Below are 59,457 nucleotides of genomic sequence, written 5' to 3'. Positions count from 1 at the left end.
GTTTTGTTAATGTTTTGTGTGTGGTATGTCTGTGATGTTTTGTGTGTGGTGTGTCTGTAATGCTTTGTGTGTGGTATGTTTTTAATGGTATTTTATGTGTGTTATACCTGTAGTGTTTTGTGTGTGGTATGTCTGTGATGTTTTGTGTGTGGTGTGTCTGTAATGCTTTGTGTATGGTATGTTTTGTGAATGGTATTTTATGTGTGTTATGTCTGTAGTGTTTTGTGTGTGGTATGTCTGTGATGTTTTGTGTGTGGTGTGTCTGTATTATTTTGTGTGTGGTATAGCTGTGATGTTTTGTGTGTGGTATGTCTGTAGTGTTTTGTGTGTGGTATGTCTGTGGTGTTTTGTGTGTGGTGTGCCTATAATGTTTTGTGTGTGGTATAGCTGTGATGTTTTGTGTTTGGTATGTCTGTAGTGTTTTATGTGTGGTGTGGTGTGTCTATAATGTTCTGTGGTTGGTATAGCTGTGATGTTTTGTGTGTGGTATGTCTGTAGTGTTTTGTGTACGGTGTGTCTATAATGTTTTGTGTGTGGTATAGATGTGATGTTTTGTGTGTGGTATGTCTGTAGTGTTTTGTGTGTGGTATGTCTATAATGTTTTGTGTGTGGTATAGCTGTGATGTTTTGTGTTTGGTATGTCTGTAGCGTGTTGTACATGGTATGTCTGTAGTGTTTTGTGTGTGGTATTTTGCGGTGTTTTTTTTGTGGTATTTCTGTGGTGTTTTGCATGTGGTATCCTAGTAGTGTTTTTTAAGTGTGGTATGTCTGTAGTGTTTTGTTCGTGGTATTTCATTTGTGTTTGCGTGTTGTATTTCTGTTGTGATTTTCGTGTTGTATTTCTGTGGTGTTTTGTGTGTGTTATTTCTGTAATGTTTTGTGTGTGGTATGTCTGTAGTGTTTTGTGTGTGGTATGTCTATCATGTTTTGTGTGTGGTATGTCTGTAGTGTTTTGTGTGTGGTATGTCTGTGGTGTTTTGTGTGGGGTTTGTCTGTGGGGTTTTGTGTGTTGTATGTCTGTAGTGTTTTGTGCGTTTAGTTTCTCTCGTGTATTATCTGAATAGCATTGATGTTCTGCCTTTACACTGGGTCATCGTATACAATATGGGTACTGATATTTCTATGCCGTCTTTATTGAACATCTCAGTATGACTGAGTTGTATGGACGCGTGTATTTGTTTATAGATGAATTATTTCGTCTTATTCAGGCCTTAGTCAGTTACATTGCCTGTGTTTCTGAAAAATCATCACTTCATCACATTTTCCTATGGGAATTTGCCGTTATGAACATTGTATTTCTGGCCGTTTCTTAAAGCAACAGACACACCTATACCTATTTGGTTTACATATATTTGGTTTACATAGTTTGCATTGGTTTACATTGGTTGATTTCATGTTCATAGTTTCCAACAATGAATGCATAAGGTGCTCTGAATTGTGTTCCTCCGTATGCAGATAGAGTTGGGATCTCTAATCAAAGAAGTACTTGGGGTTTACCTATAAGTTTTTTTATTATTTGTTTTATTGTTAAGTTTCCTCAAGTTAATGCATACTTTGATAAGATTTACTTTTTACATTTTATCTTTATTTTGGATATTTGAGATAAGAGTGAGGTTTGTGCACTTAAACTGGTTTAAACCCCGAATAGATTTACATATTACTGACCGTTCCAAGGCGGTACCTAACAATCCTTGATAAACATACCTAGTTTTATATATACTATGAATGCACTGTGCTGCTTATGGAGTTTTGTGCTGTTCTTCCATGCTTCTTGTTTGTGATTATGCTCTATGCCTTTGGCGTTTACCCAGTGCCATTAAACTGGGTTTATGTTTAAACGTTTTGCTACTGAGCGTGTTTCTGTAGCTTTTCGCATAAATATTACAGTTAAGTGATATTTATGGAGTAATTGTATACAACATATGGATGAATGAATGATTGAACGAACGAACGAACGAACGAACGAACAAACGATTGGACGGACGGACGGACAAACGGACTAAATAAATAAATAAATAAATAAATAAATAAATAAATAAATAAATAAATAAATAAATAAATAAATAAATAAACAAATAAATAAATTACTTAAATTAATTAAAATATGATAATAACGCATCTCAATCAACAGCCACATACATAAAAGAGCATTAACTAAATGATTTCCTAGCCTTAGTAACAATATTTGATTTGATATCGAAACATTCTTTCACGAACGACAGCACCTATATCCGTCATTTTGTATCGGCAGAATAATATGGTCATCTCTTTCAGTCAGGTTCTCTGTGAATGTTAGATCCATGATATTCAATGATAAATGAGCACGTCATTTAATACCAACCCTTGCATTTATCTGAATTTTATAACTATATCCCGAATGTGCGGCTCGAATGAGAAAAAAACACAAATGCGAGGCGTTAACGCTCTTCGGATAGATCACTACAAACAAGCGTCGACGACTTTATACTCCTCTGGGGATAATTTGACAATTTGATTAATGTATAAGTGAGCTAATTGTGTTGTGTCAGCAACAAACAACGTGAATTAAGCAAAATGTTTGATATACGTTTAAGCCTTTGACATCTTTGAACTCAAGTGGACTTCAAATTCCAGTTTAAATTGACTGCCACTCTTAACTGTGATTCATATGAAAAAGGATTCTATTTAAAGGTAATATTGAATTGAAGTGTATTAAATACGATTATATTAAATTATTGTACACCAAATCTGTGATAATTAATGATAATTAATGATTTACTTGGCTATTACACACATGTGGGGGTAATAGTTCTTTGTGTTCATTGTCATAGCAGAAGTTGATACACATTTTCCTTACAAATTCCTGAAATAAAACATAGGAAATGCCCTTTGGATGTCATTTCTTCGTGTGGAGACTGCTCAGACGATGTACTAACGGAATCTTGAAAAATCGGCCAATACTTTTTAGTATACGGAGAAAATGAGAACAGACGACAGCTGTACCGAAATGAGTTTTGTGCCAAATGCCATATGTCTTATATGGTTGCAACGTCCTGCGAAATCTACAAAGAAGATATCTCTTTACCATCGCCGACTTCGTATGACTTCAGCATCCTGGTAGACCTGAATATGAGGCAATCATTTAATACTGGCAACAAGAGTGAACCACCGTGTAACAGCACACAAGTCTATGATAAAAAGTACAATACATGCAGAGATGTTCTATGTCCGCACAATTTGAAACTAAAACAAGGACATGAAAATAAATCAGTCAATACAGCAGGAACACGAGAAGAAAGTTGCACATGGTCTAAACTTCTACCAAGCGAGTATAAAATTGACGATAATCAAGTGTTGAAGGTACGTGATACAAACATGAGATTCAACTTCTCTGAGTACATCTAGAATGGAAGCGAGATATTTATATGTAAATCAAAACTTTGCACTTGAAATTGTACGAACAACAATATATTGGCATATGTCAGTGTGGAAACTTACATCACAATCGTTGGATTAATAATTTCCATAGTGTCTCTTCTGTTAACTCTGTTGATTTATGGTGCCTTTGAGACACTGCATTATACCCCTGGAAAAAAATCGTCATTTGTTTGACAGTTTCATTCATAATGGGCCAGCTAAGCTTCCTGGTTTCAATGTTTGTTGAGCATAGTTAAGGATTATGTAAAATAACAGCCGTTATCACACACTTTTCCTTTCTGGCTTCGTTTTGCTGGATGAATATTTATCGGCATTCTTGTACTGTTCAAAACGACTGACGTAGTGTTGTTTATTATCACGGCGATTTGTATTGTCCGGGCACACAAACACGGATCTGATGTGCGGAAGACGAAACAATTCAGTGCACTTTGGATAAACGAAAAATATCCCTAGTTATCGGACTGCAATGGCTTTTCGCGTTTCTTGGAAACGCGGTTCACGATGACGTCGGAAAAAAAAGTAATGTGGTACATGTTCATTATATTCAATACCATTCAGGGACTGTTCATAGGTATGATCTTTTTATGTACCGGAAAAGTTTATGGACTCCTGCATGAGAAATACGCAGTTGTTGTTTCATCTACATATACACTTCCCACTACATCATCGTTATAAATGAAATGTATTGAGAAGGGATTACCTGTTATTGACGGTTAACGGTCTTAACATGACATACTTCACTTTACATTGCAGGTGGAAATCAATTGCATGAGAAATACGGATTGTTTAATTTATCTCATCATAATCAGTAATTAATATTTTCCATAAATTCATTATTAAGTAAGTAGTTAAACGCTAATCAGTCAAAATTTATGTTTGGTATAAATGTGTATGTGTTGTTTTTGAATAATAGTGTCTTATATAATGATGAAATTAAATTATTATATTCTGAATATGAGGCAGGGAAATAGAAATGTTATTACTTGTTGAAGAATATTGTTGGAACACAATTCTGAAATATCTTATATGTGATTGGATATGTAGAATACTTTGTTAGCTGCGTGTTTTACAGGTGTTATAAGAGATTGGATTAAGATATTAAAACTATTGAGGTACGCTATAAAAGTATAATAATTAAGACAATAGAACACATTTCAAATCATAAGTTTATTCAAATAACACTTGCTTCTAACCTTTGAATTTTATCATAAGTGGATGTGTGGGTATGGTAGATGTTAGTTTATGTTTTCAGTAAAACAATGGATATTTTTGTGCAACTCTGTTAAAAGGTGTCAAATGAATCTACTAGAGTCAGAACAAAGATTCCGTTTGCATATTCTTTTTACAGATCTTAATTAGTGAAATATAGACTTGCCTCGTCGAAACACAGAGTATCTGCTCGTAGTTTAGATGAATAAGCCGTAAATAACATAAACCAATTGATAAACCACAGTATTATACTCAACTCAATTATACAAAGGCAATTAGGAAAGATGAAAAAATGTACTGCTGTTTTGTTGACTTGCGTTAGGCATATAATTGCATTGATAGGGGGCGTCTCTGGTATAAGTTAATCAAACTTGGTTTGTGTCCCTGTTGCGTTCGATGTATAACGAGGTGAAAATTTGCATAAAACACTTTGGGTCTTTGTCTGAATTCTTTGAAAGTAACATTGGCAGGGAAATAAACCCCCGATTTGGTTCTCTCTCTTCCCCAATGCAATTATATCGAACTTTATTTACAACAAAGCTTAAATGCAGGACTCACAGTCAATGAGATCTCAATATATTTATTGCTATTTGGAGATGATGCGGCTATTCTGTCAGAGACGAGGGAGGGGTTACACGAATCTTCGAATAACTTAAGTATTTATGGTAGCATATGGAATTTGACGGTCAATGTGGAAAAACGAAGAAAAAGGTATTTAGAAAAGGAGGGCTTATAGGAAAAACTGCTGTGAAGTGGACTCCTAATGATATTGTCAATTCATTTAACTACCTCGGTATTGTATTTTCCAGTGGTGGATCTTTCATGCAGGCAGCTAGCACGCTGGCGGGCAATGCATTGCGCTCTATGAATGAACTTAAGGCTCTGATCAAGCATAATCGGTACGCTATGATATTACGTTTAATCTATTTGATGCATTTGTTTTGAATAAGATTGTGAAGTATGGTGCTTTATCCAGACAGAGGTAATTGAAAGAGTAAAAAGAAAATTTTGCAAGTGGGTCTTAAATGTCAAATGCTCTACAAATACCTTGTCACTTTATGGAGAGTTAGGCAGATTTTCATTATTTATTGAGCGACGTATTCGTTTTATTAAGTAATTTCTCAAGTTATTGGTTTAGAAACAAGAATACTGTATTAGGGCAATTATTACAGAATAATACCGGGAACTTCATGTTAGCCCACAAAGTCTAATATGTGTCGACAGAGTTAAAACTATCCTCCAGTCATGCGGGTTTGAGGATCCTTGGCAATTTCCAGTGTCTGTAAATGTATGTACACATGTTCCCATGCTCAGAGACAGATTACGAGATATGTATTTAACCGGTTGGCGTGCTACCATGGAAACACATTCATCCTTGTATTTGTTTAAGGAAATCAAGGAAACGTTTAAAATATCAACTTACAGTGTTTTACTGGAAAATTTCAAACATAGAAATATTTTTGCTAAGCTCCGATTATCCTCCCATAATCTAAACATTGAACTTGGGAGACATAACAATATTCAAATATACAAAATAGGAAATGCACACAGTGTAATTTGAACGATGTTTAAGATGAATTTCATTTTGTGATAGTTTGTCCTATGTATATTAATATAGGGCAGAATTATATTCCTATATATTATGTCAGATATCCTAGTATGGTAAACTTTATATCATTACTCAATTCTGACAATAAATCTCTTTTGAAATAAGAGACTTGAATGTTTAATTCACCCCTGAAGACCTCCTTACATTCATTGCTGCTAAATTAGTATTTTTAAGATATTTTTTCTCTCATGGTATTGTATAACTTAATTGTAAATAATAAAATGCAAAAATATTCATTCTGTTCTTTCATGCAAGCAATATTGATTTGAATATGAAGATTGAATTGATAAGGTGTATTTATTTTTGTGTTTATAACGATGAGCTGAATATGTTTAAGTTAAATAAACATTCTGTTATGTTCTGTTCTGTTATAGAAAATGTACTTCATTTAGCGTATTAGAAAATTAATTCCATTTTATTTTAGAAAGGTAATTGTATGAAAAAATGAGAAAACAGTATTTGTTGAAATATCCCCGTACTGATACTTCTACGAGGAGTGTTCGAAAAGATTGTTGACAGGAGCAAATTCATTACACAAGATATTTATGTAAACAATATGACATATGCGACATGTCGGGCTATATATTATGAAGAAGGATTATATATTTTATTGAAAAAACACATGTTAGGCTGTTCTATATGCAGTTTTTAACATCCACCCCTTCGGCACGTTGACACGTAATGGAGTCATGTATCAAATATTCAAAATACAATTGATTTCAAAGGCTGTTTTCTGCCCATGTCCTTTCCATGCTGTATCTTACTGACTGGGTGTTTTTACAATCATTTTATTTTACGAAACTATGAAGTTATGTTTTTTGTAAATCTCAAGTTTTGAGTTTGTTTTCCTTTTGTTCCTCATGTTTTATGATATAAGGTTAATTGTGGTGCACACTGTTCATGGAAAATCTCTAAAGCGAATTTAGAAGGTCTGTAACCATTCGTTTAAGCAAGAATTCTAAGGGTTTAATAGTCGGAATAAACAACAACACATTTCGTGATAAGGATTTTTGTGATGTTTAAATCACATCAACATTGGCTGTGAATACTTTATTTCTACACTGCATATTGAAGTATTACAAACGATTTGCGCAATACAATGCATGCAAATGGTATGCGCAATATAATGCATACTTACGATCATATGGTCGTGTGATTAGCTTATGTTGAGTATATTGTCCCTTGACTATATTTTTTTCAAATATATTTGTCATTATAATGTGTAAACTCATGGCCATTCTGTGCAAGTCTTAAACTGTATGTAAAGCAAAAACATTCGCTTATCAAACAAGGTATTACAAATGATAAAATACTTAATCAACATAAATAAAGGTATCTGCTTCTGTTCTATTTCGTTGTTTAATAATGGTGTGTATTCAATGAACAATTCTTTTCAAAATTCAAACGCAAATTGAACAAAACCAACAAAACTGTTTCTCAGTTTTATTGTAACGTTTCTTCCCTAACTTGCTCCGACACACTACCTTAAATTAAACTACAAATCTATTCTCGGACTGCATTGTCCCAAAAATTAAATATGAAATCAATAATATATACACGCGATTGACAATGATTGCTTACGAAACCAAATGCTTGGAAATAATTATTATGGTTCAAGAATCAATGTTCAATTATCCAAAAACCAAGAACGCACAAACAGAAACACTACAACACCTATGCTATAACTCCGCAGAACCAGCATTAAAATCGCTTATAAACCAATCTCACAATATATCAGTGAAACCCGCAGTCCTAATTGTAGAGCGTACGGGGAATCAAACCATTGACCCTGCTCAGTCTGTATAGCAATGCTCCAGGCTTACTAAGAGGCCAAAAAGAAACCCCACGGATGTCCAAACCTGGAAACTAGAAACTGTGGCGCAATGCTTCACTTTAATTCTCCTAGCCTCCAATAGTTCAGAACACGCCCTAAACAGTACAAAAAGATACTTCAAAGCTTCCCTATATATTAATGTGATGTTCTCACATCGGCGTCGAGAAACGAACTAACCATTTCTATGTCTAACATCGAGTGACCAAAATTGAATGGTCCATTTTAACACACCCTGTGGGCGAAAGCATTATAGATAACTTACATTACAGAGTAGGGGTGTCATGTTTATCATTCTTTAGAAAAAGTAGAAAACTATTAAGAATATAACTTCTTTCGTATCAATCTTATACTAAAACCATAGCATTAATATTAAATACACAAAGCATCGTAAAGAAGTAATAAGAAAACAGCGGAACTTGTAAAAATACAATCAAATTCTTTATAAATTTCACTTAAACAGGAATGTTTATTTTCCGGGCTCCGGACTACATGATTCCAGGAACATTACATTATTACGACGGAAATGGGAAGTCGAGCGTGCACAACCCAAGGCTACGCGTGAATTACAGCTTTCTTAAGAAACATTAACAGTGCGGGGAAGTTGAAGACACATACAACTTTTATCTCTGCCAAACTTCAACTATATTCAAGGGTCAGCCTACTTGACAAGACACATACTTACAGGCTGATCACGCTTCAACTCCTTCTCTTTGGCTCAAAAGAGGCAAACGTGTCCACATATTTATCAAATATACCAACATAATTAAATCCTGCATTAACATAATTTGAACGGACTTCTACCAACTTTTTCCTGACATGATATGTAATATTTTTCCACTTGAATCACTTGTACTCTATTTACTTTTCATACCCCTGTTTCACTTATGTTCTCCGATATTAACTCAATATTATATCCCCGTTACACTTATCTTCTGCAATATTTAGTCAATTTCATACACAGGTTAAATTGCATACGCCTTCAACACGTATATTCTCCGATATATACTCAATTACATACCCCTGTTACACTTATATTCTCCGATGTTCACTCATATTTACACCCCTGTTACACTTATATTATCCGATATTTACTCATTTTTATAACCCGTTACACGTACATTCTCCAATATTTACTCAATGGCATTTTCCCGTTACTCGCATATTCTCCGATATTTACTCAATTTCATACCGCCGTTACACGCATGAACTCCGATGTTTACTCAATTTCATACCCATGTCACACGCATATTCTCCGATATTTACTCCATTTTATACCGCGGTTACACGCTTATTCTTCGACATTCACTCAATTTCATACCCCAATACACGTTTATTCTTCGATATTCACTCCTTTTCATACCGCCGTTACACGAATATACTCCGATGTTTACTCAATTTCATACCCATGTCACACGCATATTCTCCGATATTAACTCAATTTTATACCGCGGTTATACGCTTATTCATCGACATTCACTCAATTTCATACCCCAATACACGTTTATTCTTCGATATTCACTCCATTTCATTCAGCGCGTACACGCATGTTCTCCGATATTTACTCCATTTCATACCACGGTTACAAGCATATTCTCCGATGTTTAATCAATTTCATACCCAAGTTACACGCATATTTTCCGATATATACTCAATTTCATACCCCAATACACGTTTATTCTTCGATATTCACTCCTTTTCATACCGCCGTTACACGAATATACTTCGATGTTTACTCAATTTCATACCCAAGTTACACGCATATTCTCCGATATTAACTCAATTTCATACCGCGGTTACACGCTTATTCTTCGATATTTACTCAATTTCATACCCCAATACACGTTTATTCTTCGATATTCACTCCATTTCATACAGCGCGTACATGCATGTTCTCCGATATTTATTCCATTTCATACCGCGGTTACAAGCATATTCTCCGATGTTTAATCAATTTCATACCCAAGTTACACGCATATTTTCCGATATATACTCAATTTCATACCCCAATACACGTTTATTCTTCGATATTCACTCCATTTCATACCGCGGTTACACGCATATTCTCCGATATTTACTCCATTTCATACCGCGGTTACACACATATTCTCCGATATTTACTCCATTTCATACCGCGGAAACACGCATATTCTCCGATATTTACTCAATTTCATACTCACTTTTCACGCCACTTTACACGCATATTTTCCGATATTTACTCATTTTCATACCCCCGTTACACGCATATTCTACGATATTTACTCAGTTTCATACCCCCGTTACACGCATATTCTCCGATATTTGCTAAATTTCATACACACGTAAGACGTATATTCTCCGATATTTACTCAATTATATATCTATATTACAATTTGCAAGATTCATAATCACGTACACTCTCCAATATTGTTACTACAATTGACTTTATTTACACCAACCATTTTACATTTTACATCAGCTTGTAAGAACGACAGAAACTATGCATTGTATAAGCTTTATGCTTTCTTTCCTATTCTTTCAATATATATTGACCAATATTATGTAGTATCCATCTAATTGAGCTTGTGCTTTCACTTGTGCTGGTTTTAATATGCTTAATATTTGTATACCTTAGCTTGTATTGTTTATCTAAATAAATACCATTTGAATTAAACTAAGCTTAATTCAACATTTTTCTCCATTTGGACCGAAAACTAATAATTGGACAAAGAAGGTCTTCATTAAGATAAAAGCACAGTAGTGGTATGAAATAGTGTCAAACAGTGCTATACAATAAGGCATTAAGCAAAAGTCAATGCTCACCCATCAAACTAAATGGGCCGTTTCCTGAAAGCTATACCCTCACGTTGACTGTTTACTTTCATAATGACGAATGAAACTTGGAAAACTGCCTGCAGTGATTGACGATGATCTGTATTACTTTTGCGGGGAAAGACTTGGATACACAGTGGATAAATAGTATTCTATTATGTGTGAGTTATAAAATAAAACTTAAAATAATAATAATAATAATAATAATAATAATAATAATAATAATAATAATAATAATAGTAATACTGAATTGCTATTGACGTTTAATGGGTTTGGTATTTTATTTTTGTCAGAAACATTTCATGCTGTAATTAACTAATAATACACATACAGGCCATGCAAAACATTTTCAAAAAATATCTAGTGCCTAAGCGCCAGATAATCCTTCAAGCAAATGAACAATTTAGATTACAAGCTATGAAAGTAAGATAGCGTGTTGGACAGGTACAACTTTCTCGTCCATCAGAATAAAAGGTTAAAACACGAATAACTTCTCAACAATGATCAATTTTGAAGAGTTCCATGTGTCGAGGCGCCCGATGAATGATCCACGACAGGAGTGTTTGAGAAACTTGGAAATATCTCACATTTTACCTCAACTTGTCTACCTTATTCAAAGTTTTGTTTATGCCCACAAAATAGCAGAGGAATAACTTGAAAGCATTTTCTCTGGTCTTGAGATAGGAACATTTGGAGACTGCATAGAGGTCTAGGGCATTGTTTAGATAGCGGCAATAACGAACTACTCGGAACAATTATTAATGTAAACGAGCAAAATTTCTTTAGATCGTTACGGAGTTATATTGTTGATTATCATGAAAGAACTTGCTGATTTCAGAGAAGCAGGAATTTCGGATTACCTGGAATATTCATTTCCAGAAAAAGATCGGATGTAGGCTGACCAATTTACAGGTAATGAGTTTTCCTATTTCTGATATAAAAATAATGAATTTGCGTCTTTTTCTGATTGGAAATACAAAAAAAAATACAGTTTTGTTTGGGAACAATCAAACTTAAAATAATAGTTATACAAACGCACATTAAATTGACATTTGAGTTTATTATGTTGGGGTTGTCTGTGTTATTTGTACGTCGTGTCGAATTTTATGGTTAGTGCCTTTTAGGCCCCGGCCTTGTGTCTTTAAACAGGTTCCTTGTAACTGTTGTTGCTACTTTACAATATTCCGTTGTGTTTTTTCAATGATAAAGGTAAAACGCTTCTTCCAATTAAGAGATATATTCATCATTTTTATTTTTGCAAAACATAAAGCAAGACTAATACAGTTGTACAATTGCAACGAAGACATATAACACAAAATCACAAACAAGAAACATAGAAGAACAGCACAAAACTCCACAAACAGCACAGTGCATACATGCTCCATATAAAAAATAGGTATGTTTATCAAGAATAGTTAAGTACAGCTTTGGAACGGTCAGTTAAACGTGGGGGGTTAAACCAGTTATGTTTACAAACCTCACTCTTATCCCAATAATTCTTAATAAAAATAAAACACAAAAGGTAACTCTTATCAAAGTATGCATTAACTTGAGGAAATTTATCAATAAAACAAATAATAAAAAACATATAGGTAAACCCCCAAGTACTTCTATGAGATCCCAACTCTATCTGCAGACGGAGGGAAACAATTCAGAGCACATAATGCAAAAACTTTTCAAAGTTACGATGCAGTCATTGCTAGAAACTATAAACATCCCACAAAGTCTGCCTTATAAAATAAAATGTTTATAACTATGTGATCATAGTGTTTCATAATCAAAGCATAATTGTACTAAAACTGGTAACAAATAAGGAAAACATTATTAAAAATAAAACCATGTATTCGCTAATCTTTCCTTCCAAATGATTTGAAAATGTAAAACATTTGAAGAAAATGAAGTCACATGCCATAACACTTCGAGTCAGACGTCATATGTTTGACGTCTAAAACCAAACACGTTCACGACGCTTACAACACTTTCTCGCCCCTTTTTAGTGTATGAATGTGCAATTAGAATAATTCTCATAAATATTCACAAAACGTTTGATGTTATATATTTTCAGGCGCTTAGTAAAAGCACAATGTGTCCTGATGGATTGACGCTGGTAGCTACTCTCATTCTTTTTCCATCATCGTTTGTGGTACTTTCGCAGACGGCTCCCCCGCCTCCATGGCAAGACTACCCGACATGGGACGACTACGATCCCTTCAGTATCCTCAAATACGATTCCTACATGTGCGCGGACCGGCGGACGTGTGGAAGGGAACTCACATATCCGGACAAAAACTGTCATTGTGACAATCTCTGTGTGTTAATAAACGATTGTTGCGATGGTTTTATAACACAACAACAATTCGACAGTATTCCTCTTGTACTTAATGCAGACCAGTTCTCATGCGAGAGGGTGTACGGACTTATCAAGAACGTTAACTCTTATGGCGTTTTGCTAGTTTCTAAGTGTTCACCAAACTGGTCTGAAGCACAAACAAAATCCCTATGCGAAAGTGACTTTCATTTTGAGGAAAATCTAATGAAGAAAACGCCTGTTTCGGACGGCTCTTATTTGCAAATTATGTACAAAAATATGTACTGTGCGTACTGCAACTTTGAATATGATATTTTATTTTGGTCACCTCAATATGAATGTTATGATAATATTACCAATGTCCGCCGGATACCAGACAGTCCAGATTGCCAGCTTTCGTTCATTGCACCGATGTTCAACTCCACGTTTAGAAAATGTGGGCTGTTGCCACCGATTTCTACCTGTGCAAATAACTCTGAAGTAGAGCTTATTGGCTTTTGTGAACAAGGATACTATTACATTGTGTTTGATGAATATGGTACCATGTACAGAAACGAGCATTGTGCGCAGTGTAATGGCGTAGACATGAGCAAACTATATTGCGAAAATCTTGAACCGGATATTGGGCCCATTCCTACGGAGATGCCCTTGGGACGTAAGGCAAGTATTCGGCTTCTTGTGGACCTTAATCTCAATACAGCTTACAAAGATGGAGAAATCATCAATTCAAGGCAATGCAGCAATGATGAAATATACGACATAGTGCACGACAAATGTCGGGAGGTGTTTTGCCCATCAACTACATTTCCACGAAAAGGTCGCTGCATCCCACGAACATTAAACGTACCTTTTTACGAGAAAGACTACATGCAACAATATTCCGACCTAAACAATTGTACCTGGGCGAAACTAGACCCAGCTGAATATATATTTACAAACGATTCTAAACTGTTTATTTTATCGGCACAAGAAACCTTCAACGAGTCTCAATTCCACCAGAATGGCACAGATGTTTATATCTGCCACAGTGTAAATAATACCTGTGTCCAGTGTGATTCGGTCCACGTTAGGTTCAACTTTGATGAGTCAGAGGAGTACTTGTCAACGATCGGACTTGTAATTTCAATCCTTTCTCTTCTTTTAACTGTGATAATTTATCTCACTTTTCCGCAGCTTCTCAATACTCCAGGAAAGATCCTTATATGTTTGGTGGTATCTCTTTTGCTAGCGCAATTGTTGTTCTTAATTTCTTCAGAAGTGTCTTCTTATCCTTTAGTATGCAAAATACTGGCAATATGCGATCATTATTTCTTTTTGGCAGCCTTTTGTTGGATGAACGTAATTGCATTTGATTTGTGGAAAACTTTCTCAAGTAAGTTTACCGCTTCCAGTTCAAGCGAAAGTGCAAAGAAAAAGTTGTTCTTTTACAGTATCTATGGCTGGGTAATTCCAATGATAATTGTTGCCGTGGCTTTGATCTTAGAGTTTGGGGAATTTGAGAGTATAGATACAAGCATGAAACCATACTATGGTCGAAAGATATGTTGGATCAGTTCGCGCAATAGTCTTATCATATTTTTTCTTGGTCCCCTTGCTCTTTTTAAGCTCTTTGACATAACTTCTTTCATCTTTACCGCCGTGCACATTGCTCGGGCAAGGAAGGAAGGAGCAGCTGCTAGGAGAAAGAAGAATACATGTTCGTTGCTAATCAACATCAAGCTCTCCCTAGTCATGGGTCTAACCTGGGTGTTTGCCTTTGTTGCAAATGTGGCCAACTTGCAGTTTATGTGGTACTTGTTTATAATATTCAACACACTCCAGGGCCTCTTCATCGCCATCAGTTTCCTATGCACGAGGAAAGTTGGCCGTCTGGTTCACGAGAAATATGAGGATTTATCCAGCATATTGAATTCTCGGCAGTCATCCGCAGACACACAGACGACGTCTGCCTCGAAATCCACATCACAGGCTAAATGAAATAACTTGAACAGAGCTGATATACAAATGTCTATACAAAAAAGTGCTATACAATTTAACTTTAACAGACTTGAATATCGGCGGTGCAATTTTTCCTCCGGTAGAATATAATTTTACATTTCATAACATGCCGTTTTGTTGAACTTTTAGATATTTCTAAAAATAACCAAAAATTGCGCAAAATGCTAACGTCATGGATATTTCTTCATTTCTGGATGTAATTACGTTTGGCAGGCCAGTTTATTATTTAGTAATTTGAAGTGTACATTTTATGATACTGTAAGGATTTTTAGATCGTGTTTAGATATGCTTACACACAGGCTTGGTTATAGCTACTTTGTGTAATAACAATATATAAATAAATTTGGTGTAACGGACCTTTAAGTCTGCATTCGGTAGGCCAGTATTAGATTTGGTCATATTGAAATGTACATTGTATGATAAATACTGTTATTGATGTGTTTTTGTATTGTTTTCAGATGCTTACGCTCTGCTTTGTCTTGTTTTAGCCACTTAACAATATATCATTAAATTGCTATTATTGGTGGTTATTTTTATCGGTAATTAGTTTTTGATATGATTGAACATTGTATTGTGTAGATAATGCTGGTTTGTCGTTCCTATATAAACTGTTAAAAGGCTGCATTGCAGCTTATGTACATAAATAGATGGCAGCAGTGTCATTATGCCCTTGTTTACCGCAACATAATTCGCACCATCCATTGTTATTGGTTAAAATTAGTTTAAAAGGATGTTTTTTTTCAATGAAGCTACACGTTATAGCTATTGTTAATTTTAGTAAATGAACTTGAGTCACAATAATTTCTCGGAAGAAACAATATGGCAAGGTAAATAAATCCTGAGTGTAGAAATTTTCGGAAAATAGATACAGACGTCTACCGTTTATTGCATACAATTGATCACGTTTTGAAAAATACAAGCTTTTGTTGGTTTATCGTAATCACTTTATTGATTAAAGTTAACAAGAACAATGGTTAAGGAGATTTTATTAGTAAAAAGAGTTCTTTGTGAATATTGAACACTATTTCGTATGCGCTACTCGAAGTTTTGTGTTAGGGTAATGATTTATTCTAATTACTTCGAATGTTGAAGAAAAATAAATTGATAAATTTCCCGCCCATTCCAATCCTATATATTTTTTTTCAGATATTTCATTCCGAATATAGGTATTTCTAAATTGTTTACATTCGTACTTTTATACGCTTTGCCTATTTTCATTACAAATCAATCTCTATTAGATTCTGGTCAGATAAACACTTATAGTACATAGTAATCGGTTTTGTCGGTTTGTTATGTTTGTTTTTTTTTTTTTTTTTTTTTTTTTTTTTTTTTTTTGGGGGGGGGGGGGGTGTTTCTAATTTTCACTTGAGTATTTATAACAAACATGTTATCAATTTCAAAACACAAAATAAAATAGCCGACCTATTCAACTTCATAATGCTTCCAGTGAAGATGAATAATTTTAACTGAATAGCAGTCTCCTTGTAGTATTCTGGAGACCATTTCAATAAAGTTCTTAATCGTAAATTTTAAAGATCTTAGAGCCATTGTTTCATTATTTTGCTACGTATTTGAGTGAATTTAAGCTTAGCCAGAACACCCAGTTATTTCATTTTTTTATTCTAGTACAAAAATATTCCACTATATTTTTTGTTTTGTTTTGGAAATACTTAATTTGATTATCATCATTATTATCATAAGTTCGATGTGAATGTGAGAATTGGTTTCATTCTAGTCCTTACAGGTATTTGTATTTATTTTTGTCCAATGCGTGTCTTAATAAAGTTATGTTGGGCAAATTTACAAAGGTCTGTTTATACGTAGAATTGCAATGGAAACTATTACTGAATCATCAAACAGTTTCATCAAATCTCAGCGCTTTTCCCATATAAGTCGCAGACGACTTATACCTCGAATCAGGACGTAAACAGAGCAGAGAAACACCTGTGTTAGACAAATTCGTGCTTAGTCTTGTGACTAAAACATTCTTGATTTTATGATCGTAACTCTACAATCGGTAGTATTTTATTAGTAACATTAAATTATATATTTTCTAAACTACAATTCTATTGAAAAGATCTAAAACAATCTAACATCGTAGCAAAACACAATTAAGCGACTGCTAACATCTTAGATATGTCTTTTTTTGCGGCTGATATTGTACTGTATATTTTACAATGATCTTAAGATGCCTACGTATGTCCTGTACGTGGTAAAGCAACTATATTGTCGTAAGTCTTGGGATGTGTAAGAGATTTACAAAACACTATTTTTTTAAATACATGTTTACTGTACAAATTCCGAATAATAAGTGGTATTAAAGTGTCCAACATCAGTATATAATGAAGAAAACATGCAATAGAGATTATGATGAAAGGGAAGTAATGCAATTTAACTCATTATCTAGTGTGGTGTTTGGGTATTTTAGATAATACAACATCTATTTCTTCTAGAATTAAAATGAAGGAATCCATTTTGATAAAATTTCACTTAAATCGAATTTACTTTCTGACATAAGCTATTGAGATATTTATTTCAATCAGCAAAATTACTTTAGGAAATACCTAGCATTGTCTTACAGCAGTGATAACAATACGTGATAAAATGTTAAGTGTGTTCGTCCCGGTAATTGGTCAAGGTTTCTCCATAAGTTGTTGTTCTGAATAATTATGTCTGACACTTTATTTTCCACCCCCAAGTTTATCACATTGGGTTCAATTAAAGCTCTTTATCACTTGAAACATAAGATCAAATGTTAATTGTTTTAGTTCGTAAACGCCTGATAAACCATCAAGCAAATAAACGATATCTAGATTACAAGCTATGAACGTATATCATTGAGGCGCTGCATATACTTTTTGAGATTAGTTTGCATAACACCAATTACGAAATACTTGAATTAATTATTCAATTTAACACGCGAAATGCTTATGAATGTTACAGAGGAATATTGTTGATCATTTTGAATAAAAACACACAGCATTGTTGATTAAAGAGAAGCTACAATTTCGGATATTCTAGACTATTCTAGAACATTTATTTCCAAAGAAAATTTATATGTCGGATGACTAACAGGTAATGCGTTTTGCCTTAATGATGATATAAAAAAGTTTCGTTTTTTGTACAAATAACGGTATTTTTGCTATAAATCAAGCTTTTAATGAAAATTTAACGAAGTTTATTAAATTGAAAGATAAGTTTATTATGTGTAAGTTGACTGTAAATTTTGTAGGTTGTGTGTTTATTGTTCAAGACTTGGCAAGTCTTAGCCTAGTGCTTTTAAACAGGTTCTTTGTTCAGTGCCTGTTTTCTTATCTTTTTGCTTTAAACAGTGGTTTTTGTCTAGTACATGTAAAGCATCATCATGGGGCGTCTTAACAGGGTCTTTGTTCAGTGAATGTTAGATCTTATCTATGTGTCTTTAAACAGTCGTTTTTGTCCAGTACATGTAAAGCATCATCATGGGGCGTCTTAACAGGTTCTTTGTTCAGTGCCTGTTTTCTTATCTTTTTGCTTTAAACAGTGGTATTTGTCCAGTACATGTAAAGCATCATCATGGGGCGTCTTAACAGGGTCTTTGTTCAGTGCCTTTTAGGGCTTATCTTTTTGCTTTAAACAGTCGTTTTTGTCCAGTACATGTAAAGCATCATCATGGGGCGTCTTAACAGGGCCTTTGTTCAGTGTTGTAAGGTCTTACCTTTTTGCTTTAAACAGTGTTTTTTGTCCAGTATATGTAAAGCATCATCATGGTCGTTTTTACAGGGTCTTTGTTCAGTGCCTTTTAGGTCTTATCGTTTTGCTTTAAACAGTCGTTTTTGTCCAGTACATGTAAAGCATCATCATGGGGCGTCTTAACAGGGCCTTTGTTCAGTGTTGCAAGGTCTTACCTTTTTGCTTTAAACAGTGGTTTTTGTCCAGTACATGTAAAGCATCATCATGGTCGTTTTACAGGGTCTATGTTCAGTGCCTGTAATGTCTTATCTTTTTGCTTTAAACAGTGATTTTAGTCCAGTACATGTAAAGCATCATCATTGGACGTCTAAACAGGGTCTTTGTTAAGTGCCTGTAAGGTCTTACATTTTTGCTTTAAACAGTGGTTTTAGTCCAGTACATGTAAAGCATCATCATGGGGCGTCTGAACAGGGCCTTTGTTCAGTGTTGTAAGGTCTTACCTTTTTGCTTTAATAGTGGTTTTTGTCCAGTACATGTAAAGCATCATCATGGGGCGTCTTAACAGGGTCTTTGTTAAGTGCCGGTAAGGTCTTACCTTTTTGCTTTAAACAGTGGTTTTAGTCCAGTACATGTAAAGCATCATCATTGGGCGTCTTAACTGGGTCTTTGTTCAGTGTTGTAAGGTCTTACCTTTTTGCTTTAAACAGTGGGTTTTGTCCAGTACATGTAAAGCATCATCATGGTCGTTTTTACAGGGTCTTTGTTCAGTGTTGTAAGGTCTTACCTTTTTGCTTTAAACAGTGGTTTTTGTCCAGTACATGTAAAGCATCATCATGGGGCGTCTTAACTGGGTCTTTGTTCAGTGTTGTAAGGTCTTACCTTTTTGCTTTAAACAGTGGTTTTTGTCCAGTACATGTAAGGCATCATCATGGGGCGTCTTTACAGGGTCTTTGTTCAGTGTTGTAAGGTCTTACCTTTTTGCATTAAACAGTGGTTTTTGTCCAGTACATGTAAAGCATCATCATGGGGCGTCTGAACAGGGTCTTTGTTCAGTGTTGCAAGGTCTTACCTTTTTTGCTTTAAACAGTGGTTTTAGTCCAGTACATGTAAAGCATCATCATGGGGCGTCTTAACAGGGTCTTTGTTCAGTGTTGTAAGGTCTTATCTTTTTGCTTTATACAGTGGTTTTAGTCCAGTACATGTAAAGCATCATCATGGTCGTCTTAACTGGGAATTTGTTAAGTGCATGTTAGGTCTTATCTTTTTGCTTTAAACAAGGTTTTTGTCCTGTAAATGTAAAGCATCATGATGGGGCGTCTTAACTAGGTATTTGTTTGTGATTTTTAGGTCTTATCTTTGTGTCTTTAAACAAGATGTTTGTCCAGTACATGTAAAGCATTATCATGGTGCCTTTAAACATGGTATTTGTCAATTTCCTTTTAGGCCTTGGCCTTGAGTCTTAAAACAGGGTCTTTGCTCTGCCTTTTAGGCCTTACCATGGTGCCTTTCATCTGGGACTTGGTTAAGTGCCTGTTAGGTCTTATCTGTATGTCTTTAAACAGGGTTATTGTCCAGTATATGTAAATCATTATCATGGTGCCTTAAAACAGGGTCTTTGTTAATTGCCTGTTGCGAGAGTGTTGAGGGTCTTGACATGAACAATAACTTTTACGGTGTTATGATGGTTTCTAAGTGTTCATCAAACTGGACTGAAACACAGACAAAATATCTATGCGAAAGTGACTTTCAGCTTGAGGAGGATCTAATGAAGAAAACGCCTGTTTCGGACGGCTCGTATTTGCAAATAACGTACAATAATATGCACTGCGCTTACTGCAACTTTGAATATGATATTTCATTTTGGTCACCACAATATGAATGCTATGAAAATATAACAAATGTACGCCTCATACCATTCAGTCCGGATTGTGAGCTTATTTTCACTGCGCCGATGTTTAATCCTTCGCCAAGAATCTGTGGACTGGTGCCACCAATTTCCACATGTGCCAATAACTCAGAAGCGGAGCTTACTGGCCTTTGTGAACAAGGTCATTATTACATTGTTTTTGATAAATATGGTAAAATGTACAGAAACGAGCATTGTGCGCAGTGTAATGGAATAAGTATGAGCGAGGCAAAAATCCTGAATCGGCTAATGGGGGAATCCTAATTGCGACGAGCGGGGGCGATAGGGACAGTCTAAGGCTGCTAGTTGACCTTGAACTCAATACAGCGTACAGGGATGGAGAAATCATTAGTTCCAGGAAATGCAACAATGATGAAATATACGATTTAGTGTATGATAAATGTCGGGAGGTGTTTTGTCCACCAGCTACACTTTTTCGAAAGGGTCGCTGCATCCCACATACTTTAAATGATCTTTTTCTCATGGACCAAAAGCGACAATATTCCGACCTACATAATTGTAACTGGGCGAAACTAGACCCAGCTGAATATATATTTACGAACGATTCCAAACTGTTTATTCTATCGGCACAGGAAACCTACAACGAGTCTCAATTCCAAGAGAATGGCACAGATGTTTTTATCTGTCACAGTGTAAACAATACCTGTGTTCAGTGTGATTCGGTCCACGTTAGGTTCAACTTTGTTGAATCAGAGGTGTATTTGTCAACGATCGGACTTGTAATTTCAATCCTTTCTCTTCTTTTGACAGTCATTATTTATCTCATTCTCCTGCAGCTTCTCAATACTCCAGGAAAGATCCTTATGTGTTTGGTGGTATTTCTTTTGCTAGCGCAATTGGTTTTCTTAATTTCTTCAGAAGTGTCTTCTTATCCTTAGTCACGTAAGTTTACTACTTCAAATTCAAGCGAAAGTGCGAGGAAAAAGTTGTACTTTTACAGTTTCTATGGCTGTGTTATCCCATTGTTAATTGTTGGGATGGCTTTGATCTTAGAGTTTGGGGAAATTGAGAGTATAGATACAAGTATGAAACCATACTATGGTCGAAACATATGTTGGATCAGTTCGCGCAATAGTCTGATCTTATTTTTTCTGGCTCCTCTTGCCCTTTTCAAGCTCTTTGACATTACTTCTTTTATCTTTACGTCCGTGCACATTGCTTGAGCAAGCAAGCAAGGAACCTCTGCAAGGAGAAAAAAGAACGCAAGCTCCTTGCTGATCAACATCAAGCTCTCCCTAGTCATGGGTCTTATTTGGGTGTTTGCCTTTGTTGCAAATGTGGCGATCTTGCAATTTATGTGGTACTTGTTCATAATATTTAACACACTACAGGGCCTCTTTATCGCCATCAGTTTCCTATGCACGAAGAAAGTGGGCCGGCTGGTACACGAGAAATATGAGGAACTCTTCAGCATATTAACTTTCCGCCAGTCCATCGCAGACACACAGACAACATCTGTCTCGAAAACCAGCTCACAGGCTTTATGAATTTACGTGAACAGTTCAGATATACATATATCTAAGACAAAAAAGTGATGAACAATGTAACTAAAAAATACTTAACATCGGTGAAATGTTGCATTTGCTATAATTTTATAGTGCATTTCATAACATCGAATTCTGTTTAAATTTAGAATAAAAAAAACAAAACACAGATAGCAAAAGGCCTTGGCACGAAATGCTTACGACATTAATATTTCTTATCGGCACTTGGTTGGCCAGTATTTTGCTACGTGATATTGAAGTGTACATTTTATGATACTGTTGGGATGTTAAGATAATGTTTAGATATGCTTACGTCCTGTTTGGTTTTAGATACTTTTTGATAACGATATATACATATTGTGCAAATAAATGAAATCAAATTTTGATATAACCGTCGGTGTAGCGGAGATGATACTCTGCATAGGGTAGGTATGTATTTTATTTGGTGATATTGAAGTGAACATACATACTGTATATATTGTTTTGATTTTCAGCGACTTACGTTTTGCTACGTCTTGTGTTAAGCTTCTTAGAAATAACAATATATACCTGAATTGCGACAATAGTTTCGATAAAATTGAAATACTTTTATCGGTGTTGGTTTTTTATCGGTAACAAACAGGTGATATAATAAGTTTTGGGCTAAGTATGTGACCCGATATGAGATAAACGGGACTTAGAAAACCATATTCGGCGTCCATCTTCGCTCTTACCTGATATGGTTTCCTGGTCCCCGCATATCCATGATCATGTGCTTTCAATGATTATTTTACATATACGGAGTGAATGGGACATTCTATTTCAGCTTATAGTTTTTACTTAAAAGTTGTCATGAAATTGATACTTCAATTTGTTGCAGATAACACCACCTTATTCGATCAACCCTTTAGACAGTATTTAATATACTTTATTTGAAAGTAGAAACTGTTAAAAAAATGTTATTATAACAAAAAAGGGTTGTTGTTTACAAAGAAAATATGTCACGAGAATGGATGTGTTTTGGAAATACTTAATATGATCATCATAAATATTTTGCAAGTTCGAAGAAAATATGGGAAGACTTGGTGCAGAGGGGAGCAAACAACAGATTGAATTCTCAACCAAGTTTAAATCATTTATTAATAATTCTATTTTATGTTATTACAACCAGAGCTGTCTAGGGGCACTCTGCCATTCCGTCTTTTCGTCAAAGTTTTATTTAGAAATAAAATAAAATATTTCAAGTTAAAAAATCGCAGAATTCATATTTAATTGAACAATAATATGATGCCAATAAGCGTTAACATAGATTTCGGCGATTAAATTAATGTAATATATACCTAAGCTTTATTTCTATTTTTTAAAACATGTAATCGTTACAATGTTGAATAACCAACTGATTCATCAAACCGAAGCTTATAAAACTTTTTTCCTATCTCCGGTGCTAGAAATTGCTTCAGATGAATTAAATATATTGCTACATCAATACATTACATTTTGTAATTAGCTCATAAACGTATATATTCTGTGTTGAACTAGTTGAATAATGTGAAGAATGGGGTTAACATGATAGCATTTAGAATGGAAAGAGTTCATTTGAATTTTAGTCAACAAATATTTGGTGTTTAAATTCAAAACATTTATGTTTATGGAGAACTTTTTCCAATGAACACTATAATGGTCGTTATTATTTTGTATACTTAAGTTTATGCATACTTTGATAAGATTTACCTTTTACATTTTTACTTTAATTAGGATTGTTGGGATAAGAGTGAGGTTTGTTCACGTAAGCTGGTTAAAATCCCCAGTAAATTTACATTTTCCTGACCGTTCCAAGTCGGTACCAAAAAATCCTTGATAAACATACCTAATAGTTTATATAGTATATATGCACTGTGTTGTTTATGGAGTTTTGTGCTGTTGTTCCATGTTTCTTGTTTGTGATTTTTTGTTTTTGTGTTCTTTATCTTTAGTGTTTACCTTCTGCCATTAAACGGGATGTATGTTTAAATACAATGTAATGATAAAAATATGTTCGAACAGTTTCTATAATCAACGAAAATAGGAAATCATTGGAGGATTAAGAAAATTTGTGAGCAGGTCCTGGATAACGAAACAAAATACAAACAGCCAAAGGACATGGCACAATAAGTCAAGGTTATAAGACTCTTTTGGGTTAATTCTATGTTACCGAAACTAAAAAACGCTTGGAGTTATTCGGACTTACTCCAGTTTGTTCTTTTCTCTGGGTAGTGTAACGTTTAAGATGTAAATCATCGATGCTAATCAGCTATAACCCATGTAAGATGACGCACGCGCAACAACGCGCCACTTCTTATTTCATTCATTGTACCTCACTAACTACACGATTTCTGTCCGGATGATGCGGGGTTTAAGCAGTAGAAGTAGTAGTAGTAGTAGTAGTAGTAGTAGTAGTAGTAGTAGTAGTAGTAGTAGTGGTAGTGGTAGTAGTAGTGGTAGTGGTAGTGGTAGTAGTAGTAGTAGTAGTAGTAGTAGTAGTAGTAGTAGTAGTAGTAGTAGTAGTAGTAGTAGTAGTAGTAGTAGTAGTAGTAGTAGTAGTAGAAGTAGTAGTAGTAGTAGTAGAAGTAGCAGTAGCAGTAGCAGTAGTAGCAGTAGTAGTAGTAGTGGTGATAGTAGTTGTGTTATTTACACTACTTAAACGCTCAAATAGACAATGAGTTAAATTGCATTACTTCCCTTTAGTCATAAACTATATTGCATGTATTGTTTATTATAAACTGACACTTTCATAGCACTTGTAAATTAGACTTCACACAGTTAACCTGTAACCAAAACCATGTGTCTTTGTACATCTCATACCCATCCCAAGGAATATAACAGTAGTAGTAGGAAAGGGGATACCTATTTATTATACTATTTGCATCCATTAACGTTTATTGAAATCAAAACGCGTAGTATGTACGTACTTTTGTCAATATTTAAAACAAATGCAATAACATATAGATATACATATAATTAACTTACTTTTCCTGCAAAAGAACAGATTGATTGTATATTGTCGCTGTTACTGTGTAATTGTGCTGAAAATGTTTACGTTTTTTATGCACTGAGCACATCAGAACACAGCTTGTAAGGCCACGGTTTGTTGTTTTTATGTTTTGATTCACTGTCCCTCCAACAATGTTTGTCAACATGGTAAAAAAACTTTTCTCTGGTATTTTCTCCAGTCACACTGCACAAGTTATTTCTCTAATTGTGAAAGTATGTTTCATTCAATTTACAGTCGAGACGAAAAATGTAAAATCATTATATGTTCACGGTCATTCCTGAGTTTTGGTGTCAAGCCCATATTGGTTAATTCTAATCGGACATTAACTTTGAGAAGACATCAGCAAAGGTATAATTGTAGTTTGGTAGTCGATTGGATGACCCTCATTAAATATATTTAATGCGTTGTTTATTCTGTCGTTTGTTTAGATAAACCATTTCCACTATTTTTTTTTATTGAAATTGCTGAATAATTTATTTGGATACCAGAAGCAGTTTGGATGTATTTTTTACCACAAGATTGAACGCATGTACCTTATATTGTTTCAAATCGATATAAATGGCTTCAATTAATATAAAATGAATTGCATTTGAAGTTCTTAGGGTTTGGTGAAATTTCCGTCAGAAACATAAACACAGCAATTTACAAGTAATAGACATGCCAACATTTTCTAAAAATATTTAGTTCGTAAACGCCTTATAAACCATTAAGCAAATAAATGATCTCTACATTACAAGCTATGAACGTATAGCCTTGAGGCGCTGCATATAATTTAAGAGATAAGTATGGATAGGAGCAATAAGGAAATACTTGAATTAATTATTCATTTTAACAAGCGAAGTTTCTTAGAATTGTTACAGATGAATATTGTTGATCATTTTGAATTAAAACACACAACATTATTTATTTAATAAAGAGAATCTGTAATTTCGGATATCCTAGAATATTCTAGAACATTTATTTCCAAAGAGAATTCGTATGTAGGATAACTAACAGGTAATTCGTTTTGCCTTGATGATGATATAAAAAAGTTTTTGTACAAATAACGGTATTTTTTGCTATAAATCAAGCTTTAAATGAATATTTAACAAAGTTTATTAAATTAAAAGATGAGTTTATTATATGTAGGTTGTCTGTAAAATTTGTAGGCTGTGTGTTTATTGGTCAAGACATGTAAATCCTTAGCCGGGTGCTTTTAAACAGGGTATTTGTGCGGTGCCTATTAGGTCTTATTTTATGTGCATTTAAACAGGGCTTTTGTCCAGTACATGAAAATCATCAGTATGGGACTTCCTAGCTGAGTTCAGTGCCTGTTAGGGCTTAGTATGGTGCCTTGAAACAGGGTTTTTTTGTCCAGTACATGTACAACATCATCATGGGGCTTCCTAGCTGGGTCTTTGTTCAGTGCCTGTTAGGGCTTAGTATGGTGCCTTTAAACAGGGGTATTTGTCCAGTACATGTACAACATCATCATTGGGCTTCTTAGCTGGGTCTTTCTTCAGTGCCAGTTATGGCTTAGTATGGTGCATTTAAGCAGGGGTTTCTGTCCAGTACATGTAAAGTATCACCATGGGACTTCCTAGCTGGGTCTTTGTTCAGTGCCTGTCAGGGCTAAGCATGGTGCCTTTAAACAGGGGTTTCTGTCCAGTACATCTAAAACATCATCATGGGGCTTCCTAGCTGGGTCTTTGTTCAGTGCCTATTAGGTCTTATTTATGTGCTTAGGATGGTGCTTTTAAACAGGGGTTTTGTCCCGTATATGTAAATAATTAGTATGGTGCCTTTAAACAGGGTCTTTGCTCTCTGCCTGTTAGGTCTTATCTTTGTGTCTTTATTCAGGTTTTTTGTCCAGTACATGTAAAGCATTATCATTGTGCCTTAGAACATAGTATGTGTAAGGCCTGTTAGGCCTTGGCCTTGAGTCTTTAAACAGGGTCTTTGCTCTCTGTCTGTTAGGCCTTAGCATGGTGCCTTTAATCTGGGTCTTTGTTAAGTGCCTGTTAAGTCTTATCTATGTGCCTTTAAACGTGGGTTTGTCCATTATATGCAAAGCATTATCATGGTGCCTCTAAACAGGGTCTTTGTTCAGTGCTTGTTAGGGCTTAGTATGGTGCCTTTTTACTACGGCATTTATAGTGTAAATATTCATATTTTGTTATTTTCATATAATCTGTTTTTTATTTAGTTTTGTGTGAATTAGACAAACTGTGGAAACTCAGCCATGGATTTGTAATAACATTAAACACATGTGTTCATTTAACATTTAATCTAATGTTTCAAATGAAAAACAGCTCCAATTAAACCTAGTATGTTGATAAATTTAATGGGTGAAAAATGAAGTGTCAAGCACAATTATCAAGATCTACGACCTATGGAGAAAATTAAACCAATAACCGGGACAGTTATCTACCAGGGAAAACCCAGAAACTGTTCCTCTCCAAGCACACCTAATATTTTATCAATTGTTATCACTGTGATTCAATCCTAGGTATTTCATACAGAAAATGTGCTGGTTGAAATAACAGTTTTCCTTTTGTATACTGCAGAACTTTAATTTGCTTTCTAAAGGGAAATTGTATGAAAACTGATTCCTTCAATTAAATTCATGAATAAACACTCCAATAGACAATGAGTTAAATTGCATTACTTCCCTTTAATCATAAACTCTATTGCATGTATTGTTTATTATAAATTGATGTTGTACACTTTCATAGCTCTTGTCAATCGGACTTAACACAGTAAACATGTAACCAAAACCTTATGTCTTTGTACACCCAGCCCAAGGAAAAGAACAGCTGAAGTAGTAGAAGCAGAAGTAGTAGTAGTAGTAGTAGTAGTAGTAGTAGTAGTAGTGGTAGTGGTAGTGGTGGTGGTGGTGATGATGGTGGTGGTGGTGGTGGTGGTGGTGGTGGTAGTAGTAGTAGTAGTAGTAGTAGTAGTAGTAGTAGTAGTAGAAGAAGTAGTAGTAGTAGTAGTAGTAGTAGTAGTAGTAGTAGTCGTAGTCGTAGTCTTAGTCGTAGTCGTAGTCGTAGTAGTAGTAGTAGTAGTAGTAGTAGTAGTAGTAGTAGTAGTAGTAGTAGTCGTAGTCGTAGTCGTAGTAGGAGTAGTAGTAGTAGTAGTAGTAGTAGTAGTAGTAGTAGTAGTAGTAGTAGTAGTAGTAGTAGTAGTAGTAGTAGTAGTAGTAGTAGTAGTAGTAGTAGTAGTAGTAGTAGTAGTAGTAGTAGTAGTAGTTTTTGTTTTCATCATGTCATGGTAGCCAAAAATCAGAAAAAAGGATAGCTTTTTATTTTGCTACTAATTACATCAGTTAACTTTTAATGAAATCAAAACGCTTAATATGTATGAATCTTCGGCAATATAAAAAAACAATAACATATACATATTATTAACTAACTTCTACTACAAAGAAATAGATTGATTTTATATTGTCACTGTTAATTGTGCGGAAAATGTTTGCGTTTTTATGGACTGAGCACATTCCGGAAACGATTTGTAAGACCATTGTTTGCTGATTTTATGTTTGGTTCTTCCAACAATTTTTGTCAACATGGTAAACTTAACTCTGGTATCTTCTCCAACAACATTGCAGAAGTTATGTCTATGATTATGAAAGTATATTTCATTCAATTTAGAGATTGCAGACGACATATTTAAAATAAATATTTATTTAGATAAACCGTTTCCACTATTTTTCTATTGAATTTGCCGAATAATTTATAAGGATGCCAGAAGAAGTTTGGATGCTTTTTTATCCGCAAGATTGGAAGCATGCACCTAAAAATATAAATGGCTTCAAATAATATTTTATGAATTGCAATTGAAGTTCAAAGGGTTTGGTAAAATTTCTGTCAGAAACATTAGATACCTGCAAATCATTTTCACATAATATTTAGTTCGTAAACGTCTGATAAGCCATCAAGCAAATAAACGATCTCTAGATTGCAAGCTATGAACGTATAGTCTTGAGGCGCTGCACAGACGTTTAGGAATTAGTTTGGATAGGAACAATTACGAAATATTCGGATTAATTTTTAATGTAAGCAAGCGAAGTTTCTTAGGATTGTTACTGAGGAATATTGTTGATCATTTTGAAAAAAACACAAACAACATTGCTGATTAAAGAGATGCTATAATTTCGGATATCCTAGGTTATTCTAGACCATTTAATTCCAAAGAAAATTCGTATGTAGGATGACCAACAGGTAATGCATTTTGCCTTTATGATGATATAAAAAAGTTGAGTTTTTGTACAAATAACGGTATGTTTACTACAAATCAAACTATAAATAAATACTTAACAAAATTATTTAATTGAAAGATGAGATTATTATATGTAGGTTGTCTGTTAAATTTGTAGGTTGTGTGTTTATTGCGAAGACATGTCAAACCTTAGCCGGGTGCTTTAAATCAGGTTCCTTGTTCAGTGCCTGTTAGGTCTTATATTTTTTATTTAAACAGTGGTTTTGTCCAGGACATGTAAAGCATCGTCATGGGGCGTCTTAACTGGATCTTTGTTCAGTGCCTGTTAGGTCTTATATTTTTTATTTAAACAGGGGTTTTGTCCAGGACATGTAAAGCATCGTCATGGGGCGTCTTTAACTGGGTCTCTGTTCAGTGCCTGTTAGGTCTTATATTTTTTATTTAAACAGGGGTTTTGTTCAGGACATGTAAAGCATCGTCATGGGACGTCTTAACAGGGTCTTTGTTCAGTGCCTGTTAGGTCTTATCGTTTTGCTTTAAACAGTCGTTTTTGTCTAGTACATGTAAAGCATCATGATAGGGCGTCTTAACAGGATCTTTGTTCAGTTCCTGTAAGGTCTTATCTTTTTGCTTTAAACAGTGGTTTTTGTCCAGTACATGTAAAGCATCATCATGGGGCGTCTTAACTGGGTCTTTGTTTAGTGCCTGTAAGGTATTTTCTTTTTGCTTTAAACAGTGGTTTTGTCCAGTACATGTAAAGCATCATCATGGGGCGCCTTAACAGGATCTTTGTTCATTGCTTTTAGGTCTAATCTTTGTGTCTTTAAACAGGATGTAAAGCATTATCATGGTGCCTTAAAACATGGTATTTGTTAATTGCCTGTAAGGCCATGGCCTTGCGTTTTTAAACAGGATCGTTGCTCTCTGCCTGTTAAGCCTTAGCCGGTGCCTTTAAACAGGGTCTTTGTTCAGTGCCTGTTAGGTCAAATCTTTGTGTCTTAAAACAGGATTTTGGTCTAGTACATGTAAAGCCATAACATAGTGCCTCCGCATAGGGTCTTTGTTCAGCGCCTGTTAGGTCTAAGTATTGTGCCTCTTAACAAGGTCGTTGTTCAGTGACTGTTAGGCCTGATCTTTGTGCCTTTAAACAGGGTTATTGTCCAGTACATGTTAAGCATTATCATGGGGCGTCTTAACGGGTTCTTTGTGCAGTGGCTGTTAGGCCTAAACATAGTGCCTTTTTACATGGTATTTTTGTTATGCATGTTAGGCCTTAGCCTTGTGATTCTAAACATGGTCTCTGCTCTGTGCCTGTTAGGCATTATCATGAGTATTTTTTAGAGTATGTTATGCTTAAGCCATGTGCCTTTTAACAGGGTATTTTTTCAAGCATAATAAGTGCACTTAAACTGTTTAAACCCCCAGTAAATTTACATTTTATTGACCATTCCAAGGCGGTACCTAACAATCCTTGATAAACATACCTAGTTATATATATATATATATATAGTATGTATGCAATGTGCTTGTGTGGAGTTTTGTGCTGTTCTTCCATGTTTCTTGTTTGTGATTTTTTGTTTTTATGTTTTATGTCTTTGGCGTTTACCCAGTGCCATTAAACCTGGTTTATGTTAAAACTGTTTGCTACTGAGCTAGTTTTTGTAGTTGTTCTCATAAATATCAGCATGGTGCATTTAAACATACTCTTTGTTCAGAGCATGTTAAGCCGTAGCCTCGTGGTTTTAATCAGGGTCTATTATTCAGTGCCTGCTAGGCTTTAGCCGTGTGCCTCTTAACAGGGGCTTTGTTTTTTTTCTTTCGCTACTTGTAAGTCTCCTCTGTACTATTTAAACTGATAAAAGATATGCAGTTCTTCCAATGAAGAAAGATATTTTTACAGTTTTATCAGTAAAACATAAAGCAAAAATATTCAATTTACTATTGCCATAATTGGTTTAATTTTGTTCAATGCCTGATTTTTGTCGTCTACAACCAAAAAGTACACGGCGATTCAAATACCTTTTGCAATCTTTCTATCGTTCAAAATACCAATCGGAAGATATTTCATAAAAAAATGTTTCCTGTATTTTATTTTTCAGTTTTTTGGTATAAGCACCATGAATATTGATGGCGTCATGATGGTCGCTTCTCTTATGCTTTTACCGTCATCGTTAATGGTACATGGACAGACGGCTCCTACAACGCCATGGCACTACTACCCGATATTTGGCGACTACGATTCCTTCAGCTTCCTTAAATACGGCCCCGGCATTTGCACTGACTCTTGGACGTGTGGAAACGGCCTCACATATCCGGTCAAAAACTGCCATTGTGACAAGCTCTGTGTATATATGAACGATTGTTGCGATGATTTTGTAACCGATCAGTCATTCGGGGGTAACTATCCTATAGTAAACGCAGACCAGTTCTCATGCGAGAGAGTTGAGGGTCTTGACATGAACACAGACTTTTACGGTGTTTTGATGGTTTCTAAGTGTTCATCAAACTGGACTGAAACACAGACAAAACGTCTATGCGAAAGTGACTTTCAGCTTGAGGAGGATCTAATGAAGAAAACGCCTGTTTCGGACGGCTCTTATTTGCAAATAACGTACAAAAATATGTACTGCGCTTACTGCAACTTTGAATATGATATTTCATTTTGGTCACCACAATATGAATGCTATGAAAATATAACAAATGTACGCCTATTACCATTCAGTCCGGATTGTGAGCTTTTTTTCACTGCGCCGATGTTTAATCCTTCGCCAAGAATCTGTGGACTGGTGCCACCAATTTCCAAATGTGCCAATAACTCAGAAGTGGAGTTTATTGGCCTTTGTGAACACGGTCGTTATTACACTGTTTTTGATGAATATGGTAAAACGTACAGAAACGAGCATTGTGCGCAGTGTAATGGAGTAAATATGAGCGAGCTTTATTGCACAAATCCTGAATCGGCTAATAGGGGGATCCTAACTGCGATGGGCGGGGGACATGGGGACAGTCTAAGGCTGCTAGTCGACCTTAATCTCAATACAGCGTACAAGGATGGAGAAATCATTAATTCCAGGAAATGCAACAATGATGAAATATACGATTTAGTGTATGATAAATGTCGGGAGGTGTTTTGCCCACCACCTACATTTTTTCGAAACGGTCGCTGCATCCCACACACTTTAAATGCACATTTTCACATGAAAGACCAAAAGCAACAATATTCAGACTTACATAATTGTACATGGGCAAAACTAGACCCAGCTGAATATACATTTACGAACGATTCCAAACTGTTTATTCCATCGGCACAGGAAACCTACAACGAGTCTCAATTCCACCAGAATGGCACAGACGTTTTTATCTGTCACAGTGAAAACAATACCTGTGTTCAGTGCGATTTGGTCCACGTTAGGTTCAACTTTGATGAGTCGGAGGTGTACTTGTCAACGATCGGACTTGTAATTTCAATCCTTTCTCTTCTTTTGACTGTGATAATTTATTCTACTTTTCCGCAGCTTCTCAATACTCCAGGAAAGATCCTTATGTGTTTGGTGGTATCTCTTTTGCTAGCGCAATTGTTGTTCTTAATTTCTTCAGAAGTGTCTTCTTATCCTTTAGCATGCAAAATACTGGCAATATGCGATCATTATTTCTTTTTGGCAGCCTTTTGTTGGATGAACGTAATCGCATTCGATTTGTGGAAAACTTTCTCAAGTAGGTTTACTGCTTCAAGTTCAAGCGAAAGTGCGAGGAAAAAGTTGTTCTTTTACAGTATCTATGGCTGGGTTGTTCCATTGATAATTGTTGGCGTGGCTTTGATCTTAGAGTTTGGGGATTTTGATAGTTTAGAAACAAGCGTGAGACCATACTATGGTCGAAATATATGTTGGATCAGTTCGCGCAATAGTCTAATAATATTTTTTCTGGCTCCGCTTGCTTTTTTCAAGCTCTTCGACATAACTTCTTTTATTTTTACGTCCGTGCACATTGCTCGAGCAAGCAAACAAGGAGCCGTTGCTAGGAGGAATAAATACACGTGTTCGTTGCTGATCAACATCAAGCTCTCCCTAGTCATGGGTCTAACATGGGTGTTTGCCTTTGTTGCAAATGTGGCAAACTTGCAGTTTATGTGGTACTTGTTCATAATATTCAACACACTACAGGGCCTCTTCATCGCCATCAGTTTTCTATGCACGAGAAAAGTGGGCCGGTTGGTACACGAGAAATATGAGGTACTCTTCAGCACATTTACTTTCCGCCAGTCCATTGCAGACACGCAGACAACTTCTGTCTCGAAAACCACCTCACAGGCTATATGAATTTACATGAACAGAACAGATATGCATAAGACAAAAAAGTGCTAAACAATGTAGCTAAAACATACTTTAATATCATCGATGAAATTTTCATTTGCTGTAATTTTATAGTCCTTTTCATAACATCGACATCCGTTTAAATTTTAAATATGTATATATATATATATAAATCACATATAGCAAAGGCATTGAACGAAATGCCTACGACATTGATATTTCTTATCGGCACTCGGCAAGCCAGTATTTTGTTTAGTGATATTGAAGTGTATATTTTATGATACTGTTGGGATGTTAAGATAATGTTTAGATATGCTTACGTCCTGGCTTAATTTTAGTTACTTTGTAAAACATTATATATATATCTGCTTATATATATATATATAAATTATATATTACATTATATATATATGTGTGTGTGTGTGTGTGTGTGCGTGCGTGCGTGCGTGCGTGCGTGCGTGCGTGCGTGTGTGTGCAAATAAATGAAATCAAATTTTGAATACTACCGTCGGTGTAGCGTAGAAGATACTCTGCATACGGCAGGCATGTATATTTTTGGTGATATTGAAGTGAACATTTGTTTTTATACATACTGTCTGAATTGTTTTGATCTTCAGCGGCTTACGTTTTGCTACGTCCTCTGTTAAGCTACTTAAAAATAAAAATATATACCTGAATTGCGACAATAGTTTCAATAAAAATTGAAATACTTTTATCGGTGTTGGTTTTTCATCGGTAATAAGCAGCTGATATAATAAGTTTTGGGCTAAGTATGTGACCCGATATGAGATAAACGGGACGCACAAAACCATATTCGGCGTCCATCTTCTCTCTCACCTGATATGGTTTTCTGCTCCCCGCATATCTATGATCAGGTCTCTTACTAACCCCGTAACTAACGGTAGAAGTATTTGTTCTAATCTATGATCAAGTTAATATTTAGAATGTCAAATATTTTATCTTCATAATTATTCCAGTATTATTCAAGGTTTTAAAGTAGTATGAAACGGAGATCGGTAAATACCTTATCTTTTTTCTTTATTCTTTAGTGCAACTTTAGTTAAGTTGGCCAAAGTAAATATAGGTTAGTACAAACATAGAAAGTTCACCCCAGTAAGATAATTATGTGGGTACTAACCGATTTATGTGCATTCAAGGATTATTTATTTTACATATATGGAGTGAATGGGACATTCTATTTCTGCTTATAGTTTTTACTTCGAAGTTGTCATGAAATAGATACATCAATTTGTTGCAGATAACACCACCTTATTCGATCAAAACTTTAGGCCGAAACTGTTAAAAAGTTATTATAACAAAACAGTGCTGTTGTTTTTTCAATACTATTACAAAGAAAATATGTCACGAGAATTGATTTTGTTTTGGAAATACTTAATATGATCATCATAAATATTTTGCAAGTTTGAAGCAAAATGTAAGTTTATTTTATGTAATTAAAACCAGAACTGTCTAGGGGAACTCTGCCATTCCGTCTTTTCGTCAAAGTTATTTTTAGAAATAAAAAAAAAAAACATTTCAAGTTAAAATTAGTTCATCTTGAACTTGCAGCCGTTATCCTTGACGGAAAGGGATAAAGTAGCGGTAGACCTGAAAACGACATTATATAAAAAGTCCGTGTGCCAACTAAGGGTTTTCATGAGACTAATTGCCTACGATAGTTTAACATCCCTGTGCACATAATGTGTTTCCATAGACCTGAATAACAACATATTATGTTACAGTATGTAAAATGCATTTAAAGTGACACTCTCATTCAAAATCAATACATAAACATGTTTAACAAACATAAATTTTGACTGAAAAACCTTAAACTACTTACTAAATAATGCATTTAAGGAAAATATTAACTACTGATAACGAGATTGTAACCGTGTATTTAATAGCAGAAAGTGCAAAAATATTAAATGATTGGTGAATGCTAAAAGATTTACTGTGGTCTACTATAGACTTATAAGGTAGAAATACTGTGTTTTATGCTCATTTCTTTCAAATTTAACTCGATATTCGTTTCTTTTATAAGAACCATTTTTCGACATTTATTCATCCTTTTTTGAATATTAAAACAATATTATTAATTGTGGTAAATCTTGTTTGGGAGTAACAGTGCATCTTTAAAAGTAAACATCCGGGAATCATCAAAGCATTTCCAAATCAACGGAGTGGCAACACTTAATCCAGTTGGCCAATAAGCGTTAACATAGATTTCGGCGATTAAATTAATGCAATATATAACTGAGCTTTTTTAATTTCTTAAAACAAGAAATAGTTATAATTTTGAAAAAACAACTTATTCAACAAAGCGAAGCTTATAGATCTCCGGTGCTAAAACTTGCTTCGGATGAATGAAATATATTGCTACTTAACACATTATGTTTTGTATTTAGTTCATAAACGTATATATTCTTTGTTGAATTAATTGAATTAGGTTAGAGTTAGAGTTCATTTGAATTTTGGTAAACAAATTCTAGGTGTTTAAATTGAAAACATTTATGTTATGGAGAACTTTTTCCATTGATCACTAGAAGGGTCGTAATTATTAAGTATACTAAAGTTAATAAATACTTTGATAAGATTTACCTTTTACGTTTTTTTCTTTATTCAAGATTGTTGGGATAAGAGTGAGGTTTGTTCCCGTAAGCTGGTTAAAATACCCAGTAATTTTACATTTTACTGACCGTTCCAAGGCGGTACCTAACAATCCTTGATAAACATACCTGATATTTTATATAGTATATATCCTATGTGTTGTTTGCGGAGTTTTGTGTTGTTGTTCCATGTTTCTTGTATGTGATTTTTTTGTTATTGTGTTCTATGTCTTTGGCGTTTACCATGTTCCATTAAACGGGGTTTATGTTTAAACTTTTGGCTACTGGGCTTGTTTATGTAGTTTTTCACATTAATAATAGTTGATAGTTATACAATGTGATGGTAAAAATATGTTCGAACAGTTTCTATAATCACCGAAAATAGGGAATCATTTGAGGATTAAGCAAATTCATGAGCAGGTCCTCGATAACGAATCAAAATACAAACAGCCAAACGATATGTCACAATGAGGCTGCGTTCATCATGAATTAGACCAATAGCCCTGTTTATGGGATTCAAATACTCACTAACAATTGTAATGGTACAATCAGGGTTCATTTATCATCGATTGGATACATGTCGCATTCGGAACAACTGGGCAATTTACCATCGAAAACAACCTTGGATGTATATGGACGGTTTACAAGGTCAGAAATCTTTACATTTAGGTACACTGCAAGAAGATATAATTAAGCAGTTTAAGTTAATGAGATAACTCTGGTGAATCTTCATTATTTATTCAAAAAAATCCATTTAAGTCTAGATATAAATAATACACGCAAACCACTATTATCAATTAATATTATTATTTCTTGTATTGGAAAATGGCCGAGAATTTCCGAATGTCAATTTTTGGTGTTTATCAAATGATGAAGATGTATTTCGAAATGTCTAGCACTCATTTGCAATTCAATACCATTGTTTGTAGACATTTATCTGTAATAGTATGTTGAAACATAATACCATATATCACGATGCCTCCAACTAAGGAAGTCTGCAACCGCTCTTGCATAAAGGTAGCATTGGTTACTTTATATGAACAATGTCCAAGACGAAAAGAAATAACCATTTGAATGTAATAGAATGCCATCTAATGCCTCATCGGCTCTAATTATCATCGGATATTGATATGATAAGTCAAGTTAATGAGCCTCCTTTTGAATGATTCTATGTTACCGAAGCTAAACAACGCACAGGGAGCGCTGATTTATTCGGACTAACTCCAGTTCCTTCTTTTCTCTCGGTAGTGCAATGTTTTAGATGTAAAATATTGATATTACACAGCCATTTTTATGAACAAGATAATCTCTTTGAATTAAAACCTCAATTAATGATATGGTTTACTCTCCGTAGGCTTGTAAATTGCCTTTTAAACTTCCCGTGGGATGCAGTAGGATCAAGCCATATTGCAGCCAACAGGCATAAGCAACTGTTTCCACTCCCATGTTTTTTTTTATCATTTTTCAACCATGAAACTATGTCTTGAACGTTTTAATCATAGAGTTTAGTTACTGCTCTTTAAACGGCTTGTTTTCTTGCAGAAATGCTCAGACAATATCCTAGCACAATCATGCAAAAATTGTCAATACTATGTGGTAGTACAGTTTTATACTAAGTTGTACAGAAATGAATGTTATGCCATTAGACACCTTGCAAATTCAACAGAAAAAGAAACATCTTAGTGATTTATGCTTTTAAGATTTTTGACCTGATTCGTGAGAAAATCATGCCGCTATCATAACATCCAGACGATAATGTAATACAGTTTGGCAGCTCAGACGTTTATGACTACAAGTACAATATATGCGAGAGATTCTATGTCCGCATAATTTTAAACCCAAACGTGGCCAATGCGTGCTAGACAGTCGAACAATCAGTGCTACGTGTACGCAAGAAGAAAGCTGCACATTGTTTAAACTGTTACCAAGCGAATATGAAATTCATGGAAATCAAATGTTGTCGGTGCTTGAAACAAAAATGAGATGACAATTCTGAGTAAAACAAGAATGAAATTGTGATATTTATATGTAAAACAGATACCCAATTTGCACGGAAAATTGTACATACACTACAACCCAGACACGTGTACATTTACTATTTTAAAGATTCCTTCGAATCGGCTTCATTTCATAATTCAGATATAACATAATGATCGGGATTTTTTTTTTACTTTTGAAGCGGATTAGTTTTTGCTCAATTTTGAAGGATGCGAGCAAAACGCGACAATTTCAAGCATGTTGTGAGAAGTTATCACCAGTAACATTGGGAAAGGAGACACAACAGAACTATTAAATACAGAGGACGTTCTGTTATTAAACAGAATTAAACAGCATACTATACAAATAAATATAGCACACTGTCTATGGCGAGCTTAGAATGTTACAAATAAAACTGTACATTGGATAATTATGGTTAAGAATTGGGTATAAAATTTGAAAACATAAGTTCGGATTGATACCAATGGATATAGATATCTATAATAATTGGAGGACCAACAAAGTGTTACTCAAAAGTACTTTGCTAGTATGTTAAAAAATAAAATAACCGAGTGTTTTGTTCAAGATTGGACAGGAATGTGAATACAAACAGTGCCTTTCTTATGAAAAACTTATAAGCTAGTTTTTAAAATTATATAATATATATAATTTATTTTGTAATCCTGAAAACCTGATGACATATATTACCATATTAAGTATATCTGCTCATTCAATACACATGTATATATAATACCTCACACAAATGTGTCCCTTCTTTGTATATATAAACTCGATCGGTCCGTATATCACTGTATTTTGATAAAAATCCACTTTAATGACATCAGCGGTCCATATTATATTTTTGGCCGGTTCGAACCTCGCCAAAAATTTAATATAGACCGCTGATGTCATACAATTGGTAAGTGTGGCTTGCTATTTTCACAACGGCGAAAACTTTGTTCAATAAAACACATTTAAATCGCTTTAAAAATATTGAATGATAATGAAAATTGTTCGGTATCATATAAGAAATATAAGACACCACTTCGGGCCATATGGCACCATAAGGACCGGTCAGTCAGCCCCCCCCCCCCCCCCCCCGAAGGTGTATGGACCTCGGCTAACGCCTCGGTTTATATACACTTTCGGTGGTTAACTGGCCGGTCCTTATAATGTCATATGACCCTCAGTGGTGTCTTATATTTCTTAAGTAGATATGCTCGGAACAGAATTCTCCATGAAGAACAGTATTGTCAAAGCTGTGAGGCTACTAAAACGATGAATACCACGTTGAGTTATTTAATTTATACAGTTAAGACATGCAAAATTGTCATTCAACCGTTAAGTATTTTGTTTATTCGCTTGTGATATCATTTTTCGTTAAAATTTGGGATGAAAAATAGAGAAAAGTTATTTATCTGATGTGCAAGCCCGTTATCTACTTCTCTTCCATGAATGTTTAGAAATATTTAATTTTGTGTGTTTAAGTGATAAGACATAGCTTACACCGGAAAACATCGGAATACACACATCGGCACTTTGGAATTGACATGAATTTGTGTGTTTTATCAACACATGATGCTTATTTAATAGCCGGGAATAAATATAGTCACTTGATCTTGACCTCACTTATACAAATTCTGGTTACCGATTTTCGAAATAAATGCAGTTAAGAGAATAAGTATCTTTCATCGCCGAGAGTGTAAGATAGGTTCATCGCAACCCGAGCGTAAGGTGTTTTTCGGAACCGAGGTTTACACGAGCGGCTGTGGTAGATGTTTGTTCTCCCACTCAAAGGTAAAACTAATTTTTTTTGGCGTTGGAACTCTTTGGTGCGTAGTGAAAATAATGTGCGTATCGATATATAATTATTCGTGGTTGTCATGGATATGCGCGCAGTAATTTAGATTATGTTAATAGTTAAATAGTTCTGGGGAGCGTGCAGCATTACTTCTTGAATGGAGCCTAACAACTTTTGTATGGTGACTTTTGAAGCGGGAAATATTTTATTAGAATTTTGAATATTGCCACAAGACGACGGTCTTCAACAAGGGAGGTAATTGTGTGATGAAAACAAAAAGGATTTCCATACGGTTACTTGTTTTATCTTTGACCGTGGGCAAGATAAGAATTTCTAGCATGACCAAATTTTTGGATCTACTAATCTGAGGTGGGAGAATAAAAATCATTTGGGATATGCAAATATCTAGGAGTATCATTAGCCATCGATCCTGTGTTTTGTATATGTATAAAATAGTGAAATACGATTTGGTTATTCATTGTTTTACCATTTTAACTAGATTGTCCAAAATGACTTATTGACACACTATGATTTTTAGCACTAAGTACTCGTTATCACCAATGATTTTTGAACTTTCTATAAATGCTATGTCTTGTTTTCGGTTTAATATAACCATCACGTGTTATTATTTGTAAACAATTAATTTGGCAACAATAATTGCTTAGTTTTTATTCTTATTTTGTTTTATAATAATCACTGTATTAATACAATTGTTTATTTCCATCTACTTGTGTGTTTTTAGTTAGATAACTTGAATTAAAATCTTAATGATCAAGAATGGGATTATTGAGCGTTGCAAATGAGCACTTCTTAATTTTTAAGTTAATAATGAAACGAGACTGTGAGATGTATAAGGGTACCAGACGCCAATTGAAAATTATAGGTTTGTTTTACAAAATGTATTGGCTTCTGTTCCATTGCGTTGTTTCGGTTTAACCAGAATTTATTGCAGAAAATATTGAATACAGTAAATAAGCGGGTAAGCCTCAGAAAACCATAACATACATACAAATAATGAGTGGTGAAATTGCATAAACAGTGAGTAAAACACAGAATTGAGAATTAACCATAATTGCGTTGTTTTATGATGATGTAATAATTAATTTACTCAATAAGGTACTTTCATTTAGCGTTGGGTCTTTATATTTATATTACGTTTGTCTTCAAATTGATACTAGTTTATTATTAAAACTTATTTAGTTGAATGAATTTAAATTTCATTCTTTTAATGCTTTATATATATATATATATATATATATATATATATATATATATATATATATATATATATATATATATATATATATATATATATATATATAACGGATCTATATAACGGATCTATATATATATATATTGTTATAATTCACTCAACACCAGGTTGACAATTTTCATCTGAATAGAGTTAAAATACAGCCAAAATACTTTTATTTTTTTAAAAGGGTAGCTAACACTTTTCGACAAAAATAAATCATTTTCTATCTTTATGTATTTATGTCCGAAGAAACTAATTAAATTGATTACACTGGCAATTTACTGTTGATAAAATATATTGTCGAAACATTGAAATGTAAAGAAATCAAATCTATGTATGAATGCAATTCACTCGTTCGCCTCTGTGGTATTCATCATATGATAATATCTAATGTATTCATGTGTTTTTGGAATGACGGAATTAAAGGACTTGACTTTATTTTTGCACAAACAAGAGAGAACTTATTTAACTTGATGATGTTTATGTAATCATTGTTTGTTTGCATTTCAAATTAAGTTATTTGTAACCTTGTAATTTTAAATAAATAGATACATTACAAAATATTCCTTATTCGATACTAGTAGTTTGTTGACATTGGATTTCTTAATAGTACATAGAAAAATACTGGGACAAAATTAAACCCTGTTTAGGGGCACAGGGCGAAGGACACAAATGACAATGAACTATGAACACAAACATATAAACATATACACATCACATACACAGATACAAACACCACAAACAAACCATACCCTCTTCAAAACATTTAAAGGATGAGATAAGCGCCCTTCCAGGAAAGGTCGGAGAAACAAGAGTCACCAAAACTCGAGTCTACTAAGGGCTAAAACTAGTTCGACTACGAAATAAATGCCTACATATTGTGTTGAATATGGTCCCAAAAAGTAACTGTTATACAGGTGTTATTCATTACTTAGAATCGTTTTACGCGATATGAAAAATGATACCGGCATTTGTCAATTAATACTTTTTGAGCATCGTGAATGTTCAGAAATCAAGACAATTTTCTTAAACCGTAACCAACGCAATTAGCCATAAAACATTATTTTTCGAACGGAAATATCAAAACCTGCGATCTGATCTTTTGTCAGCAGTCTTATATCACTGGTTTGCAGATATTTACGCAAAACATCGCTCATTCCAACACAAAAAAAATCAAAAAAGTTGTCAAAACGGTAAATCTGTGAGAGTGCAGCTTTAATGCTTGAAAAACGTAGTGTATCATTTACATTTAAAGCCGAAAAATGACTTTGGTAAAAAATGAAATAATAACGTGTTTAAGGATAAACACATATATTTTTAAGAAAACAACATTTGAACGCTGAGTATACATTTCCGTCATTTCCCGGTTTAACATTTATTTGTCAGATTCATAATAATTTGGTATGAATGATGATGATTAGAATTGAACATTCTGGTAAAATAGAAGGTGATTGGATACACATCGGATATTATTATCAGGATCATTGTCGTTTAATGCAGTGACAACCACGGAAGACAATCTCCTTCACAATTATCTATATAGATAGGCAGAAATATATCTGCCATCATGTAGGAAATACAAATACTGTTTTGTTTTTCTTTTTATCAAAAATGATAGTTATAAGCATTCATGATACATTGCAATATACGTTGACAGAACCAGAAGAAAAAAAATAAGAAATACAAACACCAGAAACGAACTTTCTTATCATAATTTATGAATTAGCAGCAAAAAGCAGTTACTTCACGACAATGATCCAATCAGGAGAGTTCCGTTTGTGAAGGCGCTCGCTGATGGATATGACAGGAGTTTTTAAGAAACTAGAAAAAGTCTCATATTTCACCTCAACTTGTCTACCATTATCAAAGCTTTGCTGGCGCTCATACTGGAGCATTATAAATACATGTCAGCATCGTCTCCAGTTTGAAAGGGAAACATTTGGAGATTTCAAGGTTGTCTAGGGCTATCTTTGGATAGGAGCAACAACGGAATACTCTGCTTATTATAAGCGTGAAAGAGCGAACTTATATAATATTGTTATGGAGTGGTATTGTTAAATTGTAAAATCTCTGATTTCCGAGAAGCTTGTTTTCCGTTTATACTTTAGCATTCGTTTCTGGAGAACTTTGATGAAAGCTGAACAATTTTCAGGTAAATCGTTTTGACTATTTTAGAATTTAAAAACAATAAATTTCCGTTTTTATACCCATTGAAAATACAAATATAGGTTTGTTTGGTGAACATCAAATTTTAAATAAGGCCACAACAAATTGATCATTTGTTCTACGGATTTTGCAAAAAAAAGTAGGAGCGAGCGAGCGAAAAAAAACAAACTTCTTTTTATATTTAAGGTATTTCAGAGGCGAGCGCAAAGCGAAAAATTAAAAAAAATAAAAACATTTATTTCTTACCAAATTTATCATACAATTATGTCAAGAAATGCTTTTTAATTGCAAACATAGGTTCTCAGTTATAAATGAAAAGGTTTTGATTGTATCACATGAAAATCTGTCTCAATATTTAACAAATGGCAATAAGATCCAGTGTTTTACTCTTAAGTTCAATTTAAACGTGGATATATTGTAAAGACAACATTCCTCATAGTTAACGTGCAGTTATTCGAAGACCAAATGTTTTGTATTCATTCCGTAACTTACTATCACAAAAACATTTTAGACTTGCCAGAGTAATTCAACATTTGAGCATTTCCAAATATTGGGTCAGGTCTAAATTTGAACCTCTTAAAGCACATGATAAGGTTGTAGTGACTTTGACATTGCGGAAGATCGAAAATGTAAATAACACAGAGAGCAATTTAAAAAAAGACATTGTGGATTAAATTGCGGGACATCATAATTAAAGCAGCACCAAATAAATCTGCAAATGTTGCACCGGTCATTATATAAGAGCAGGTGGTGGAATAAAGATGTTTCCCTTTCAAGACCTCGCCTTTGTCATGAACCTGCGGGTTAAAGGTCCGTGCCTTGAAAAAGAATATCATGACGGCCTCCATAGCTTTAATGCCCGTAAGAAACAGGCCACTTTAATCACAGGCCACTTTACTGGACTTTCAGTCCAGCCAACCCCTGGTAAATCCACCACATTCACCCGGCTAACCCTGGTATACCCCCGGAAACTGGATGGGGGGATGGGGGGATATTTTAAAACATTGACAAGTCCTACTATTTTTATCTGTTTATAACAATTATGAGTAATATGAAAACTGAGAAATGCATTTAAGAATTTAAAAATTACTCACAAAAACATGTTCAATTGTTGTAAGTCGTGTGTCCGTGTATTTTAATATAAGTTTTGCATTCAAAATCCGATTTAGTTATTATTTAACACTAAATTTTGAGTACAAAACAATGATTTACTAAAACACACATAAATAATTATTGCCTTCGGCACTGTGAAACTGTTGTTGTTTACTGAAGACTATAATCCATTGACTATGACACTGATTCTCATTTAAAACGTGTATTTTACATTACGATAACTGAAAGTAACCTGAATAATACCGGAAATAAATAACAACGGTGCGACCTGAAAAACATCCCCGACAAAAAAGACTGTCAACAAATATCGGCTGTTTTGCGGTTACCCGGACCTGATTTTGTCCTGACACGAGGAAATTTTGCTCGCAAAGAATGTAAAGCATAGAAATACCTTCAAAAAGGCGAAGTCGACGTTGCAAGTTTAAATTCTATGTAAAAGAACTTCAGAAAGTAGAGGAAATTCAGAAGTAAACAAAAAATAATATGCGTGGCCAAAAAGTATGTGCGGGTGCAAAAAATGTTGTTTTTTGTTTTTGTTTTCGTTTTTTGAATTTTAGGTGCGGCAAATCCGACGAACAAATGATCAATTTGTTGTGGCTTAAATGAGTTTTATAAAGTACATTGAATTAAATAATGAGATAATTATGCTTGGGTTGTCCGTGTAATTTATACGTTGTGTGCTTCCTATTCAACGCTTTATATGTTAGGCCTTAGCCATGTGTCTTTAGATTGGTTATAAGTTCAGTTTGATCGTATTTTTATTAAATATACAAAAGAAATATTTTGACAAACTATATCTTAATACAATTGAATTGGGCCACAAATTATAACAAGATTTAGAAAATGGCCTGCCCCGTTATGTGTCAGACTTTCGTTAAGATTGAAAATTTCTCACAATATCAATTTGCATTTGCATACATAAGTAATATATCATGGTAATGACTGGTTCGAAGAAACAGTTTATTAAGTCAAAGTCTTTTAATCCTTACCCTAGTGCCTTAAAACAGAATATTTTTCAGTGCCTATTATGCCTAAGCAATTTGCCTTTAAATCGGTTGTTTGTTCAATGCCTTTTAGGCCTAAGCAATATGCTTTTAAACAGGGTGTTTGTTCAATGCCTCTTAGGGCTAATCAAAATGCATTAGAACGGGGTGTTTGTTCAATGCCGCTTAGGCCTAAGCAATATGCCTTTAAACAGGGTGTTTGTTCAATGCCTTTAAGGCCTAAGCTGTATTCTTTTAAACAGGATGTTTGTTCAATGCCTCTTAGGCCTTAGCAATGTGCCTTTAAACAGGGTATTTGTTCAATGCCTCTTAGGCCTAAGCAATATGCTTTTAAACAGGGTGATCGTTCAATGCCTCTTAAGACTTAGAGTTCAAACATGGGCATAATTGATTGCTATTATTTCGTTTCTTTGCTTGTCCATGTATGATTCCGTTGTACTATTTACAATGATATCAGAAATGCGATTTTTCAAAACAGATACTCTACAGTTTTTTATATGTATTTCTATTGGCGTCTAAAACCAAAAAAGTACACGACGTTTTAAATTATTCTGCCCCTTGTCAGTGTATTAATTCTAAATCGTAAGATTTTACATACGGACTCATAAAACGTTTTCTGTCTTTTATTTACAGTCTATCATAAAATAACACAATGTGTCCTGATGGTTTGGTGCTGGTAGTTACTCTCATTCTTTTTCCGACATCGTTTGTGGTACGTTCGCAGAAGACTCACCCGCATCAATGGGGCTACAGCAGGGACGACGACTACGATCCATTCAGCGTCCTCGAATACGACTCAGACACGTGTGCGGAAATGCGGACGTGTGGAAGGGGCCTCTCATATCCGGACAAAAGTTGTAATTGTGACGAGCTCTGTGTTTTAATGAACGATTGTTGCGATGGATTTCTAACTGAGCAGACACTCGAAAGTACCTCTTTTGAAATAAACGCAGACCAGTTTTCATGCGAGACGGTGAGAGGACTTGTCTTACATCGTCATTACGGTGTTTTGCTAGTTTCCAAGTGTTCGCCAAACTGGACTGAAGCACGAACAAAATCCCTTTGCGAAAGTGACTTTCATTTTGAGAAGGATCTTATGAAGAAAACACCTGTTTCGGACGGCTCTTATTTGCAAATAATGTACAAAAATATGTACTGTGCATACTGCAACTTTGAATACAACATTTTATTTTGGTCGCCTGAACATGTTTGCTTTGAAAATATGACTAATGTCCGTATGATACCGTTCAGTCCACATTGTCGACTTTCGTTCACTGCACCGTTGTTCAATTCCACGAAAAGAGTATGTGGAGTGGTGCCACCGATTTCTACCTGTGGAAATAAGTCAGAAGTGAAGCTTATTGTTTTATGTGAACAAGGTCATTATAACCTTGTTTATGATGAATATGGTAACGAGTATAGAAACGAACATTGCGCGCAGTGTAATGGTGTAGACATGAACAAGCTTTATTGTATGGATTTATCAGTTCATACTGATATTATACCAAAACCAACCGAGGGGTCTGGCGATCGTTTAGCAAGTCTTACGCTTCTAGTGAACCTTAATCTCGGTACATTTGAAAAAGATGGAAAAATTATTGATTCAAAGAAATGCAGTTATGATGAAATATACGACATAATGTACGACAAATGTCGGGAGGTGTTTTGCCCACCAACTACATTTCAACGAAAAGGTCGCTGTATTCTACAGGCTGTAGTCGAAAAACAAATGCAACAATATTCCGACAGACATTATTGTACCTGGGCGAAACTAGATCCAGCTGAATATATATTTACAAACGATTCAAACTTGTTTATTTTATCGGCACAGAAAACCTACAATGACTCTCAATTCCACCAGATTGGCACAGATGTTTTTATTTGCCATAGTCTAAACAATACCTGTTTTCAATGTGAATCGGTCCAGGTCACGTTTAACTTTGATAAGTCAGAGGAGTACTTGTCAACGATCGGACTTGTAATTTCAATCCTTTCTCTTCTTTTGACTGTGATCGTTTATCTCACTTTTCCTCAACTTCTAAATACTCCAGGCAAAATCCTTATGTCTATGGTGGTATCTCTTTTGCTAGCTCAATTGTTGTTCTTGATTTCTTCAGAAGTGTCTTCTTATCCTTTAGTATGTAAAATACTGGCAATATGCGACCATTATTTCTTTTTAGCAGCCTTTTGTTGGATGAACGTTATTGCGTTCGATTTGTGGAAAACCTTTTCAAGTAAGGTAAGCGCTCCAAGTTCAAGCGAAAGTGCGAGAAAAACGTTATTATTTTACAGTTTCTATGGCTTCGTTATTCCAATGTGTATTGTTTGTGCGGCTTTGATATTAGAGTTTGGGCAATTTGAGAATATAGATACAAGTATGAAACCATACTATGGGCGAAACATATGTTGGATTAGTTCGCGCAATAGCCTAATCTTATTCTTTCTTGGACCTCTTGCCCTGTTTAAGCTCTTTGACATGACTTCTTTTATCTTTACCGCCGTGCACATTGCCCGGGCAAGAAAGCAAGGAGCCGCTGCAAGGAGAAAAAAGAACACATGCTCGTTGCTGATCAACATCAAGCTCTCTCTAGTCATGGGTCTAACATGGGTGTTTGCCTTTGTTGCAAATGTGGCCAACTTGCAGGTTATGTGGTACTTGTTTATAATATTTAACACATTCCAGGGCCTCTTTATCGCCATCAGTTTCCTGTGCACGAGGAAAGTAGTCCGTCTGGTGCACGAAAAATATGCGGTATTCTCCAGCACATTAAAGTCCTCCGCAGAAACAAAGACGACCTTTGCCTCGAAGTCTAACCTTAAGTATTCTTGAACAGATCAAATATACACAAAAATGTGTTAAACGATGTAACTTTAACATTCTTGATTATCGCAGGTGAAAATTTCCATCCGGTATAATTTTATTTTACATCATGTATTTTTTTCAGAAATAGAAAAGAGCTTAACAAAATTCTAAATATTGATGGCATTCAATAAAAGTTTAGTTTTGAACTTATTTATTTAACAACGATTGAGAAATAAGCTATTGCAACTTATATTAATCCCTCTCGTTGATACGATGATGCACGAGAGTGTGGTCTTGTGTTGTAGAGGAAAGCGGAGTATCTAGAGGAAACCCACTTGTCTGACTTGATGACCCCAAACAAAACTTGCATCCGCCCAGGCCGGGAATCGAACCCGGATGGCCTAGGTGAGAAGCGAGTGCACTAACCACAGCGCTAACCTGACAACCATTATAGCGTTCATTGCATTCATATTTTTTGTTGTTATTTTTCGATGAAGGTGCATTCGGCAGGCCAGTATTTTATTTAGCGATATTGAAATGTTCATTTAATGATAAATATTTAAATATTTAAATATTGTTAGTAATTTAGATACTGTAAATATATGCTTTCATCTTCCTGTCTTATATACATCGTAATAACAGTATTTACATATTGTGCTGATAACTAAAGGAACATTTGAAATAGTTCTGTTGGTGTAACGAATGTTACTTAGTAGCCGTGGATTTCATTTAATGATATTGTAGTGTACTTTTAATGATCAAAACTGTTTTTTAAGATACTGTTTAGATATGCTTACATTTTGCCTACGTTTAAGCTACTTTGTAATAGCTACAAATTTCATTTTACGATATTGTAGTGTACATGTTGTTATAATTATTGGTGTTGGTGTGCCTTTCATCATTGCTTTGAGCAAATGATGCTGTCATTCTTCTATGTCTTGTTTTAGCTATTTAAAATATACACTGTTAATCCTATATAAGACTTACCACAAATAATACAATTGGTTTAATATACCGAAAAAGTTGAATAATTGTCGAAATCAATGGTTTTAATGCAGGATATTGAGTTAATTTTGAAAGAAATCTGCAGAAAAACAATGAATTTTTACCTCATGACACGATAGATGATAGCAGTAAATCCTTACTCGCCAAAATTAAATATGTTTGCTTATTCAGCTTTTCAATACGCGGTAACAACCTTTTTATCAGTTTTAAATATTTCCCAATGCACTATTTAGGTAGTAGTTGAAGGTTAATCACTTCAATTTAAGTTTTTTTAATATATTACATTAATATATATGATCATTGTTCTGCGTCGATAAAACGTGTTTGTCGTACTTATAACTGTTTAATAGATGCATTACAGTTGATGAAGTGTTTAAGGTGGTAATAAAGTCCAAATGAAATAAATCAATACGTCTACCGTTTGTTAGAAAAATGTACAAAACAAATGTTTTTGTTGGTTATTTGTATTAACCATATGATCAAAGTTCAATTGTTTAATGGTTTGATTAGTATAAGTAGTATAACGAATTTTCTCGTGAGTGGCAGAGTATATTTTGAACACTTTTCTAATACGTCATTCGAGGTTGTGTTTTGAGTTGATAGAGTTGCTTTATATGTCGGATTTTAAAGAAAATAAATTGATACATTTCCAGTACAGTACATTCCAACCCTATTATTTTTCAAATTTCTTTAATACCGGAATGTTTTTTTGTTGTTGTTTTTTTGTCATTTTTACTTCTTTACTTATATATTATCATGGACAATTTACTCTTGGTATGGTCATTTCTTTTGATAATAATTGTTTCATCTTTATTCTAATATGAAAGAGTTTATTAAGTTTCGTTACAGCTATTTTGCTAAGCACGTGTCGGTACTGGATGTGCAGTTCTCGGATGAACGCACGGTGACATTGAACCGGGTCAACTGTAGGATATGGTATGCGGTATTTGTCCATTTGTCCATAAACAGTATATGTGATGTTTTCCAATGTCTTTGTTAAAATGTTCTACCGAATTCAAAAGCCTTATTCTATTAGTAAATTATTTATGTTGTTATGAATTGGAGCAGGTTGGTGAATTTATGGAGTACTTACGAACTTATTGTCATCAAGTGTCATTGTTTTTGTTTGTTTTTTTATCTTTGCTTGAGTAGCTATATACAGTACCTGTGATGTTTTCCAATGTCTATGTTAAAATGTTCTAGCGAATACAAAAGCTTTATTCTATTAGTAAATTATTTCTGTTGTTTTGTATTTGAGCAGTATGGCGAATTGATGGAGTACTTACGAACTTGTCATTAAGTGTCATTTATATGGTTTTTTTGGGGTTTTTTTTATCTTTGATTGAGTAGATATTAAAAATGTATCAACAATTTCATTTTTCTTGATGAATAAGATGCATTATTACAACTGAACAGTAGCATTCTCATGGTTTCAAGATGTGAAACACATTATTAAACAGAGCTCAGTAAGGATGTCTGTTTCATGTTTGTTCATATGTGGTATTCATTTACTCCATAAAGACGCAAGAAGTAGCCAGTTCCTTAGATATATAAAAAAAATCCGTGCTGCATTATCTGGCAAAAAATAATATAGCTTAGTACTTAAAGAATGTTCACGTTAGTATATAATTTCTAGGTGACTTCTAAGCGAGTTCTGTTTTTTAAGATTGGCGTTGACAATGTAAATAATATTTCAGCAATATTTAATTACGATATATTGTTTGGTAAAGCTGAATCTGTCAAATGCATACTATAAAAACAAATAAAAATGTATTATTTTTGACAATATTTAAATTATATGTCACCGTTAATTATTTGTGTTTTTGAAATACTTTATATGCTAATCATAAATAGTTTCAAGTTGGAAGGAAAAATAGAAATACCTTATGATAGCCACTGGTATCAAGGGAAGCAAGATAAAATATTAATATGTCCAAGCACTTATTGTCTTTTCAACAGAACATAGTGATAACAATTTGTCAATAAGCGTTGACATAGCATTTGGCGAGCAAATTATTTGAACATCCGCTTTCACACTAAGCTTCCTATATAATTAGGTTTCTTCATCAAGTGACCACCCTGAAGACCACTAAGCGTTCTCATAGAACTAAAAGACTACGTAACTTGAACATCCTTGTGGCTACTAATAGTATATGTGCAATTGAGTTTCTGCCTTTTTTGAACATCATGTTGTCCATTAAGCGTTGTCTCAGAAATGAGTGAACAAATTTACTGAAAAATGCAGGTGCCAACTAAGCGTTACAATAAAATTAAGTCCCTAAATAACGTGAAAATCCGGGTATCCTTAGAATAGATTGACTGCCTTTGGTGAATATCCAGTTGTCCTCACATGTTTCCACGGAACTGATGTGCTACATTTAATAAAGTGAACATTCAGTTTCCCGTTAATCTGTTTTATGGATCTTAGCCATACACCTAGGTAAGCTTAATTATCTCTTAAACAAGAAATGGGTTTATGAGTAAACACCCATTTTTGCCTGACCTATTCCCCAATGGCTTTTTAACTATTTCACTCGTTTCAAAGCTCTGCTTCTAGAAATGACATTTTTTAGTGATTCAACAGTAAACACGTTTAAATGCTCTGCTTCTAGAAATACCATTTTTAGTGACTTAACAGTAAACAAAAGGGAGACTACTTATTTGCATTCAGGTCGTAAACAGCAATACTTTCACAGTGCTTATCTTTGACGGTGGATTACCTTAAATGGTTGACGTGAACACACTTCCGATTCAGTAGTTAGTTTGAACACACGAAGACCAGTGTAATATAGATATATGTATACATATAAACGTTGACATGGGTTTAACACCATTGATTTTAGACTAGTTTTTATAACGTTGGAAGTCAGTTAAAGCTGTGTAACCTATAGCTGGTTTCCTTGACATGCATCGGTTATCAGTGAAAAACAAGTCAAACATCTACATCGACAAAAGATAATGGTACTTGAAAGTCGTCGTGTTAATCCAAACGGCAGCACTAAAATATAATATCCATTCTTACGTATGAACAAAATGTAACTCCGTCATTATGTTGCCTAAATCTTCGAAATATAACAAAAAAAATAAATTAAATAAATCAGCATACTAATCATAGACCCCTCAAATAACATGAACATAGAGGAGTGGAAAATTTAAGGCGTACAGATAATTCAATCCAATAGAAAAGCTATTCCTTGGTTTTTATCATCGTCCAAAAAGTATTTGCTGATTGGAAGACATTTACGCATTCATTAACAATAACTAATCCATCAATGTTAATGATGGTGTACCCTGGTACAGTGACATTGTCTAAGAATCAGTACTTCAATAATATATGACTTACCCACATTTTGATGTGCTGATGTCCAGGATGGGGTAGCTAACCATTATAAAATTGCATTCTTTTATCATGTACGAAATACAAGTTCACTAGGAAATTACCCCATCCGGACCTTTATTCTCGTTACTTTCGATCTAAATTCAGAATTATCTTTAACCTGGTTTTATATATTGTAAAGAAAGGTTTTTATAACTTATAATAACCGTAGTTTCACATGTTAAGTCCGAATCTTCTTGGTTTAAATCCACTTCTTTAACTGAATTCAAACTGTACACAGTCAGTCGGCTATTTTGGTACCTAAGAATTTTGACAGCTGCGTCACTTCCTTTCCTTTCAAGGCCAGAATAGCCGCGAAATTTGACTCTTACGGTGCTGGTTTTTACATTGTTTTAACAAATACTAACGTGTTATAGTAGCAATAATTGTGATATAAATAATAATTTTCATTGTTTAGCCGCCATGTTTATCTAATGCTACTATTTTTAGATCGATCTGTCGACTCGGTTTAAGGCGATCGATCATATTTTATGTTTAAATCTAGATCGACTAACTGTCGATCTGCTGTCGATCGGGTGTCGATCTAGAGTCGATCACCTGTCGATGGCATGTCGATGCAGTCGTCTGTCTTTTAGTATATAAAGAGAGGATTTTTTGTTGAAGGGGTTCCCGGTAAAAAAGAAATTCTAGTTGCACCAAGGCCTGTCGCTGAATGCAAAGTAAATATTCCATAGAAATATAGTAAATACGAATCGTTATAATCATAAATAATTATTCATGTTAAAGGGAGCGTTTTGGACATTAAAGAAATCTGAAGCAGATCTTTTATAATAAATTAATCCAGTATCCTGGTAGTCTTTTAACGTGGAAGGCGGCTGACTGTTTGAATGTATTAATGCTAAGGAAAAGATAATATATAAGTGCGCATTTAAAATATAAGGCTCGAGTGTGATTCTTTCCCCGAAGTTACCATCTTTGTTAACAATTGTAGCGTATTCGCTTTACCAAAAGTTGTAAGAGTTACTTACGTTTTCTATTTCATTATATTCCATGCCAAACATAAATAATTTATTATTTACCTTAAGGATAATATAATAAAATGAACACATGTGTAGGTGTGCTACAGACGGGATACTTTAATCAAAGATACACTCACATACAAAGCAAATGGTTCCAAAAAAAAACAAGTAAATTATTACTACTGGCTTCACAGTTCTTATACATATTTCATAATGAAAAACACGCTGCTAAAAGCAGTCGTAAAGTGTCCGGAACCACTGCTGCACCCACTCTCAGACTCATCAATACTCGCATTGCCATGGTAACAGAAAAATACCAATATGAAAATATAAACATATTTTAAACAAGGTTCAAAATAATGTTTAACATATATTAATATATGTATCTGAATACATTCATAGATAATGAAAATTTGACAATTTTGCAATGTTTTCTCTATCCCGTCTGAGCGTCGAATAACCAATTCAGTTCAGTAAATGCACGAGGAAAACTCCTGATTTACGCACAGGTAACCAGACCTATACCTAATAGTACTTTAATAATCCTATACCGCAAAAATAATAAATACATTTATGTTTTCTATTTCATTGTATTCCATGCCAAACATAAATAATTTATTATTTACCTTAAGGATAATAAAATAAAATGAACACATGTGTAGGTGTGCTACAGACGGGATACTTTAATCGAAAGAAAAAGAACGGGGAATCTTTTACTATATGTTTTTTAAAACAAAACAAAACAAATTATACATTTGCTCCAGTTAAACTAAAGATCTACAGATCATCGCAAGTGACTAAGAAAAAGAATTCTTTTTACATAAACATACTAATACTTCGTATAACATTATTCGTTTTACAATACACTAAATACCATTCTCGTCATATTTGTAAACAAACCATCCTTAACATGATTTCAAAATAAATGAAATAATTTCAATACTTGTCAAATACAAAGAAAAAATGAATAATCTAAATTCCTAGATTTATCGATACACTCATTTTGACTTGTACCGAATCTCTAACATATCTGTCCTTAGCACTGTCGGACTTCCAACGTCCATGCTTTTTAAGCAATCTCTCTGATACACCATTTGCAACCGCTGCTGTGGCCCACCCGAACGAAACGAATGTAAACCATATTACTTACTATCAATACCGAGAGCTTTTAGATTTGTTATCAAAATTTCCCTGGCTCTATTGTAAGATATAGGTTTTCCCGGGCAAAGAATATGCTTATTCAATTTACGAGAATATCTGATATTACAAAAAATGTAATCACATGATTTATCATTAATTTCAGCTTCAAACAGAAATTTCTCAAGGAAAGAAACTGGACAAGAACATTTTCCTGTTCTAGAAATGATCACCTTTTCGCCAGCTTTGCACTGATCTGTTTTACTAGAAGAAATAAAAATTTCTGCACAATCAGAAAAAATCTTAAGATCAGACCTTTTAATATGTGAAAGCTCACTAAATCTCAAAAAACCTGCAAAACTTACTAAACACATGCAAATGAATCTTAAATCCAAGATATTGGTTGTATTTCCGAAATGAGCAATAAGTTTAAGCAAATCTTCTTTAGAAATTTCAGATTTTTGCTGAATCGGCCTGCCAGAATTTCGCAACAGACCATTTTTGGTAAAACTTACTAGATTTGTATTACAAGGGTCAGAAAACCCTGAAACTTTATGAGCCCACGAAATACTATAAGTTATGGCGTTCACTTTTGACGCTGACGGTGAAGAATCTTTCATGGATGAAAGAAAAAGTGCAACATGATAATCGGAAGCTGGAAGCGGTTTAAATTCATATTTTTTGCACCACTGGCAAAACGATTTAAAATAACAATTGTATTGTTTGTAAGTGTTATCTGATTTTGACAGTTTCACCAGCGTTTGTAAATTATCATGATGTTTTTGAGATCATCGGGCAGACATTCTTTGTGAAAATTCCTCCAATGTCCAACCTTGAATGCATCTGTCAAATGTATAATATAATAACATAATAACACCTTTTTGTGTATAATTATTAACTTTTCCTTTCACATACACATATACCATTCAAAACATATTTCTTATAATCTTCGTGTACAGTACACGACTTCATTTGTACCAGGTACAAATGGGCACTCCGGCTCGACAGGCCGAGTAAACGAAATTAATGCCGATAACGTAGGGGAAACAACACCCACACACTCATATCATGTTTTTTCACAATTATCTTTCTTATACTTTTCATCGTCCTTTATGCCAAAATAGATATTAAGATCATGATCTTTATTAACGGTGCTTTTTAAACATCAAGGTATATATAACGCTGTTTTACAATTAGCAAATACAAATTTAAAATATTTTTCGCTTCCTTCATGAGCATTAAACGCTTACAATATTAAGCATAACCAGTGAAAACAACTCCAACTCAATGCTGAGTCATGTATAGTCATTTCTATCTTTGATAGACTTTTCCTCGAAAAGTTATACATTTCCTCTCCATAATTCATAATCGTGTGCATCACACAAGCTAGACAAAACACAACTAAGCACAATTAACTTCTTACTTCTGCAGTCTAGTATACATTAAAATACTGGCCATTAAAGACGAATAGCTAGAACTTTGCTAGAGAAACGTCTAGAACTAAATACGCTATCACTCCTGCTATCAAATATTGATTGCCATTTATCAAACTCCAAAACATCCAATACAAAATCTCTCTTCTGGCAGTTTGCTTCAAACAAAGTTGGCCAAAATGCTGCGCTAGGCCATTTAGGAACAACTAAAGTTCCATGTGCAGAACAAGCAATTAAATGAAATACAGCTCTATTTACTAGATAAATAGGCGGGACTAACCAATTATTTTCACTGGCCCAATTCTGTGTGAATGCATCGACTGCCTCAGTTTCAAAATCATGAAACTTAGAATTGAATCTATGTATTTTCCTATTACTATAATTAGCAAATCTGTCCACTGTAAACGGTCCCCCATATCCTGTTCATATACCCGAAAAACTGAGGTGTAACCTCCCATTCATCAGTATTCCTATATTTACTGATATCATCAGCAATCTGGTTCAAATTACCTAGGGACCCATTGAATATCGAGATCAATCTTGTTTTGTAAGCAAAGTCTAAACACATTCAGAGCTAATTCCTGTAACTCTAAAATGGGGCTGCCAACCTTGATAACATGAACACAAACTTGAGAATCTGAGAACCATTTCACCTTATGATTTGCTAAAGAATGTCCATACGCTCTCAGTGCCAAAAATACAGCCTTCATTTCTCGGAAAGTTGAACTTTTATCCTTGTCATCTTCTGACCACATGTCGTGAAATACAAAACCTGGCATATTGACAATATGCGCTCCACATGCGAAACTACTAGCATCAGAATACACTTTTAGCGTATCTACAGCAGTGCATTTACCCAATTTTCTGTAATTTAAATTGTCTACATGTTCGAGCCAGAATCTAATCTCAGAAATACACGGACAGTCTATTTCTAAACTGAATGGGAAATCCCAACTAGTCCTTGAACAAATTTGAATGTACATAAATCTAGTCATAAGCTGTGCAATATTGCCAATAACCGGCATCATAGAAATTACTTTCCCGGTGCACTTCGCTAAACTCCTAGCAGAAACAATAGGAAGAGAATTTAAAATTTCCAAAAGCAACATTTTAAAATCTTCAATTCTACGTGCTGGAATGCTAATAGAGTAGTCAATGCTATTCCACAACAAGCCAATCCACTCTAGATTTTGAACCGGTAACCAGACTGACTTTTCATCATTTATAATAAGCCCTGCCTGATTGAGGCTATCTTTCACAAATATTGCATCGCGTGTAGCTAAATCACAACTCTTGTTGGTCCCCCATAACAATTTTGATACCGTTGAATCTCCAGAACTTAACCATTTCACGCAATGCCTTACTGAAAATAAAAGGAGCGCTCGACAAACCGAAAGCAACCACAGAGTAGCAGTAGTATTTCCCTTCTAAACTGAAACCCAGAAATGTTTTATGTTCTGGGAATATATCGATATGATGATAACCTTTAGACAAATCAAATTTGTAACAATACGAGTCTTTTTCAAAATATTCGACTCCTACTTTCCAATCTTCAAATGTCATCTTTTCCTTCCAAATATATTTATTTACTATTCTGAGATCTAAAATAAGTCGTTTCTTACCCGATTTGTTTACAGAAACACTTAAAGGACTGACTACATGAGGTGGAAAATCTGTTTGTTCTATAAAACCGTTTTTCAACATGTCATCAATAGATTCTTTAACAAATTCAATATTTGAAAGAGCTGACTGATTATTTTTTGAAAACGATGTTTCCGGCATTGAAATGAAAGTAATTTTATAGCCGTTTTCAATAACATCTATTATATCAGGGTTTGTGCCAATAGTCTTCCAATAGTGTACATTGTTTTTAAGGCTGCCTTTAACCAAAGATGTTTTGATGGGAGAATCAGATTCAAACTCAAAACAATGATCTTGATTACAAATATTGAATACTCATCATTTAGTGGCTGAGTTTGCTCCTGTGGGCTTGACATCACTGTTGGCTGACTGGTTAAATCTGGATAGCCACTCGCACTCGCGCCGGAAGTGACCCCGCTTTCCACATGCGAAGCAGATGACTTTATCTGGCGTTCTGTTTTAATGTTGAAAGTTTCGTGTCAAAATAAGATCTGAATACATCAAAAGCTCCAAACAAATCTCCTTCTCTATCCCCCGAGGGCCCAGGCCTACCTTTATCTCCGCTGTAACCTGCTCCAGGGTCTCTATCATTCAAGGTCTCCGAGTCCCTGCCACGAGATATGCAAACCGGCTCCTTGCCACGTTGTACTTCCGGTCTCCTGCTACGGTCTTCCGGCTGGATAGACTGGCCCAAGGAAATAGACGAAAGCTGCCTATGGCTAAACTCAAGCTGATCTTGGTCATTTATTCCCGCAGAGTCAAATGACATGTTCCCGAAGTGAATACCAAAGATTAAGAAAAAACTCGAGATTTGACAATTTTGCAATGTTTTCTCTATCCCGTCTGAGCGTCGAATAACCAATTCAGTTCAGTAAATGCACGAGGAAAACTCCTGATTTACGCACGAGTAACCAGACCTATACCTAATAGTACTTTAATAATCCTATACCGCAATAATGATAAATACATACATATGACACGTACTTGCATACTATATGTCTACGAAGTTGTTGGTTAACATTAAATAAACATTATTTAAAGTTTGTACGCCTTATGTAGTGATTAAAGTAATTGCTGCGAACTTAAACATTTACGAGAGGAAATGGCAAATGGTCACTGAAGAACTCGAAGGTCAAATCAACACTAGTGCTGTACCAGAGGCACTACAATATCTTTGCTAACAGATCTAACACATGGTATACATTTCTCAGTCAAACAAGTCCATAACTTAACGATTAGCCAGCATTTTAGGCCTTACTACACATGTGCGTTTTGCTGTATACCTTGTTCAAGCAAAGCCGTTGTAGCTTGATATCACATGAAAAGCTATGAATATATTCACTGCTCTGCGGGGCTTTTGCCTAGGTATTC

General features: G+C 34.5%; 2 protein-coding genes across 3 annotated transcripts; both read left to right on the top strand.

Moving 5' to 3' along the window:
- Window positions 1-26,174: 26,174 nt before the first annotated feature.
- Window positions 26,175-34,467, top strand: LOC128238393 (adhesion G protein-coupled receptor E1-like). Of its 2 annotated transcripts, none has more exons than XM_052954282.1 (2): window positions 26,175-26,272; window positions 31,576-34,467. In XM_052954282.1, exon 2 carries the CDS (start codon window positions 31,594-31,596, stop codon window positions 33,793-33,795), a length of 2,202 nt encoding a protein of 733 aa, XP_052810242.1. In that variant the 5' UTR covers window positions 26,175-26,272; window positions 31,576-31,593; the 3' UTR covers window positions 33,796-34,467. The 2 variants fall into 2 exon arrangements, with proteins under 2 accessions (XP_052810242.1, XP_052810241.1); XM_052954281.1 differs by lacking the exon at window positions 26,175-26,272 and adding an exon at window positions 29,231-29,478.
- Window positions 34,468-46,363: 11,896 nt separating this feature from the next.
- Window positions 46,364-48,541, top strand: LOC128237682 (probable G-protein coupled receptor Mth-like 11). Its single transcript, XM_052953267.1, has one exon. The coding sequence runs from the start codon at window positions 46,364-46,366 to the stop codon at window positions 48,539-48,541; it is 2,178 nt and encodes a 725-aa protein (XP_052809227.1).
- The last annotated feature ends 10,916 nt before the right edge of the window (window positions 48,542-59,457 follow it).

This window comes from Mya arenaria, chromosome 6, assembly GCF_026914265.1.
Source record: "Mya arenaria isolate MELC-2E11 chromosome 6, ASM2691426v1".
Lineage (NCBI taxonomy): Eukaryota > Metazoa > Mollusca > Bivalvia > Myida > Myidae > Mya > Mya arenaria.
Note: the sequence above shows the minus strand (reverse complement) of the source record. Positions and strands in the feature narration are given on the sequence as shown.

Coding starts and splice junctions, on each gene's coding strand:
- LOC128238393 (XM_052954282.1), top strand. CDS start 31,594: ATGAATATTGATGGCGTCATGATGGTCGCTTCTCTTATGCTTTTACCG.
- LOC128237682 (XM_052953267.1), top strand. CDS start 46,364: ATGTGTCCTGATGGTTTGGTGCTGGTAGTTACTCTCATTCTTTTTCCG.